The following is a 52,989-nucleotide window of genomic DNA, read 5'->3' on the forward strand; positions in this document are numbered from 1 at the left end:
TACCCAAACCGCTACGGGCTTTGGAACAGACTGAGCAAGAACGAGTTTGCCCAGGTACCTTAGGAGAACATCTCTGCCTGCAAAGAACAGTCCTAAGTCGTTCCATCGCTGAACTTCCTGCGACACATGTAGGAATTATTTAGAATCACTGAATCATAGAGTGGTTTGGGTTGGAAGCGACCTTGAAGACCATCTAGTTACAACGCCCTGCCATGGGCAGGGACACCTCCCACCAGACCAGGTTGCTCACAGCCCCATCCAGCCTGGTCTTGAACACCTCCAGGGATGGGGCATCCACAGCTTCTCTGGGCAACCTGTTCCAGTGCCTCACCGCCCTCACAGTAAAGAATTTCTTCCTAATATCTCATCTAGAACTACCCTCTTTCAGTTTGAAACCGTTACCCTTCATCCTATGGCTCCACTCGCTGATAAAAAGTCCCTCCCCATCTCTCCTGTGGGCCCCTTTAGGTACTGGAAGGGGCCAGAAGGTCTCCCCAGCACCGTAGCAAGAATTGCTTTGGCTGAAGCCTGTAGACGAACCACCCGGGCACTGAACAGAAATAGTCTGAAAAAAGAATGGTGCATTTTCTCTGCCGCGTGTATTTAGATGTGCCGTTTTCTGAACGTCAGGATGTGAATAAGTAAACACTTTCACGTAGATGGATTAAAACAGAAGACCAAGAGCCAATTTCTCTGAGTTCTGAAAACAGGAGTAAGTTCTTCCTTCAGAGCACGGGCAGCGTTGCCGCTTCTCGCCCTCGGTTCTGGGGAGCCGGGGCCGTTTACAGCCCAGATGGGCATTTATTTACCCAGTATTATTGCGAGAGCACTTGACACCGTTCCTTTATTTTCTTAGCACCTGGAAGACATTTATAAAACCCCATTCAAACCTTGATCTTTAAATATTTGACTCCGATTTGATTAATGCCTTGAAAAATTGGTTTTAAAAAAAATTGCTTCTATAACTTATCAGAAGGCAATGGCAGGTTTCTAATGACTTCACCTGATAATGAGCACTTTTGGAAACCGTACCGTAGGACTCTGCTGAAGAAGGGTCTCAGCATGGGTTTTCTGGTAAAATGCTTGTGATAAATCATTCAGTTTTACCCACAAGCTGCCGTATGCCGGGAAAAGGTTTGAAACCCTATTTCTAAAACATTTTTGAAGGCAACTGACAGTTGGAGTAATACAGTTAACAAACCAGAGACACCGTTACACCTTCGGCTGGGAAGTTCACAGGAGCTGACATTTGGGCAACTGCCATTAATTTACTTCCCGATTATTTCCCAGTATTTTTGACAGTTTCTGTCTACAGAGGCCTCAGACCGTTTTTCCAAATGCGCGTCCTCACGTGCAATACGAGTAAAAGGGAATTTGGGAGAAAATGTCAGAATCCAACTTCATTGTTTACTAGAGAAATTTTTTTTTTTTTTTTTTTTTTTAAGTCAAACTGTGAAATCAATTCCAGCTTCTGCGTAAGGAACAACTCAGAACGTGTAACACTATTTTCCTCTCAATTAGCACTCAGCAAAATTGCACATTTCAGGGAACTGAAAGACATAATGTCTCTTATTAGCATTAAGCTATAGGTTCATATTCACAAACATTTGGCTCTGAAGAGATTATTACTGCGACCTGCAGAATCTGCAGATGACAAGAGACAAAGGGCGAGCGTAAGGAAAAGCAGCAGAAATGGAACATCTCATTAGAGAAGTAATCTTAAATATTATCTAACCCAACCGACCTTTTACCTATTTAGTTGTTACCAGCCAGTTAATTGCTCTTATGTGTCACAGACTCAACTCTTGCGGAAAACGAAGGGGGGGGGGGAAATATCACAAAAGGACTCTGAAGAGTTTCAGGGAAGGCTTTCCAAATTATGAAATTATGGCTTGGGCTGATGAAGAAGCGCTGCCGGTGGGACGGACGGAAAGAAACCTGCTACGCGGAGCTGGGAAAGTCACCAGGGACTTTGTCAGAGCCGTCCAAAAGGATCACGGAACAAGAAGGAACAGGGAAACCTTGGTCAGGAATCTATGGAAGAGGAAGATGAGGAAGAGGAATCTGTGGAAGAGGTTAGTGGGAAGTTTGCTTCTATTCCAGACACTCCAGACGCCAAGTGCCCTGCAGAACACACACATTTAAACGACGCACACTTTTGTTCACTTCCTGAGGCACAGATTTTATTCAAGCTGAACACCTCTCAAAAAATGGCAAACTATCAGCGCTCCATCGCAGCCATCCCCCACTGAGGGGAAAATAAAAATAGGACAAAAAGGATTTGGTGCCTGGGAGAACAGGAACAGCTGGGAGATGACACAGACTAAGCAATTACTTTTACGGATGCATCATTTCAGATCTCTCCAGCTGAAGGAAGGAGTTCTCCATAGCAAAGCACCGGTAATTTTCAGTCTCGGCACACGGCTCGGTGAGCACAGGCTCCGCAGCAGCCTCCCCACTGGTCACTCGGTGGGTAAACACGCTGCTGGGCACGCCCTGAGGACCACCTTCTCGTGCGGTTTGCTGTGCGTGTCCCAACCACGCTCTTCCTTTTAGTTCTTAGCAATTTTTGTATTTCCAAAACATCTTAGTCTGCAGGGCCAGTTTAACTGTAGGCACTACCAACAGCAGCGACACAGCATCACTAGGTGTGGCCGTCCCAGCATCACTGGGTGTCCGTCTCGCTCTGAACAGGGTTTGCTGACAGCTGGCCACAGACTCACCCCACTTTGGGAACATGTGCCTAAGGGCAAAGGCTACTGCAGGGGATTGCATTTGCTTGTCTGCAGGATTTTTCAGAGTCATAGAATTGCCTAGGTTGGAAAGGACCTTTCAGATCATCAAGTCCAACCGTTAACCTGACATAGACAAAACCACCACTAAACCATGTCCCTAAAGGCCACATCTACACGTCTAAATACCTCCAGGGATGGCAATTCCACCACTTCCCTGGGCAGCCCATTCCAATGTTTGATACCCTTTCAGTGAGGAAGTTTTTCCCAATATCCAGTCTAAACCTCCCCTGGCACAACTTGAGGCCGTTTCCTCTTGTCCTGTCACTTGTTACTTGGGAGAAGAGACTGGCCCCCACCTTTCTACACCCTCCTTTCAGGTAGTTGTGGAGAGTGATAAAGTCTCCCCTCAGCCTCCTCTTCTCCAGGCTGAACACCCCCAGCTCCCTCAGCTGCTCCTCATAAGACTTGTTCTCCAGAGCCCTCACCAGCCTGGTTGCTCTTCTCTGGACCCGCTCCAGCACCTCAGTGTCTTTTTTGTGGTGAGGGGGCCAAAACTGAAGACAGTACTCGAGGTGGGGCCCCCACTAGTGCTGAGTGCAGGGGACAATCACTTTCCTAGTCCTGCTGGCCACACTATTTCTGATACAGGCCAGGATGCTGTTGGCCTTCTTGGCCACCTGGGCACACTGCTGGCTCATATTCAGCGAGCAGTCGACCAACACCCCCAGGTCCTTTTCTGCCAGGCAGCTCTCCAGCCCCTCCTCCCCAAGCCTGTAGCGCTGCAGGGGGTTGTCGTGTTCTCCGCAACACGACCTTGGTCAGCAGTAGCGTCCTGCACAGGAGCAATGCACAGGGTAACGCGGGAAGGCAGGCACAGTCTTTTGCTGGCACACGTAAGCACAGTCCCACTGACTTCACCGGGACTGTCCCTGTGCCCAAAGACAGCACGGGAAGTAAGTTCGAGGGGTCTTTGACTGTCGGCACAGAAATATTTCCTGCTACACTTCGGTGCACTCAAGCATCACATTCTTCCTTCCTTGCCCTGTATTTAAGCAGCAGTCAAGAGTGCTCACACTCCCTCCCCCAGTCTTCTGAAGGTTCGCGCTTACTGAGTGCCTTAAAATATTTGGATGAGAAAAGGCTGCAGAAGAATACAGGATTATTGAATCATTTTTATCAGAATTTATCCCTGATTTGCTGGAATAAAACTACGTAAGCTGTGCTCACAGCTTCCTTTAAGTGAGTGGGAGAGGGGGATGTCACAGGACAGCAGCTCACTTCAGCAAACAGATCAGAGACCTAAGTTATATTAATGTTACTTTTTCTTCCTTTAAAAAAAACTTTAAAAATTTAAAAATCAAGGGCTGTATCCAAAATCACCTTTTTATTGCCACTTACACAGATTTAAATATTTAACATTCAGATAAACAACTACCTGTGTTTACGTAGTTTGCTATTACTTCACCATAAACTGGTAGAACCTCCCTTTCCAACTCCTGTAAGATTCCTTCCAGCGGATCCTGAAGCGTTCACTTTCCATCTTGGCATCCCACAGCAAAAAGCGATTCCTTTGGAGCGAACTATATAGTGTTTAATGAAAAAATTATTACACAATGTAGGCTTTCACAATAAGTCACTTTTTTTTTCTTTTTGGCAAAATAATTTGAAGATTCCAAGTAAGACTTCTCTCTTTTATTCAAAAAATAAATATATCCTTTCTGAATCAAAGCACTTCATATGACATTAAGTACAAAGAAGAACTGTACTTCTTTGGAAGTTCTGAAATAGACATACAAGAGCTCATGGGAGCAACATTATCCATAAGAGGGATAAAAGCTGAAAGCTGATTTTTTTTTAACAAATTTATAGCCGAACACGATTTCCTTTTACAATATAGAGCTTCAAACAGATTTAAGAAAAAACACAATTTTAAAATTCTGAAAGGCACATGAACCGGGACCATAAAACGTACTGGCACATTCACTAATACGTTTTATGTTACATTCCTAAAGAGAATCTGCGGGACCCCAACCAAAAGAAAGACTGAAAATACCAGCAAGTTCCTTTGTAAAGTACTGAAAGAGTGGCAGAGAGTTCCTTTTGGCTCTTGATAAAATTATTAATACCCCAAAGCTAGGAAGTCTGAAAAGCTGCATCATTCAGTTGTATTTGGACGCGTCGCGACATAAACAAACACGACAATCAGCAGTACTACCACAGCCAGCGTGGGAAGCACGACGGTGGTGATTTGTTGCCGGGCCTCTTGCATCGCCTGTTTTCTCTCCTTTTTATCTTTGGAGGTCTCTTTTTTGGGTTTTCCTCTCAGCTGCCTCATCCTCCTCTTAGGATCTTGCGTTCACCACAACAGGGGAGCGAAGGGAGCTGAGCAGTGAAAAACAGTCCAAGGTCTTTTTAAACAAAAGGTTGAAGAATTCCTTCTCCTTCAAGTGCTCGGCTGTGCAAGAAACTGCAAGAGAAGGAAAAAAACAATTCTTGTGAGCAAGACCTACACGTATTCTAGTTATTAAAACCATTTGCAGTTCCCACTTTGTAAATCTTTTATCCAACTGGCACCAATATCTATGCAGCTTCTTTCACGGACATGGAATCGCACGGTGCTCGTTCAGCTTTCCCCGTAACAACGACAGCCGTTCATCAGGGCGCGTGTATTTGTCCGAGAGCACCGAACTTGCACTCTGTTAAGCCAGAAAGCAAGCCCAGCACTGTACGTTTTATCCTCTAAAGCAACCAAGACAACACGGCTAAAGACTTAATGAAAATGATATGAATTAGTCTTGTGTCAACACAGAGTACGTACCAGCTGCCCCTTCTTCTGGCAGCAGCAGCAGCTCCCAACTCAAGGTCTGCGGCTCCCCACAAACCCACAGGAGGAGGACGGGCGAGCACGCGCCCGGCCATAAGGAAAAGCATCACGCGTTTATCATCCTCACCAGGTATCTGCTGCAATAAAGGGTAGTCTAACAGGAAGAAATGTGGGGAAAGAGCTGCTTAACTTACACTCCTGGCTCCGCTGCCATCGAACAAAGTCTAAATCATAACATGACTCAGTGCTGTCACTCATTACAGCTGTCATTTTTACAAGAAAAAGATCCCAAGCGATACGCGGCCTGCTTACAAATCACGGGTGTAGACAAGCAGTCATTAATGAGGTAGTTGTTCTGAAGCATCTACTAGACCCATTTTTGAAAGCAGAAATATCTGTAAAGTGAGACTGACAAAAACACCGCACGGTATGAAAGCCTCTCTGAAATAAGGAGAATTAGTAGGTACTTAATATTTCCATACTTTAAAGTTTTTTTGCCCCTAAGCTGCTTACAGCTCTGTAATTCACCGACCGCGCGGGGAGGAGGGAGGCTGCCAACTGTTTGGCGATTTATTTTCTTCTTTGCCACGTGCCCCATTTGTGCAGCGGCACAATAGCGGGATACAGGCCTGATGTACCTACACACAAACGGGGAGGGTAACAATTACTGGTGTCAAATATTGACTTGAATTGAAAGTAAACTATGAACCGATGTTTTTCCATCACTCCTTTACATACTCAGAAGAAAACACATGAAGAAATTGGTGGGTTAATGTAACTGCCTCTTTACCTTTCCTCCTTCTTTATATCAAAATATGAAGATTATTTTAGCGCACTGCGGTAGGTGAGGAGCGTGTGTCAACAAGCAAAGCTGCAAAGCTCACTCGGGTCACCACAGACACGATTTCCTCTCGATGTGTCATCTCTGGTCCATGTTACACGTTGTCTTATGACTACTTTGTCAAAAAAAAAAAAAAAAAAAAAAAGTGGTTTTCGCTGCCGAAAGTGAGATGCTTTCTCTTGGTGTTAGCACTCAACCTTGTTTGTCAGCCTGACCACAGAAGCGAAACTGAACTGAAATGCTCACGTACAAAAGAATCCCCATCTACAGGATACACGTGACTGCCAAGGAGTTTTCATCCTTTCCCAGAGCAGCTCCAACCCGCCTGCTGCGAATCTCACCCAGCCAATTCGGTTGGTGAGATACTGCAGCATTTAGGGTAAAAAGTCAAATAACTCCACTAACTCAAATTTACGGAAGTGACCAGACTATCAGAGCACCCACGTAACACTGGCAAACCAAGAGGAAATCAACGGGTCAGTATTTCTCTCTTTACAGGGTCCTTCCTGGATACAATTTAAAAAAAACCAACAAAACCCATCAAGCGTGAAAGATCTCGGTGTTCAGCTGGATTCACTGATTCTGCGTCCCGTGCACACACCCCTTTCAAGCAGTTGTTTCTTCTGATCATAAACTTTGCCAATTCAACCTGGACTCTGAGGCAAACACTTCGTTTCAGTTTTGGTAAAGCATAAAGGGGAAATTTTGGTGATTGGGATGATTTTCAAAAGAGCAGACAATAAAGTTCAAGTCTTAGAACCAATTCCTTCTGCAAGCTGCAGCGTTGGAATCAAAATACGGAACAGCTGTAGAGAGACCAGAAGTGCTCAGTGAACTCCATAATAGGGAGGGAAATAGCAACTGGATGGAGCCCTGTTCCAGTCTTTTAATCGAATGGGACTACTTCATTCCTAGACTTTCATAACTGTTTCTTCTCAGCAAATCCTCAGCTCTCTAACTGATTATTTGGTAGAATCTTTGGCATTCCACCTACTGCAAGCTATGGGTTTCTGGTTTGGTTTATCACTTCTCTAACTCTTGAATTCCATAGAATTGTCTAGGTTGGAAGGGACCTCTCAGATCATCGAGTCCAACCATCAACCTAACACTGACAAAATCATCACTAAACCATGTCCCTCAGCATCACATCTACACGCCTTTTGAATACCTCTAGGGATGGTGACACCACCACTTCTCTGGGCAGCCTGTTCCAGTGCTTGACAACCCCTTTGGTGAAGAGATTTCCTCTGGGACAAAAGAAATGTCTGTTTTATCCCTTCCATTTCCATTTCATTGTTCTGCTCCGGTCACAAGCTTTATTACCAAAATCTAGAAAAACTACTATGCAAAAGAAAGTTTTTAATTTGCCCTTTGGGGTAACTAAAGAATCAGAGCATTTCAGGGTAAGAATTTTCCTATTGTTTTCTGTCTCTACTGTTAACGTACGTCAGTGGGCTTTGTATCCCGATTACTCACAAGACCCGAGAAGTGACGGACAGTAAAAGCCTTTGGGACTTTCTGTGTACCATAGTAACAAACAGGAGTTGCCATGAAACCAATCTCTCGAACAATAAATGTATGCCTTGCTCTACGCAGCATCACTTGCCACCCAGACATTAAAAACAACAGGATGTTTTTTTTGAAGTCTCTTTTGAATGAATATTTCATTCTGAAGCAAAATTATACCAAGTTAATTACATACACTAACTAACATCTGACGGCTTAGAACAGAAAGCCTCCCCGCAAATGTCAGCGCCACTTGAATTGCAAACTGATGCTCTCCAGTTTGGGAATCTGGCAGCAATCTCCAAATACATTTCCAGTAGATTGGGTTACTTGGCTTTGCTACTGGCAGAGATGGACTTGCACAGAAACCGGCCCAACAGCTTTCAGAGAGATGAGCCTTAGGGTTCATCTTAACCGAACCATAAAATGGAAGCAGTGAATCTCTGCAAGCTGCTGCCAGGGCCCTGCTGTCACAAGGAGCCCGGACACAACTGCCAGTACCAGGCAGCGGCTGCAAGAGACAAGGCTCCCCCACAGGAAAGGTCCGGGACGTTGTACGTGCTGCTGTGTTCGTGTTGGGACGAAACAGCACTTAAAAAACAGTGCTCAGCTGCATGAGAGGAAATTCTGCAGCCCGCGCTGTGCAAGTGGAGTAAGAGAGCCACAGCCATCCCCTTCCGCTGCCAGGCCTCCTACCGGCCACCCATGGGCTTCACTGGAAGGCGGGTGACTACTGACAATTATGGAAAGAAGACGCAGATACACAAAGTACAGCAAGTCAGGGCCACGGCCGGGATTACAATGGTAGGGTCTCGTTCCTTGTGGCGTGCATGGCCTACAAGAACAAATTTTATCTCACGTTAACTGAGCTACGTCCTCCTTCAGGCAGTAATCACCCTGCTTGCGCACTGGGGAGGCAAAACTCAAGCAAAGAGAGGAAGGAAATCATAAAGCATTGGGATGGGTGTAATTAGCAGTCTAGTTAGCACTGCCCATTTAAAACGTCTCAGAGCGAGTAGCTATGGGAAGGGCAATGAGAAAGTGATGTCCCACAGGTACTTCAATCTTGTGGGACCTGGAAGAGTAGCGATCAGCTAACCTTACATGCAGGAGACCTAGAAACTCACTTTTTCTCCTCAAACGGAAGCCGAGAGTCTCCTTTCCATTCCCAGTCTCCCCCGAACAGGAGAGGGCTCACCGCCGCAGACTGCACGCATCCTCCTACGGCTGCTTCCCATTTCTAGTAACTGCTCGACCTGGCCCAAGTATCTGCCAAGGCTAGAAACCATCACCAAACTAGTTCAGCTACTGCTTGTACTGGAAAGTCAGAGACTCCCTCAACTGGGACATTTAGAGGAATAGCATAGAAAGGATTAACAGACCCTAGCAAAAGTGGAATATCCATAGTCCCCAACAGCGTGACAGGGATCTGGCACTAGCCAGAGGCTTCACTTTCCTTTTATGAATTTCACAATTTAAAATTTGGCATTAAAATTACATAAAATTAAGGTCACTACAGCAGAGTTTCCCCCAAAAGTAGGAATCTGACATCTAGAAAGAAACCATCTCGATCGCAAAGTCAAGAAAATGAGTGTTGGCTTGGCACAGTTGTTTTAAACTTCAGAGAGACCACCTCTTCCCTCTGACGGTGCAGTGCTCCAACCCGACACTGAAAAGCTGCGGTTTCAAGTAGAACTAAACATTAAAAATTTCGAGCTACTGAAGACAAACCTAAAGACATCACTCTTCAACATCATAAAAATACACAAATTTAGTACCCTGGCTTGACGTCTAGAGCAATTGCGTTCCTTCCTGCCCATCATCCAAATTGCTTTTTTTTATATATGAAAGTGCTCTTCATTCTACCTTCTGGGTTAAGTTACTCTGAACTGTTTTGAAGTGCCAGCCTCAAAGAGGACAAATCAGTGACTTGCTGAAGTCCCTCATACCAACGCTGAAGCATTTGCCGGCATCTTAAAGCAAGTCAGCTATGGTTAAGCAGGGGTAATTTTGTACCAGAAGGCTGTCGTGGGGACTGGTATCCTTAAAAACAACCTTCCAACGGGAATGCATGGCTATCTGCCATCTCATTTTTGTAAAATTAACCCTGACCATTAGCAATCAGCAATTAAGAGCTCCTCACGCTCCACACGGCTATCCCTGCGAGCCAGGAATGGCAGCTCTGACTCCACTACACCAGAGCTTGCCGACTACTGCAATTCTGCGTCTCCTTCTACATGCAACACATGCACAAAAGACTTTGTTTATCTGCATTTAGTGTAATCACATGTCTAGACGTCTAAAGAACTTATTATCACCAACCTTACAGCACGAATGTATTAGCCATGTTAAGCTGAATAATTTTTCTCCAAATCCCAAATTACAAGTGTTTGCAAGCCAATTTGGATTAACCTGGTCTAGCCTGCTACTGATACTGTAACATTTCTGGAACAGCAAAACATCTTGAAATTCAAACAATCTGACAAGAATTAATTTTTATCATTTAAATTTTCCCCTAGGGCCATGGGTGTTACTCACACATTTAAAAAAAAAACACCGCAGACAACAGACCAGCAGAAAATCAGGACACACTGTACTCAAATTGCCTGCCAGCAGTGGGGAAAAAGGACACAAAACACCTAAGCAGATAATACTCTTTAGATTATTTTGGTGTTAAAAAGCCCCAAAACCAGCAGTTCCCAATCACCGGGACACACCAGCATCAGTCAAGAAGAACTAAAACCAAAAATCTTATCAGCCTGTTACTTGTTTCTGCTACTGGGCTGATTACTTCAGGGTACCGCAGCCAGAGCTGCGTAGGGAGGCTGGAAGAAGAGTCACAGAACCACAGAATGACAGGAGTTGGAAGGGACCTCTGGAGATCATCCCGTCCAACCCCCTGCCAGAGCAGGGTCACCCAGAGCAGGTTGCACAGGAACGCGTCCAGGTGGATTTGGAGTGTCTCCAGAGACGGAGACTCCACCACCTCTCTGGGCAGCCTGTGCCAGGGCTCTGCCACCCTCAAAGTAAAGAAGTTCCTCCTTGTGTTTAGGTGGAACTTCCTACTTCCAAGTTTGTGCCCATTACCCCTTGTCCTGTCGCTGGGCACCACTGAAAAGAGCCTGGCCCCATCCTCCTGACACCCACCCTTTCAGTATTTGTAAGCATTGGTAAGATCCCCCCTCATCCGTCTTTTCCGGACTAAAAAGACCCAAATCCCTCAGCCTTTCTTCATAAGAGAGCTGTTCCAGTCCTCTAATCATCTTGGTAGCCCTTTGCTGCACCCTCTCCAGCAGCTCCCTGTCCTTCTTGAACCAGGGAGCCCAGAACTGGACACAGTACTCCAGGTGTGGCCTCCCCAGGGCAGAGTAGAGGGGGAGGATGACCTCCCTCGACCTGCTGGCCACACTCGTCTTGATGCCATTGGCCTTCTTGGCCACAAGGGCCCATGGCTGGCTCATGGTCATCCTGTTGCCCACCAGAACTCCCAGGTCTCTTTCCACTGAGCTGCTCTCCAGCAGGTCAGCCCCCAACCTGTACTGGTGCAGGGGGTTATTCCTCCCCAGGTGCAGCACCCTACACTTGCCCTTATTGAATTTCATATGGTTCCTCTCTGCCCAGCTCTCCAGCCTGTCCAGGTCTTGCTGTATGGTGGCAGAGCCTTCTGCTGTGTCAGCCACCCCTCCCAGTTTTGTATCATCAGCAAACTTGCTAATGAGTCGAGTCCAAGAGATGGAAAGAGGAGGAGGTGAGGACCCAAGGGGCAAGAGGGACTCTGATTAGCAGGGAACCGGTGCTCAGCACTGAGTGCTCATTAAAACAGGAGCGCTCCTGGCCTCGTGATGAAGACCACCCTTCCCACCACTGAATGAGGATTGCTCCCTGCAGCGTTGCCAAAGCCCTGGGCCACGGAGCGCCCCGCTTCCATGGTCCCAGCAGAACAGACACAGCGGCTCTGGGCAGCAGGGTCTCCTACACACGAGGCTTGAAACCCCCGTTACCTCGCACAACTTCGGCTTCACTGTGGCGGACCTGGTGGCCACTGTAAGGAGGTGGCAGCTCCTGACACAGCAGAAGGAAACTTGACATCCTGCCCCAGCCTGGGACCAACAAGTTGGCTGAAGTTATACTGTTCTCGCTCCTAACCTTAATTAAAGTGGAGTCTAAGCAAGATAACACGTTATTTCCTACCTTTGAAACCACACAAATGTTTTGGGTCTTTTTGAATAAATGACTGAACTGCACGTAATACTGTCACAGAAGCCCTAGGTACTATTTAATAAAGGACAAGACTTGTTCCAGACTACCTCCTGGAACACAGATTTATTTTTTTTATCATTACTCTGTAACTGATTTTACCTTGAGGTGAAATATCACATTTTGGATGGAGAATTTTCTTTCCTGCAGCCGTAAGGTCTGGCCATTGCTACAGTGGCATCAGCAAGGTCACCAATTTCTAAGGTGATTTGGCCGGCTTAGAGATGCAGCTGAATGGGAATTTAAAACTTATTTCAGTAGGAACTTGGGAAAGAGTTACAAAGAGGAATACTTGCGCACAGAGCTCTAGATGTGGTCTCCAGAGACCTCCAATCTGCACGCAGCCTTTCCCTCCACACAGTTCCTTGTGTTTCAGTTTTGGCAGGTGTAAAGAGAGAAAAATATCAGTCCTCACATCTTCTATGAGGAACATCGTCTACCCTTTGGATGGGTGCTACCTGGGTAGGATTTACACGAGCACTTAGACCAGTTTGCTCCCAACTCCCATGCCAAGGCTGAAGCTAAATCTGCTCCTGCATTTGTCAGACGCATTAGGAACCTAATGCCTTGCAAACCTGGCTCTGAGGAGGTGGCTTTTTTTTATAAAAAAAAAACAAAACAAAACAATGCTGATTGTAAGTTTTTATGCAACTGCGGTAGTGATTGTCCAGCACTATTTCCATCACATTCAAGCACAATTATTACGCTCCATTTTTAACACTAAATGTAAACTGATAGTTTAAAAAAATCTTCATTATTTGACAGGCTCTAAAGGAGCAGAATGTTCTGTGTAATCACTTGTGTGGGTGACAAAGATGGATAGAGCAGAGATTTGCCAATTTGACTAGGAGAGCTGAACCCTGAAGAGCAAGCCTGCCCAGAGGATTAACCAAACACTTTAATCCCAATCACATCCTCCCTCCTTCCCCCAAACCTCCACAACCAACCCACTTTCAGCAACACAAGAGCGGCCCCATGATGAAGTGAATATTCCTGTTGCAAGACGGTTCTTTCTGGTACCGAAACACAGCTCTGTGCGACCACTAACAAGGGGAAATAATTATGATCTGCTTAAAAAAAGTACAAGGCGTCCCCGTACGAAAGAAGAGCAACCTGAGTGAGCAAGGGCTCTGCAGGGAACAGCCACACAAATAACTCTGGCTTCTGCACTGTCAAATGCTCTGGGTCACCCAGCTCATTTCTTTTAAACAGAAGTCGCCCAGCAGAACCGACGCATAGCTGAAGATAACGCTCGCAATGCTAAATTTGAGGTCTTCGTGTTTCGGTGACACTATCCGTCATGATTTCAGAGCGTGCTAAAAACGAAGAAAAGCATTTAGAGAATTTATTTTTTTGTTGTTCTGTGAAAAATGGATTTTCATGTTACAGCATGAGGCCAATTTTTTATATCATAAAAATTTACCTCAGTCTATTTGACTGTAGCAAGGAAATATGATTAGCAAATCAAAGCAACCCTGTTTTCAAGGGTAAAAGCTTTAATTACACGCATAACAATATGGAACTATTAAGAAGCTGTTTGAAGTCAGTTTAACATTATTTTTTAGTGAGGGGTGGTGGCTTTTTTTCCAAATTACAGACCTAAATCTGAATTGACCCATCATTACTGCAACATCACATTTACTGTAAATGTAGCTTTGAGAGTCTCAAAACTACTCACAGCATTTGGAAAATGAAAGCCAGCCTTGAATGCTGCCAGAAAGTCAGAGAGAGCAAGGCCGCCAAAGCAGAAAGCTATTTCAATACGATTTTCACAATTCTGAGGACTTGGATATAGCAAGTAATCTGTATTAGAAACAAAAAGGCACAGATCTCTGCATCTGGGAAGGCATTGTCAAACAGAGACGAGGTGACGGTATTTTTGGCGCATACGGCGTCGCAGTGCAATCCTCTCTGCCCTGAATGCAGCAAAGAAACAGAACAGAATTCAATTAAAAAAATAAATAAATAAAAAGGCAAGTCCTTTCACTCCATGAACAGGTGGATAAATAACCCGTATTTTTCCTTATAGATAAAGAACCAGCATCAAGACAACTTTTGCAACAGGCAGTCCAATGAAGAAATACCATTAATGTTTACTGAAAACACAAGAAAAACAAACACATAATTTCTGTCACTGCATGAATTCAATTCCTAGGGGAGGCTGTAAGAGAAGAGCTTGCCATTCTCCATCTATACAGCCACAGATGATGTTGCGCATACATGCAGTAAACCACAACACCTACCATATGAGTTGATATTATGTGTTTGCTCAGCTGTTTTCTTAAAAAGTAATTTTCCCAGCTGTTCCTGACAAGACTCCTTTGGATACGAAACATTCATCTTTCCAGTGTGTCTACGGAAATTCAGTCAGTTTCTAAATAGCCACGCTAAATAAATAAATAAAAATAAATGAGTCACTGGTATCAGAGCTCCTCAAAATTTATGTGCTGCTCTCCCAGACCAAACCCAAGCATTTGGCATCTGCAAGAACGTGCAGCAATAGGAATTCAGTGTGAAAATAACACTTCTGTTTTCCAGTACAGCTGCGTCAGGGTCACAAGCCCACCGAGACCTGGACTGTCGCTGCTAACTCACACCACGAGCCGAACTGTCACCAGAGGGTAGCAGCGCTCATCCTCTGAGCTGATGATGACCTAGATGGGAAACACGCTTTTCCTACGATCCAGCACACGGTCTGGTTGTTACTTTTCCCAGTCAAACTACCACCACGGTCACTCCGTTTAACAGCATCACTATAAACGTGTTTGAAACGGATCCCTGAGACGCACGTCAGGCAGAACGCCAGCAAGTCCGAAGCCTGATGTTACAGTCTTGTAATGCAAACAGCAGAGCTGAGGGACTGTCACTGTTTTTCATTATAATTCTACTGTCATTAAAAGTTTGGCACTGAAAATTCAGTCCAGGCTAAAACGTGGCAGGCAAAAAATCCCTGCCCACAGTGTGAATGGATTGTTATATCCAAACCCAGAAAAAACGCAAAGGCAAGGGATGAGCCTGGGGCAGCAGGGGTGCATGCCTACATGCCTGCGTTTGCACCGGAGAGGGGAATGACGGAGAGAGCAACCGACAGAAGAGAAAAGCTGAACGAACAGCTCCCAAGATACCAGGGCAGCATCTAGGAACAACATCTCTACTTCCAAGACAATCTGTGTATGCCACACTCAAACTATTTGTGAAACAGTTTGTTTCTTCAGCAGGCGCAACGAGAAATCTCCCTCGTCCATACAGAACTATCTGCCATAGGAGAAAGCAAGACGGGTGTGTACCTGGTCTCCTGAAACCCTCCTAAGACAGTCCTGCAGGGGAAAACGGCCAGCACTGCACCAACGGTGGCACTTACATTTTATTTTATGAAGTAACTGGGAGGTATTCACAGATTTAAAGCGAGCTGGATGCAACGCCAGAGCAGGCTGAACAAGGGGTTCAGATCTCAAACTCACTCCCTTCAGGACTGGTCTGAAGTTCTGGTTTTTCAAGCTTTTCTTGGCACGGATGGTTTTCCAGTAGGAGGCTGAGGAAAGACTGCTGGCACCGTGCCTGTCTCTCCCTGCTTGTACACGTGCCAGGGGAGGACTGTGTGACACTGGAGAGTAACTAAATCACACAGAAATCAACCCAAATACAATCGATGAAGTGGGTGCCTGTGTTACTCCCTTCCTTCCTTGTTTTCCAAGCAGGGCAGGTGTTTTAGAGCTTGTGCAGTGCTGCCATTTGGCAGATTTCATTCCCACCTCTGTTGCCTTCTACACGCTCTCGTTTGATCTGGGTAATCGAGTTATCAATGAATGAAATAAAAACCTCCACCTTACATTGGAAAAGCACCACAGGTTTAGGCTAGAGCTCTCCCTCCATCAGACAGAAATCTGTGCTTTTCCCAAATTCTTTTCAAATTACAGAAATGTTCTCAACATCAGCGTGACAACAATGCAATCACGGCACCTTTTTGGGGGGGAAAGGGAAGATAAGAACTGAGACTTGCAACACAGGATGGGTGGGGAGAGATTTTCTTCCTATCACTGGTCTCATTAAAATCTCATTCTGTTTACTTCCCAGCTTAAACCTGAAGTCTTATTACATTTCACTAAACAATCCCACATTATAATAAAGCAGCAGGCTTTCCTGCCATGATTGATAGTCTCTGTTTGCAATTATTTAAGGAAAAGGCACATAATTACATGCAGCTAGATTAGGCTGATCAAATCCCTGTTAGTGTCTGTCAATATACACATAGTAAGACAGTGTGACATTAATGTAAACTAATTTAAATGCAGAAAGTTTAATTAAGACTTAATAAAATTACAGGGACAGAAAGAAAAAAGTTTTGCACAGTCTAACCACAGGGAGTTTCCCAGCAAAGCCACCCTCTAAACACAAGCCTGGTTTTGCCTAATCAGTTCTGCAACACTGGTTCTTGCACCACTTATTTATGTACTCCTATTTACAGTCCTACCGCCAGGACTTTCCACCAGCTCAGAAACTCAGAAGCAAAAGCAAATGCTATGGAGCCACATGTGTAACGAAGTCCATTACGAGCAAGCCCAGGCCGTCAGAGAAGGATGTCTCAGAAGTTCCTCCACAACGTTCAGCAAACAGCTATTGATCAGTACCACAGTTCAACCGCCGTTAAGTACAAGTGACCTTCTTTTAAAGCACTTACCAAGACCAAAACATTACATCCCCCTACATAACAGTATTCATATTTTCCTTTCTCGTTTATTCCTGTACAGCCTCCCTTTCCACTCGGGTTGTTTTTAAAGCAATCCGCTGTATTCACAGTGGTCTCAAGAGAGTCACCGATGATACACAGGCGTGCATCAACTCCAATAAGCTTAACACAAGATGCCAGCTTCAGTCCCTGCTGAACAGCTGCAAACTTTTCCAAGGGTAGTCATGCTTGTGCACCAAGTCGTCTTTTTCGTGCAACTCATAAGCACGTGAACGCAACTGAATTTCTAACCATGGGTAAAATACATTAAATGGTTGGTATGGCCCACCAGCCACTTCAGCTTGTGTAAGCCCACACAGGCAGTGCCACGGAGAGCTGGGCACAGATGCCAGGAGTCATGTTGTCCGCAGGCGTTCCCTGTCCCCCCTTCGCTCCGCAATGACGACTGTACCTGTTCCGCATTTGTACGTGTGTTATCACCATTTCTAACCTAGATGCCTTCACTGTTTGTACGCCAGGCGTTTTCCAAGAGAGTAACTGAGATGAGAAGGGTACAGAAGCGACACTGTGCCACTACAGATGTTCTCTCCACCAGCAAGTGTGCCTGTGTTTCGCTACATTAAAAAGTAGGATCTCAGATCTCACGCAGGGCAATTCACTGCTCCCCAAAGCACCGATTTTCCCACGCTGCAATTTCCTAGTATGTTCCCTGCCAAATTAAATCAATTTGAGTATCTCATTAAAGAAAAAAACATTGCAGATTTTGATTCATTTTTAATAGTCTCTCTGCCAGTTGAGCCTGCTGCTCTGATCTGGTTTACCCGACGATTTGTTAGCTGCTCTGCTCAGCCACTTCTCTGCGGAGGCCCTACAGTGTTTCAAGAATTTTAGAAAATGCTGAACGATATACAGGATCCTCACCAGAGCCTTATCCAAAAAGGCAGCAAAAATTCTGAATGAGTCCGTTTCCCAAACACGAACATTTCCCACAGAATTCATTTTTGCCAGCTGGGGGAAGGGGAAAAGGGAAACAAGGAAAAATTTGAGAAACATAAGTGCTAGAAAGGATTATAGTGCAATCTCCTGGTAAATACATTAAAATTCAATACTCTATTAAAGCTGCCCAAAAAAATTAAGCCCTCCCCTGTTCAATCACATCCCTCCAAAGCTCTTGGCCAATCTCTCCATGCTAGGGACAAATCGCTGTTAGATAACCTTTTCTGAACGAGTCTATCACTTATTCGAGTTTACGTTCCGTTTCCTTTGGCAGCACAGCTATTTAAGTCACCCTTCTAAGCCAGAGCCTCTGGTAATTTTTCTTTTCTGTTCCACTGCAATTCTTCAAAGCATCATAAAGGCAAATTTAATAAGCACCTCAATTTGTATTGCTTTCTATTTATAATACTGCAAGCACCTGCTGCTGCTGAGATCTAAGCAGGTATCTTTCTTACTTTGTGTAGATTAATTCAGATTAATCTTAATAGATTCATATTGTAGACCAATTTCAAGAAACATTGCTCCAAGCTGTTGGGTGATTTGTTTGGGGTTTTTTTGGTCTTGGGTGGTGTTTTCTTTTGTCTTTAGGGATTGTGTTGTTGGTTTTGTGGTGCTGCTGACCAGCTCTTAAAAATACAACTCGTTTGGCTTCATTGTTCACATCAGCCGCATTCAGCAGTATGTCTTCTGCAGTATTCAGTAGGTGTCCCTTGTCAACGCAACAGCAGGCACTCAACAATCAAATCACTTCAAGTTGTACCCTGAACCCGTAACAATGGAAGTCAAGTCAGCACTGGGGTCCACAGATGGTTTGGGAACTGTGGGTGGGGAGGGAATGGGTGTTTAAAGGCACCTGCTCATGCTTCAGTAGACACTGGGTTTGGATCACATATTATTCGACCTTCTCTCAAACCAGGGATGTATTTTTAATCTTATCTAAGTGATTGTGAACACTGAGTGACAGCTAAGGCTGCACAGTACAGAAGTTAAGTCCTATGTCTGACCTTTCAGGGGGGCTGAGGAATCATGTCCTTAGGCATCTCTTCGGAGTCTGTCTTCCACAGCTTACAGACAGAATATTAATGGCCGCACCCTGGGCTCTGGACATCCTGGTATCTTCAACATCAACACCAACCACTCTTGCTGTTATTTCTTTTAACAAGACCAGATAGGAAGTTTAATGCAGTGGGGGGAAAGAAAAAAAATAAAAATAAAAATTGTGATCCAGCACAAGTAGGTGAGTGAGATAATGAAGCCCAGGCAGAAAGAGCAAGAAATCTCCCTTAGTGTGCAAGAAAAGAAGCAAAACAAAAGGAAAGATAAACCAGTGCATGGGAGAAAAGCTGCATGGAAGTGAAATAAAGACTAAAAGAAGCGGATGGAAGAGTCAGTCCATCAGAGAAGACCGACATCAATTATTGTCCTAATCACTGCACTGTGTTTATTTACTCCTAGTGGCTGACAAGCGAGGTTTGTACTTCTCATCCATCTCCTACCTATGCATTTAGGTGCGATATAGCACACTCCTCCACAACCTGCCAGGCGATCTCACAGAAGACTTCACAGGACATTCTGAGGACAATTTCATTTCAAGAGTGGCTCCTGATGCCTTAAATCCCTACTCCAGATAGATGCTGTGCTATTTGCCTCTCTGCAACATTTAACATGGGCCTTAAAGCGGTGGGATTTTAAGCGCTCCCATTAAAAACACACATATTTCTCCACAAAAGAAAGTCTCACTGGTGTTTTTATTCAGTCCAATCTTGCCAACATTCCTGTTAACTTCATGAGAAAAGCATGCTCATAAATGCATTAAACAAAATTTTTAAAACTGTTTTTAACTGCATTTGTTGAAAAATAAAGCAAATTAAAAGGCTCAGAAATGCAGGAAAACATCATTGTAAGGTATTCAATATTATACCCTCCTCTTACTTATCTATCAACACTCAAAGCTCAATACAGCCATTATTTTGGGAACCCACAAATTTTTAACTTTCTAGTAACATGAGGGAGATTCCTCAGAACATAAACAAGGCACAGGGACCTTAAAAACAGGAGATGCCATGTACCTTTTCAGTCTCTGGCTGCAGCTTCCACATTACTGTCACAAAACATCTGTAACCTTCATGCGTTCTCATCCTCTTCCACAATTATTTCTTATCACATGGAGAGGTTTTGAACTTTTGCAACAGCTATATTGAGTAAATCAGCTATAACCAGACATGCTATAGATACTCCAAGCCGGTAGCTAATCGTGATTTTCAGTCTTTCAAGCAAATAGGACAACTTAAAATGGCAAACATTGCTCTATCTACCCATCCATAAATTAGGAGTGACAATAGCAGATTATTACTCATTCACTCAGAGCGTTTGTTTGGCCCTGAGAGAACTGGCTTCATTCCAAGAGCTGGCAAACATTGGTTAATATACATGTAAATGTTTTATTTCTCTCGGAGTAGGCAATTTCACAAAATGAAATCCCGAAATAAAGACGACCCTTGTTTTTCTGCTGATGCCTGACTCGGATGCAGTGCTGCTGAAAGCCTTTGCAAGCTTTTTCACACCGAGTCAACAGGGAAAAAGCCACCTTTTCTTTTGAGAGGGAGATAATTTCACTGTGGAAACATGAAAGCTTTTATATAAATATTAACCATCAAAGTTGTCCTGGAGTTAAGTGGACGGAGACTGGCTTATGTAAGGTTGCAGTACTGACTTGTTAATATGAGATGTGCTGAAATGGTTTTGCAAACACTGCTCCAAACAGGCTCTTCCTCAGTACACGAGCTGCAGTGCCAGAAGTAGATTCAGCGACCCCAATGTTTAATCTGAGGATACTGTAAAATAACACTTCATTCTTAAGAGTGAAGAAGGGGCATTTTGTCCTTTGAATTTCTAGTGCAAGCATAAAGGAAAAGGAAAATGTTATTTTCCTCACAAACTGCCATTAATTTGAACTGAGAGGAAGAGGGGAGACTAAGAAAAGGGACGGAGATTCAACACAGAGGGGCAAATAAACCAAATACCTGGACAGAAAACCAGGCAGTGGTTTAACAGAGCCCTTACTAGTGAGTTCAGAACCTGAAAATTCTAAATAAAACCAAGTGTAATGCACCCATACTCTTGAGCATGGGCTCTCCAAAAACCAAGAGAATCAACAAGCGCATTCTGTGCACTTGCAAGCGAGGACAGAACGCACCACCTCCAGCAGGACTCTAAGAACCATCTCTATCCTACAAAGGGCTAGAGGTATCAGAAGATATCTAGATTTACTCCTCCTATGATACAGGCCATCAAACATCGCTTATCTCTCTATCCAACTGAGAAGTGAGATTTTTTTTTTCATGAGTTAACCAAGCCTTGAAACTAGAACTATAACCACAAAGCAGAATTTTGGGGAAGGGAGAAGCACAGCCTTTTATCTACTGTACTGTACTATTAAGTATCATCTCACTTTCCTTAAGGGCATGCTAAAGTTTCAATCAACTGGGGATGCTAGCAACAGGTCAAAATTGCTCATAAACCTCTAGACAGAAATGACACAGCATAATACATTTCAGAATAGCCAGTTTAGAATGAAATACAAAATAAAGTAGAAAGCACTAAATAAGACCAAAGTAACTTATTGGAACACAAAGGCAAAAAGTGTACAGCACTTACATCAGGACAGCTGCAGTCAAAATTCACCTCCTTCAAGTGAAAGGACAGATGGAAGATGAACAAATACTGATGGGAAGCAACAACTACTAACAGAAGACACCTTCAAGTGTTCAAGGCCAGGTTGGATGGGACTTTGTGCAACCTAGTCTAGTAGATGTCCCTGCCCATGGCAAGGGGCTTGGAACTAGATGATCTTTAAGGTCCCTTCCAACCCAAACCAGTCTATGATTCTAGGATTCTACGATTCTAAAGATACAGGACTATGTACATGCGGCAAGAGCTGACGAGAAGTTCAGTTCCCATCTGGCACCTTGTCTCCATTGCTACTACAGTGCTCCACAGGTTCCAGCCAGGCCTCTCCATGGACAAGAGCATCTATGGATACGGAAGAGACAGCAGATCTGTATTTTATGGAGATAAATACATCAAAGACTCCTGGCATTAGAATTGCTCTTCCTCACATTCTCCATTTTAACAGGAAAAAAAAATTTAGACTTTGCAGGCTATTACTTTAACTAAAGCTACTGTTGAAGTCTTTTTCATATTTACTTCCCAGAATTATATGGATTATTTTTTAACCTGCAGAAAATTAGAGATGATTACCTTTAGAGCAAGCACACTGTCTAGTACTTGACAATACTTTCCTTTGAACCTTGAGCCTAATGCTGCACTTTTCAGTGCTGCTTTCACACAAAGCATACTCTCCTTCCTCTTGTATACTACTGCTTACATGACAATTTTAGATCTCTCAAGGAAATCTGCTGAATGGAAGGGCGACACAGTGGAACAAGACAGTGCCAGGTTCAGCACTGAAGAGGATTTTAAAATTTATTACAGGGTATCACTTTGATGCTCAATGTTATACGTGGCTGAAATGCATACACACGCCTGGCAGAACTGCAAGAGAAGGTGCCTCTATAAAAGGCGACAGCACTATTACCAGATAAGCTACCAGTTAGACACCACTGATTACCACACTGGACAGAGATTTTAACTCATCTAGAGAGCAGACAGCTAATCGGATTTCTTAATGGGCTTCTCTCAGTTTCACTGGGGCTGATGCATACTGCATAGAGGATTTAGAAAGAGATTTTTCCCCAAATAGCACATACCACTCCGCTACAGCATTGTGTTATCATCTTGGCTTATGCTTATATAAAGTACCAGATGGAAAGCCAGAAGTTACAGGAACAGTCACAAAGAGGTTAATCATTAAATTCAAGCTATGCCAGGGCAGCAACAAAGCTGACCTCTTGAATAAATTGAGCTTGGATAAAGGTAGCATTGATTTTCCTGAAGAGGTTTCATTATTTAACTCTAGATTTGTGATTTCTTTTGAGAGTATGAAGTTAAGAGTTAATCCAAATTTACTATTTCTTTTCTACCCAAACAGAAACCAGCCCATTTAAAATGCAGAGAATATGACAGACCTCCCTCCCTTTCATTGTTCTCTCCCCTCCAAGAGAAACTGAACTTCACAGAACTTCACGCCTCGGGGGTGGGGGGGAACCAACAAAACCAAAACCCTTAAAAAAACCCAGCTCATCTTTATTCTACAAGCTTTTCTTCCAGCCCTGAAAATCCAATGCATGTTTTCTCCCAACTACTTCTATCTCTTTATTTTTCTTAACGCTTTCCTAGAAAGGAGTTTCTTTAGCACATAAGTGAAAAACTTTAATTTGATGAAGGGACAGGGCCTGTTTGGAGCCTAGTCAGTGAAAAGAAATGAGATAAACATTTTGGATACATTACATGACCCTATGTCTTTCTGCCATGTTTTCTGCTTTCCGACCTCAACCTTCCCATTTTAATTTTTAAAGAGATATTTACACCAGAATCAACCAGCTGACTATTACCAGCTATACCATTAAACAGAAGAGTTACTTCTTTACCTCCTCCTTCAAGTATGAGAAGGATCATCCATAAAAGCAAAGTGATCCAAGTTTCCAGTTTCCCACAGGTACTCTAAAATATTTGTTGAACCATAGCAATTATGCCCATAATAACCAGAGTGTCTTATGGACTTGGGGTTTTCCTAACTTTCTGAAATTACTGTTTTGACTCACTCACATCTCTGTGAATGTAAAACTTACACAGATAAGGTCTACGAAAAAGCAAGGAAGATTAGAGAGATTAAGCTAATCAGAAAAAAAAGAAAAGCAGAAAAAAGCCCCAACCCAACAACTACATATCTTTAACAAGAAAAGGGATATAACTTCTTACTCTCCTATTTTGAAAGCCTTGCCTCTTTCCCCAAAGAAGTTAAGTTTCCCCAAAGAAGCCATCACTGATTGCATTCATCTGGAATTTTTATGTAAACAAGTGGTGGAATATGAAATGGAAAGCCAAAAAAGGATATTAAATCACAGCATATATGCATCCCCGAACCCTGTATGTATCTCTTCGGAGAGCAAGAACAGAAAAAAGAAAATTGGACATGAAAAAGAAATAAAAGTAGACAAGAACATGGAACCTGAAAGGCTTTTTGCTTAAGGTCCCTAATGCCTTAAGAATTTATTAAAAGATGATGTTAGAGCACCTGAATTTCAGAGAATTACTTCAGAGATGGCTCCTGTTGCAGCAGTTTCTGCTGGAATATTTTACTCTGGCTGTCAGCCAAATCTTTGCTATGCTGATGCCAAATAAATGATACCCAATTTCAACGACAGATGCTGTTGTGTTGACACATAATTGATACGTTTATATTCAGGGCTCCCTGGAATTCTGTAACAGCAACACTTTATTCACAAGAAATACAACTGACAGCAGAATTCAAAGGGACTTGCACATAGCTGATGCTGCTACACTGCTGGTATTGAGTCTGGAGGGAAGAGATCACTGCCTATCCAGGGTGGTTGGGAACAGTGGAGACCACAAATCTTCCAGGGCAATGAAAGATACGGAGAGGTGGCCCAACAGTAGAAGTTAACTGGCTCAGCCAGAAACCAGCTTGCTCAGAGAAAAAGGAAACCTGAAAGTTTTCAACACAAGTCGCATATCCCTTTCCTACAGAGCTTGTAACTGCGTAGGAGATGGAAGTCATAGAAACGCCACAGCAATGAAGTAACAGATATGTCCATAAACTCCTTCTCTCTTTGACTTCCTTGGTTTCCTAGGCAGGAAACAGATTAGAAAGCTTTAAAAATACATTTAGCAAAGGTGTGTTCCAAAGAAAACATTACATACCCCCTCCTTGCATGTTCGCTCTCCTGTAGGTAACTTGAAATAAACTTTCATAAATAATACTTATTTTGGAAAGCAACTACATCCCTCACCAAGCTTAAAAAACCTTCAGCATCTACTGCAATTCTTAAAGGGAGAAAAAAAAAAAAGCAGGTGACAGTACTGTATACCTACAACCTAAATTTTCTTTATTTTTAGTAACACAGCATCATATTATTTTCACGCAACGAATAAAACCATTCACAGAATGAAAATATTCAGAGAAAAATTCATACCCGCTCATTTCACAAAAAAAGAAAAAAAAACCAGCAACAACTAAAATTTGGCACAGAAGACATCAGCAAATAAATGCCACATAGCAAAGTTTTTAGTCATTTATTCAGATAGTATATGCTGTTCAGCAAACACGCAATGTGGAATACCCTGCCACGATGCCTCTTTTTAATTAAAATAAAGTTAAGCTTAAAAATACTTTTGAATTGCATTATATGGGGATTATCAAATACATTTGAAGCTTACAGATGAAGAGGCATCACTACCTGGAAGTCTTTTCAACCCCTGGAAAACATATTTTGTTGACTGTTTCTTAAACTGTATTTTAGAGCACTGATCACAGCCCAGAAAGCTTCTGCAGTGTAATATACTTCTGTTGCTTGTGGGGCCTTATCTGGCTCTCAAATACTGTCTCTGCTTTTCTGCTGGTACCACGGGAAAGATTTCTTCTTCCAGTCACCGCTTTCCTTACATTATACAAAAGAGCGACTGAAAATACTGATGTTATTCTTCAGACTCTGCACACTGCAGCTCTTTCCTTTAATTCTTCCTCTCCTGTGCTTCTAAGGGTTGCTAAGGCCAAAACTGTCAGAAGACCTCTCTTCACACTGAATTTCTCCTTCAGGAGTGCCCAGCACAGAGTATAAAGATAAAGCTATACAGAGAAAGAAATATGCATTTATCATCAAAGCTCGTACCTCTCAAAACCCCAAAACTGTGATTTAGTTCAGCAACATGGGATATGTAAAATATCCAGGATTATATCCTTGCAAAAGTGTGAAGTGGTTGAAAAGGTCAAGCAACTGCTTTAAGTGGAAAAGCTTTAGGGGCCAGTGGGTTCTTTTCACTGTTGCAAGAGGCACTGGAAAACCAGTATTTGCCAAGAAAACACAACCAGATATTAAAAATGTAAGGACCAAGTGCACAGGTACCTTCTTCAAAAGACCCCCAAGACCCCAAACGAACCAACAAAAAAAAAAAACCAACAAAAAACAAACAAACAAAAAAGGCAAAAAAACCCCACAACTAAAAACACGAAATAACCAACCCCCCAAAAAAACGCCCACAGAAGTTTTTCAAAGTCATGAAGGGCAGCTGAGACTAACCTCCCAGTGGCAGTTGGGCATCTCAGGAGCATACACAGAGAATGAGGAAAGGAGCATGAAAGAACAGCTAAGACAGCTGTCAACAGCTTTGATTTACCAGAACAGTCATGGGGCAATGACGGGGTGGTACACCACAGGCAGAGCCAATCTTCCTCACTCCTGTTCAGAGAAGACCAGATGCAAACCAGCTCCAGTTCAAAAATTGCAGCAATTTGTTAAGACTGGTGCTGTGTCTAAGGTAAAAAAGCCCAGTCACTCAGCACCACATTTTAAATTGAGCACAGCACTGAAATAACAAAGCTAGACGGCTTACAGAGAAGCTCCAACTCCTGTCTAATTATCTGAGCGCAGGCAGAGGGGTGTACGTCAGTCTGACAGGCATTGTATAGCTACACCCTATCTGTGTTAGGAGGGGCATAATTAGTCCGGGAGGAAATCAATGTTAAGACACGCAGACCAACTTGAATATTTCTCCTTGTTACTGAACTTGCTCCAAAGATTTATTCCTACAGGTTTCTTTGGGTGTTTGGAACTCCTCTTGCTTCCCCTTAAGCACACACTAAATTTAATAACTTTCTCTAAAAAAAAAAAAAAATCATTGTGTTCAATAGTAATAACTCATCCTGTTATTAACAAAGGCAAGGATTTGAAAAGTCAATTTGATTCTCACTCCTATTTCTACTATTGGCTTCTGCATTTTGTTCTGTTTGGACACACAACAGAAAGGTCTCACTTTCTCCCACTCAGGAAGACAGTGCTATAGCTGGAAGACATGGAAAAAACAATAAAACGACTGTATACAAATATTTCCGTTTCTCTTCCACAATTTATAATGTCATTTAAAGAAAAGCAAAAACTCATTTGTTGGAAATTACTGTGTGATGAGTTAACATGCTAAATAAATTAGCAACAGAAAAAAGTAAGTCAGCTTCAACTTTTAGAAAAGTAAGACTTAGAAACAGTTCAGGCAATCAGATTTCAGAGCAAATCTTACTTTTACAGACACTGCTTCCTATCCTGTTAAATATTTCTCTTACCACTGTGGGAAAGACTTAAACAATGGAAGGAAACTGGCTAAAGCATGCTCTGCAGACTGAAATAATCTCAATTCAGCAGCAAGAACCAGAATCAGGACCTCTGAGTAACTGTATCAAACCCAAACACTTAAGGTAAGAAGTTGACTTCACAAGTAACTCCCCAGTCTCCAAGCCTTCAAACACTCCTTTAAACTGCATCAATTGAGTTTTTCTGATACCATGCAGCATCACCACCTAACCCCCTCAAGCTATTTAAGACACATGTTTATCCTTTAGTTTCTGTCCTAAACTATGCAAGAGTTTATCTGTATGCAGTAGGCTGCACTGCGATGGTGGGTGAGGTTGGTTGATAGCGAGATGCGGTACAGTAAGTGTACTGGTTTCTAAGCAGACCTAATTTTGCAAAAGCAAACAACTACAGGTGAATTTTATGGCATGGCTGCAGGCTCAGAGCCATATTTTATACTGGCACCAGTAAGGTCTAATAAAAGGCCCCAGGATCTTGAATCTTACTCGTATCATGACAGCCATGTATCTAAGCTATGTTTGAGGGTGCACTTTTATAGCTAAAAGCTGCATCCTGCAGCTTCCGCTGAACAATTCCTTATTTTGGTTATCGTCCAGTTGGGTATCAAAGTAAAGCACAAGATCTTTCATGATGCAACAATGCTATATAAAGTGTAAGGTGCTACTGACATCTGACTACCAGTAAGCAGCCATGCTAGGAACATATATTTTAGAGGGAAAGCACTTCAGTAAGGTTTAATAACAGATTGATACAGCACACCTCCTCTCCAGACCTCATACTAAGCACTGTACCATGGTCAGAGAATTCCTTTCCAAATACATAAACAAAGCCAAGATATCAAGCAAAACCAAAGTGACACTGGGTGAAAAAGTAGTGAGACCAATTTATAATAAGAAAGCTGTCTGAGAAGGAGACAGATATACACCCTGAGGGCTGGGACATCGAAATTGTGATTATCCATACCTCTAACATGATACAAAGCCCCAAATCAACAATGGCCTGAACTCAAGGTTTTTATATTTAGCAATTAATAAGGCTCAAGGAGCCTTTTTAAAGACCTTTATCAATGAGCCTATCTGAAGAGAGATAGTACTTCAAGCATTGAAGCCCCCCCAGCAACCTGCTTCAATTTTTTTCCAAGTTTACCATCACGCAGCCAGGGCTCTTGAGCTCTTTAACCACAGTATATCTTTACTCTTAATAATTATTTTTTTTTAGAGCTGTCTATGGCCAAAACCAAACCAAAACAAAAAAATCACAGCTACACAAGTGCTTTTGTAAACAAAAGTACCAAGGCAATACCCAGTCCCAATCAAAATGGATTGGGTTTGTTACTGCCAGAGTCTAAGGGGTGCCCAAATAAGTAAATATAAGGCCACAGCATTCTGCACTCCCTCCAACCCACCAGCTCATTTCAGCCTGGCGAAGTCATTTGTGCCTGCAGCAAGGCAGGCCACATTTCTACTCTTCACGTGACAAAGACACAAACACATTGGTTTAGGCAGAAGCAGCTTTTGCACTGATGCTGCTCTGTATTTTCCACTCTTTTTGTGAAATACAGAGACAATTTCTGAGCAAAGCCTTTGGGGAAAGAGCTTTACTCAAAATCACTAGTCCTCTGTCTAGCACAATAAGAGCAGAGAATGCAAATTAGTCTGAATAAAAGCAGCTGGCAATCAATAAGAAAGGGCTGGTCTCCAAGAGTAAAAACCGGTTCCTCTAAGGATAAAAGTTAAAAGTGGAAAAATATAAGATGAATAAAGGAAGAACAAATGTAAACAACATGAGGGGGGTGCACAGAAGGAGAAAATTCAAACGATGCAATTAAAAAAAAACTAGACAAATTGACAAAGAACAGCTGGGGGTAAAAAAAAGAGAAAAATACAGGTAACTATAGTGCAAAGAAAAGGATCATTATAAAAATGGAAAACCTGTAATCCAAACAAGATAAAATAAAAATCATGAAAGGGAGAAGATAAGAGGCTAACTGGCACTAAGGCCTAAGGCACCAGTGACGAGTTCAGGTTCTAGCTTGGTTCACAGGCATTGGTAAGTCCAATAACGAGTTTCAGCATTCCTGCTACCGCACATCTGTCCATTTCACAATAACTTGTACATGCATCTCCTCTGACCTTCTGCCATAATGCAGAAAGTCAGAACCCACTCACTCTGCATGCAGTCAGACTCCTTGTCCAAGTCCCTCACCTCAGGAAGTCTACAGTCCTCCAAAGGACTGAGAAAAGCCCAGCATTATTGTTACAACCTGTTTAAAGAAAAGAAAAAAAAGAATTCCTCAAGATTGACACTTCCACTGAGTCTCCCCATTATTGTGCCTAATTTTTACAAGTCAATTAGAGATAGAATACATTATGGTCACAGAAGAAACCTTCCCTTGTAGCTGCTACAGATAGGACCTGATATAAAAGTGAAATTTTGGCACTGTTAGCAACCTCTGCTCAAGAGAAACCTAGAAATCAACTGTCTCGCATACTGCAAGTCAGTGTCACAAATCACTTACCCTCTGTCTTGCATCTACAAACCCAGCTCTGGTTTCTGGTTTTATCAACATCCTTCACCAAACGCCTAATTAACATGGAATTAAGGTCCCTATCTTGCACATGCCTTTAGTATTGCATATTAGCAAACAGGAATGCAAACAGTTACTTTGCTCAGAAGCTTTTCATCCCCAAAGAATCTCACCAGCAAACTACACAACGTAACTCCTCTGATCCCAAGAATATAGCCCCCATCTTTAATAAAGTAGCTGCTTAAATAGCATACATTAATTATAAGGAGTAGAAAGTGGCGTTTTCTACACTCATACGAAACTGCAGGGCAAAGTCCTATCACTGCACACTATTTATTTAGATTAAGTTTTGACCAGCATACTGATGGACTACATAGAGAAGTCTCTGCCAAGTTGCTAATACACTTAAAATTATGCTTATACTTTCAGAACTTGAATACAGAATAATTTGATTGGGGCACACCCTATGCTTCGAGAAATTCTGAGACTTGAAATGACAAAAGTGGTCAGAAACTTCAAGTCACACTGACATCTAAAAGCACAGAGCTCATATTTTAAAAAGAGAAAGAAGTGACTTCCTTTGCAACTAAAAAAGCCATACAAGAAATCAAATGAAGCAGGATGGAGAAGACAAAAGAAACCACCAACACGAAACTAAACTAGTAGTAGGGCAAAAGACGACAAAGAGAATATTATCACACATTCTGATCCCTTCAAGACACATGTGTGCTTAAAGGGCTCACAAATACCTGATCTCTGGCTGTTTGCAACATTCGACATACAAAGCCTGCTTCCTCTATTGCCTACTGCAGTCATTTTAGTGTTTGTCTTAACAAGTAAAAATCTCTTTAAAAAAAGAAAAAAACAGAGGGAGAGGGCCTGCACTGTGGCAGAGTTTTACATGGACAACCTCATGGCCTGCCACTACTGCTAAGACAATTACAGCATTTTAACAGCACATTTCCCTAAGGTAACAAGCAGTTAAGACCTTTATATACTGAAAGAGATGCTCTTCCACATTGCATGGCCTATTAGCCACAAACAGGATTAAGAGCTCAGCAAATCCTCACAGAGCCCACATCTGTCAACATAACTCTCTCCCATAATGGGCAGAAAGGAAGGTAACTTCTCAGCTTCACGGAGCACTTACTGGAAAGCTGATACTGCAATAATTAAAAAAAAAAAAAAGCAGCAACACAGAACAGCACAATCATGGAGATCCCTCAGGATCTCTTACCTTGTGATAAAAATGCCACCTGTTGTTACAGAACTTGTGGTCTTACAGAGCAGCCCTCCTGTTGGTCCATGTACAGTAATCAACATTAGCCACAGAAGACAACAGCCAAGATCTCTTTGTGGGAGATTTCTCCAAGCATGACAGAATTTCCATAATCAATCAAAAAACAGAGACATTCAGTTTGGCGTGCAACAGAAACTGCTATTGGACTCTCCTACAAAGACAGGCTGAGAGAGTTGGGGTTGTTCAGCCTGGAGAAGAAAAGGCTCTGGGGAGACCTCACAGCGGCCTTCCAGTACTTAAAGGGGGCCTATAGGAAAGATGGGGAGGAACTTTTTATGAGGGAGTGTAATGATAGGATGAGGGGTAATGGTTTTAAACTGAAAGAGGGTAGATTTAGATGAGATACTAGGAAGAAATTCCTTACTGTGAGGATGGTGAGGCACTGGAACAGGTTGCTCCGAGAAGTTGTGAATACCCCATCCCTGGAAGCGTTCAAGGCCAGGCTGGATGGGGCTTTGAGCCTGACACTCTTCATGGAGAAATTCTTTCAGCTCCTCTACACCACTGCTTCTTGGTAGCCCACACACCATGGCGACAAGCCTTGTTGGGCTTCAAAGTAACAGGCAAAGGAGAAAAACGATGGAGGAGGAAAATTCATAACAAAAATAAACAAGGAAACTGCATTACATTACACACTAAGTGCCATGGCCAAAAGATTTAATGTATAGTCTATCTGTCGTCCTACAAGCCAGCTCATATCACCTCATCAGCATGTATATCTTATATATATGCAAAAGCATTTCATTGTCTATTTAATGCATGGAAAAACACAAATAGATTTAAAAAAGATAATAAATAAATCGAGATTACTTTGCTAGCATACGGATATAGCAGTGACCAGCAGGGAACAGTCCACTCTCTCACTGTTACTGTACACACCTCCAAACAAACAGCAACGAACCAGTGGTCAGCTACGGAGTGTGACTGAGGGCTGTCACCTCACACAGGGCAATTTCCACGCAAGCCTGACACTATGGGGTAGCTTCAAAGCTCAGGCGGTGTTCCACAGACAGGAGGTGTGGGCATGCGGCCACCGCTAAATGTCTTATGTCTCACACAAAGCAGTCCCATCGATCTGTGAACACCAATCACATCCCCAAAGGGTGTTAAGTGTGCTAAGGACTCCCTAGAAGGAGGGTTTCCCATGTCCACCTTGGCAGCATCTGAAGATGTTCGGCTCTGTAAATGGCTTGTCTTTATCTCTGTATGTCTGCCAGTGCTGTCCACACTCTTCTGTATCACCCTGCATTTGTGGTCAACAGCTCCACCAAAACTCTCTCAAGGAGCAGAATAAGAGACCTGTGCAAGTCCACACTGGAAAAAGCACTAAAGAAATAGGTAGTTCCTAGAGTTTCCCTCATGATAAGGGGTATTTGACAGCTGAACCCAAAATTCCCGTTGGCAGATGTCCCTTCTCAGTTTCCCACAAAGCACAAGGGGAAAGTAGCAGCTAAAACTGCTGTGACAAGGAGCACTTCACTTATCTGACAAAGATCAGTGAAATTTCTACCTACAAAGGTTGAGGACAGTCTAAAATCAGCTTTCTTCTTAACTTCAGTCTAGGAGGTCTGTATGTTATAAATAGTCCACTAAAAGGCAGTTAAGAGAGAGAGAGAGAGCAAAAAGTTATTAAAAATGTACTAATGAGAAACTCATTTCACTTTTTTTTAACAGGGCATCAGGGAATTCCTACAAGACTTCTGGTTCATTTAAAGGAGGAAATTTTTAACAAAGCTAAAAATAACTGACAATCACATTTTCAAAATTGAGAGAACATGGAAACCTCGGGAGGTCCCAGCCCAGGGTGGTACCACGCAGACCGATAAAAAAGCTCATACAAATTTTCGTCAGGATTGAGACCCTGGAATGGAAATCTCTGTGGCACGAGAACATTTATTTTCTCTACTGCTTTAAAAGAAGGTTTGAACCACCACTAGTTTAGAAACGTAACAGAAAATAAATTAATTACTTTTTTGGGGGGTAACCAACAATAAGGAGAACCAAAAACTACAAACCAAACTCACGTCAGCACACCGCAGGGACAAAAAACGCACAAATGAAGGTACGGTGCTTAAAAAAAAAAAAACACCAAGGGCACATTTTTACATTCAGAACGGATTATCCTGATTTTTTTCCCCAGGTCATCTTTTAATGCTTTCCTGAGATTTTTTTTTCAACAGGCTGCTTAGACACACGTCTCAGTCGTTTCTCGGTACTGGTGACTGGGGAACCGAAATTAAGAACCGAAGGGGGGTTTGGGGGGTAGGAAAAGCAAACCCATAAACCCAGAAAGTCTTCAGCGAGTCTTTTAAAGAGTTATTCTCCTCATGAATCTCTCCGCGGTGCTTCCCGGGGGCCGCGATCCCACCCCGGCGGCGCGGCCCGGCTCAGCCGCCGGCACACCTGGGCTCCCCGCCGCCGCCCCCGGGCCCCCCTCACCGCGGGGTCCCGACCCGAGGCGGTTTCCTTTCGGGTCTCGGAGACAGCCGACACGGGGCCGCCCCGTCGAGAGAGGCCGGGAGGGCGACCCGAGCCACCCCCCCGGCTCGCCACACGGGCTGAGGCGGCGGCTCTGCGCCCGCTGCCCGGCCCCGCTCGCCGCCCGGCTCTCCGCCGCCCGGCCCCGCTCGCCGCCCGGTTCTCCGCCGCGCCACCCAGCCCGCTTTTAAAACTTTCCGGTCTTAACCACGGCCGCCGGACCCCCCCCCCGGGCCCGCTCCCGCTGCCCTGGTAAGGAGCGCTCGGAGCCAAAGTCCGCAGGAAGTTGGCCCGCGCGGCTCCCCCGGGGTTACAGCGGGCTCGACCCCCCGCGCTCCCCGCCGTCCCCAGCCGCCCGTACCCACGGCCCCGCCGGCCTCCGCCGGGACGGCGGGCGAGAGTGGGCCGCCGCGCGCCCCGACTTGGAGTTGCCCTCACCCGGGAAAGGACGGGGGGCGGCGGCGGGAGAGGGGTAGAGTCCGAGCCGGCCGCCGGCAACTTCCCCGCTCCGCCACACGTGGGGCTGAGGCGCGGGCTGGCTTCCCTCGCCGCTCGGCGCGGAGGACGTGGCAGCTCCGTCTGTCCCTCCCTCCCTCTCTCTCTCCCCGGCCGCGCCGCGCCGCGCCGGAGGCTCCTCCCGGCCCCGCTCTGGCGGAATGCGGGGCGCCCTCTGCCGCACGCCGAGAGACCCGCTGCCCCCGAGCCTCACCACCGTCCCCCCAGCCGCGGCTGCGCTGCTGCCGCCGCCGCCGAGAGGACGTGGCCCACCTTGCTGCTGTGGCAGCGAGGGCGCTGAGGGGAGTTCCGCCGTGAGGGCGGGAAGCTGAGGGAAGCTCCGTGGCTAGGGTGGGGAGCTGAGGAGAGCTCCGCCGTGGGGGCGGGAAGTTGAGGGACGAGGAGCTGGGCGCTGAGGGGAGCTCCGCCGTGAGGGCGGGAAGCTGAGAGGAGCTCCGCGGCCATGGCGGTGGCTGAGGGACGAGGCGCGGCGAGTCGTCGCCACCCTTCAGCCCCCGCGGCGGCGGGCAGGGGGTCGGGCAATGGCCGCCTGAAGGGAAGCCCCGTCTGGCTGCGAAGGTGGGTGAGTTACACCCGACAACCCCCCTCGGGTGTCGTGGCGCCGGCCCTGTGGGGCAGCTGCGCCGGGGGGGGTTAGAGGGGTGTTACGGTTTGAAAAAAACACAACAGTTTCCTGTCGTTCAGACAAATATTCTCTCACCCGATGGCCCCTCCCCAGGCGGGAAGGGGAATCGGAGAAAAAGAAACCCGAGGGTTGAAATATGGACAGATTTAATAGAATAAATAATTATCATTAATAATATCGTGGAACCAGTGTTGATCCCGATAAAATACACGAGGGTTATACCCAGCCCATGCTCCCAGCAGGGAGCCCTGCGCTCCCGGCAGGGGACAGCAAATTGACACTGCGAGCGCTGGGGCTTCGGGAGGAAGGGAGGGGCTCAGGGGTCCGGCACCGGAGCAAGGAGATCTCTGGATTGCACCCATCAAGGAAGAGAAGAAACTCCTCAGCAAACTTTCTAATTACATTGAATGTGACATTCGTGGTATGAAATAATCCTGTTGGCCATCTTGGGTCGAGGGACAGGGTCTTGCTCCGCCTCATCCCTGAACCTGACTGGCTTGGAAACACTGAGACCCTGAAATCCACATACCATAGCTGTCTATAAAGTAAATATTTTCACAGATTCGGACACTATGGTCTTCTAAAAGTGCAGTTTTCCCAGGTGTTAGAAGAGAAGTTCATCCTGTGTCACTCAGATCAGGACAAAAAGGGAGTGTGGAAACCACCGTCAGTCCAAGTGGAAATCTGGTTACGGTGTCACATGGAGAACGTTACTCACACGTCATGCGATGTTGTATTTATCAGCGAATTAAAAAGGAGAATGCCAAGGTCAGTGGAATTACAGCAGCAGTTGCTTTCTTGCGTATCAGCAGGATGGAGAGTGGTCCCCGTATCCTCCAGGAACAGGGGCTGACAGACCCACTTTGCTGAGGAACCCCATTGCACCCAGCCCAAACCGCTGTTACCTCTGTACCGGCAGGAGCCCAAAACACCCATAGCCACTTCCCACTCTCCGAGGTTTAGGCTGGCTCCACCACAGAGACACTCTTCTTTTTTACTGAGGAGAAGAGACCTCTCACCATGTTCCTATACAGACAGTAGCTGTAACTGGTAGAGAATAAAACACCTCAGACGTCTATTTGCATTTTCTTCTTTTCAGGATTACACATTTTGAAAATAAAAGACATTACCTGGGCTTCACAGTTGCAGAGCTCCTGACATGGAGGTTTTCGCTGAAAAGGTCAGTTGGGAGGAATCTCACCCTTCTTCCAGGTTAATAACAGCTACAAAACTTCCCAAGCTTAATGGTGTCGTCCTTTTCCTCACGCCTTTCTTAAAGTGTTTCCTGTGAGAGCATTGATGTCAGGCACCTTAGTGTAACCTTAATATACCTTCTAATTGAGCGATATTAGACTGTCGTGTTGTTACCTCCTGTTGCTCTTCTTGCTGCTGAAAACATCCATTTCTTCCAGTGCTGGGCAGATTTTTAATCTCAAAGTGCACTGCCAATTTGAGATTAGAATCTGACTTTGAAGTTGTAAAGAAGTGCTGTTGCTGATGTTCAAATAACGCTGAAGCGCTTAGGGCTAAAGCAGAGAAGAAATAAAATTGTTTCTCTAAAACATCTCTCGCACTGTGGTTATCTCAAAGGGCTTTATGAAGTAATGTCAAGTAAAGGAGCACCTTTAAGCATACCAGCCATTCTGTGCACAAGTACCTTTGAACATAGAAATTTTTGGCATTAGAGTTATCTATACTCATTTAGTAGAGCTATTATGTATGTTTAATGATCACCTGCAACGCCATGAGAAATATCGAATAATGGTCACCGCTTAAAACCATTAAGGGAAGATAAAGTATGTGTCTATATTAAATGCCTGCTTGGGCTGACTCTAGGTAAGAAAATGCATCCCAGTAGATTTAAGGTTAAAGTGAATGTGTGAATCTTTGCTACATATTCCAGTAAACCTGTTACACTTATAAAGTACGTAATTTGTTGGTTATTAAGTTATGTATTTATGCTAAAGCACTCTTAACAGCAAACTGTACCTGAACTTAAGTTTGAGCAATAGATCTATCTAATGCTGGCTGGCACGCAGTTAATTGCTACTGTAATCACTCTAGCTTCAGCAAGGCTCTAGCAACAGGCCATTGCCATTTAGGAAACACAGATTCATTTCTTAGCTTTAAGCAGAAGGCAGTACCTGGACCATATAGGATTTTCTAGTCTGCCTCTGTCCGAAATAGATATGATTAAGTGCATTTTTGTTTAGCTATTGATTTATTCACTTGGCTTCCTCAAATGTCAGATATATGTATGGTTTTTTGTCCAAGAAAAATAGGGCTGTTTGGAGTATTGATTGCAGCAGTGGAGTCTGCAGTACAACTCAGTAAAAGGTTCGGTTCACATTTTAAGACATTGCACTGTTCTTCAATAAAACTGCGTGTCCTTTGGATGTAGATATAAAAATCTGCTGCCAGGATTATATTATAATATTTATTATTTTATTTTTAATCTAGGAAAAAAATATTTTCTGGTTGAGCTATCAGTGTGCAGTAATCTCCCCTTAAACCTGCTCAGAATTTATAGATTTTTTTATGTAGTACTGTAAATGCTATTACCGAATTCAGTATTTTTTCCTTTTGTTGTATCCTACTTCTGTGACAGTAGCAGCTTAGTCTTTTAATAAATACATATGTTTTTACATATGTGCATGTACAGAGAGAAAGAGAAAAAGTCACACATAAACAGTAACTGAAGTGCAGTAACTATGGTAGTAGTTACAAGTTCAGATACAAAATGTAATTGTATGGGTGCATCTATGTATACGCTTCAAGGGCCTTTCCCTGGAGAATTTTTTCCTTCTCTGAGGACTTACAGTGGCAAAACCTTACAGACCTTTCCCAACTGGCATAATATTTCCTGATAACAAGAAACAAATGTTCCTTGCTGAGGCTATTTCCATTTGTGATTTTCCCAGACTCCAGCAGTTCTGAACTTCCTTTTCTCCAAAGGGTGCCGGAGCCACAGGACTCTTACAGCAAATCCTTCCCACCTCTGTGCAGTTCCACCTCTGGGTTTTGCTGGTATGTTCACCTTTCAAGAGCTCCTTTTCCTTCCTTTGATTTCTTTTTGGTTACACACTTCAGATTTACTCTGGGCTCGTTTTCCTTATTCTCTGTTCATACTATACTCCTGGGGGACCTTCCCTGAATCACGTCATCAGAGTGTGGTGAAGGTTAATTTCAGAGAGCGCAGTTAGTTAGAAGAGACTTAACTGCAAAGTAAAATTGCTGAAAAGAAAATTGGTTTTGTTCTACCTCAAACCAGGACACAAAGTCTTCTTTCTCTCACGTCAAATAGATTTAACATGGAAATCTCCCTTATAGCTACCTGAAACACTCAAGCTAGGTGGTATTCAGCTGTCAAATTTTGGATGGGAGGGATGTGCCATGGAAGTGCCTATTTATGTTCACAGATTATAAAAAGAACTTAAGAAGTAGATCAGATTTAAACATTTAAAGCTGGGTGAGATGAATTCCACCTTATGAGATGTCTTTGTTGCCAGTGAAGTCAAAGACAAGCTCTGAGTACTTTCAGTACTGAAAGATAAGGCCCAGAATTTTTTTGTCCTGGTAACAATGGTACCTGAGATGACAGATAATGAACGCTTTCTTTTCTAGCTCAGCAGCTACCTCAGAACACAAGTGACCATTAGTTATTACTGTCTGGAAGTAGTTTGGTAGTCTCTGAAAAATGAGAAGCCCACCTGGCTCTTAATACGTATTCTCAGAGATGACTTCATGATCGATGTCACTCACTGAACTGTCCCAGAGACTCAGAGACTATAGCACTCTTTCTCTTCTGGAGAGGAGACCTTTGGAGCTCAATCTCAGTGTGGTAGAACAAGTGTATCAAAGAGATGCTTTAAGGAGCAAATCATCTATGAACTGGAAGTACCTATGTGGGGGACAAGACTTCAGGACCAGACTCTTCAGCATCCCAGATGAAAGTTAGAACTCAACGTATTCATGCTAAGGATGAGATTAAAAACATGCAAGCAAATAAAGAGAGTAATATATATCCAGTATGACTTGAAAGGTGTCAATACTGGTAATGTCTAAATTGGGACAGGATGCTTTGCTAAAAAAAAATGCTGTAGTTCACACAAGAATTGAGCCCAGAAGTTGTGATGATGTCTATATATGCAGAAAGTCAGAGTAAATTATCACAATGCTTTCTTCTGACTTTACAAACTATGGGATAAGTTCTTCAAACACAAAGCCAGTCCATAATGACAAAGTAAAACAGGTGTTTTGCACTGTCACCATCCTGCAGAACTCCTCTTCTGAACTCTGGATCACAGTTTCACAATCACAGTGGTTTGCTCAGTGTAGAGTCTAAAATAACGTGTAGAAGAAAATGTGAATTGTGATAGAAAACAGAAGACTGGATTCATCTGCTGCCATTAACTTGGCATAGCTCCACTGAAGTCAGTGAAATTATACTGATTTACAAAAGGAGAAATTATGATCTATGAACATTTGAAGGTAAGACTAAAACGCACTAAGACACTATCCCTTTTCCCTAGAACTTTGGTTTACAGCAGGACTCTTGGACTTCAAAAATTCCTTTTTCAGCAGAAGAGGATGTATAATATTCTGAAAGAGATTACAGAATTGTGATGTCACCAGAACTTTGTCTGATCTTATCTGAAAATCATAAAAATATTATTCAGAAACTCATGACAGATAATTTACATTTAGTATGTTGGATAAGCTACAATAACTATTATATTTTGCAGGCTAATTCTGTAGTGCATGTTTAGTCTTTTCACGTTTCACTCACTGTCACAAGTGATCAAATGACAGATAAAAAATTTACTTGATAATAATTGAGTATGTCATCTGCTTTCAAAGGCTCACGATTCCAAAGCTGAGAAAGACTGAAAGAGGAGAAATGTATAGTGTTACATTATACTTTATCTTTCAGGTAGCTAAATATTGTGACTAAAAGTCAGATTAGACAGTTACATCTGTACCATGTTTTTTTACAGAAATGGAAAGATAAGTCACGGACGTTGACAAAGCTTTCTTCAGTACAGACTATTCATATAAATGCTTTAGTAGATCTGCTTATAATGTTTCACGCTGTCTCCTCTTTTGGCACTGAACTATATAAAATTTACAAAAGCAACACCTGCAGCTCTCTAAATCACAACTGTTTTGAAAGTTGATGTCTACGTATGACATTTTCGCATTCAATCATCATAAATATATTAACAGTGATGTGACTTATGGTGAATCCCTGAAGACGTGCGCTTGAGAAAAGATTTTCTTTGCTTCAAGATGTCTTTCTTTCTGAAGAACCTGTCATACTAGCCAGACTTTCAAAATCTGCACTATAAACACCCTTATGTAGTGCTGAGCAACTTCCTGCAAGTTACTAAATGCTTTCAACTCCTATTGATCTTTTAGGAATTGAAGGAAGCTGACTATTTACAGGAAGAATGGAGACTTTTAAAGAATCAAGTGAAAATGAATTCTGTTAGCTTATACATTTGTAGTTACTTTTAGGTATAGTTTGACATTTTCTATTTTTTCTTCTTGACATAAAAATATACTTAACTGGCAAACACCTACTGTCACTTCCTTTGGGATTCTCACACCAGCCATCAACTTCTGTTGCTGTTATCTTCAGTGTTAGAGGACAAAATGTTTTGGAGAAACTTAAGTGTAAAAAGCGTCTAGTTTTAAAAGTTAATATGCAGTTCCATGACTTTCAGTAGATAAATGCCCTCCCTTATGTATATAAACATACTAATGCTGTGAGCTCTTTTATATTTTTCCTAAATCACAGCAGCCAGATATCCAAACGACTGTTTTGGTTGAGGACTTTTTCTCTAAGCAATCAGCCTAATTCCAGACCAGAGCTGTTGACTGCTCAATGATCTGTTGAAAGATCCAGTAGCATTTGGCACATGGATGCTGTTTACAGCATGTCCTTTATTTTTTTCTGGCACATAACAGAGCCTTCTGCTTCCTCCTGCTTCCCTGATGGTCACCTTACAGTGACTGGGGAAGTAAAATAGTATAATTAAAGGGAGTGTAGGTATCCCCAGATACATTGGGGATCAGAAAATCACATGGCAGTATTATCCGGCTATGTGCTTAGCATGTTTAGCAGAGAGACGGGTCCTGTGCTTTTTTGACATAGATGTCACTATAACTCTTTGTGATGGGCCTTCACATTTGATGACATTGCAAAATCCAAAAGCTTTTAAGTCAGAGTTATTCAACCTTGAAATAAAATGCAATCTGTGAGAAAGATTAAACAGTAGGATGCCTTAATAAGGAGGTGGTAGACCATTATAACTTAATTTCTTTTAAAAGTAGGAGTTAATATATTTTTTTACAAAATATGCATTAATCATCTGGAAGAAATTAACAGCCTGTGTGCTGAGGTTATGGGTTGGAGACATTGTAGTTCCTTTTGGTCTCAGGAGCTATGAATCTGTGAAGCATTTCCTTCTTGGGTCATGGCATAGTGAGCAGAATTATGGCCATAGTCCTTGCTTTGCTCATAGTACTTGCAGTTCTGTATTAGGCCAATGTCTGTAACTAAATCTCATCTCTCAGGACTTCAGATGATTTCTTGAAGTGATTAGGAAGGTTTCTCTTCCTTGCCCCCTCACGTGCCTGGGCAGAACTGGACAGAGGTACTTTTATTTATCTTTTCCTCCACCAAAGCCATCAAAAGTGAGATGCTGGATTGCATGGACTGGTGGCTAGAGACAGTGAAGATGCCAGACTGGCTGGCTGGGATGTCTTGTTCACAAGTCAGCTTTGGGCCTAGGAAGAGAGATCAGTCAGGCTTGGACCATAAAGCAGACATATGTGTTTATGTCAGATGGGAGGGGTTGAGGGATTATGCTTACAGTTGGGTGGAGGAGTGGAGTAGATTCTGTCTGTAGATTGGCTGGTTGCAGTAATATCACTAATGATATCCCTGCAAGACATTTTCATATATAACATGGTAAAAAGAGAATGTTTGGTTCCTGTTTACCTGCTACTGAAAAGAAGTTTGTAACTTGACCGTAAAGACCTTCCCAACTGGCACATTTCTCAAAAGCTTGGTCAGAGTCTGAGGGTTATATTGTTATGCAAATTGAACCAGGCAGTACAGACCTGTCCCTCATAAAACTATGCAAGTTTAATTCCAGCCTGAAAACCTTTTTATTTATTAATATAAGACTTTGAGATTTTAGGAGAAGCATAAGGAACTCTGTCTTGTATCAGCAGTTCTTTCTGGGCTCAATTCCAACGTCTTTCTCCACGTTGTATCCGTGGATATAATATCTAATATAATATCTGTGGATGTTCTTATCACTTCAGTCTTGTGGATCCCAGAGGCCAAGTTCATAACCTTTCTTTTTTTTTTTTTCCCCAAAGGTTTTGTATTCATGATGCAAAGATATATATTGCACTTTTCTTGCAGTGTTGTGAGAAGCGAAGTGGGGAGATAGTCTTATCCCCTTCTCCTTCAATTTAATAACTTGCATGAGCAGGTGCTACTCAGCCTCAGAGGGGACTACAGGAGCAATTTCACAAAGGTGAGGTTGGCATGAAATTCTGTTTTGAAACTGGACCCACATGGAAGCTCACTGTCAGGGGTGGTGGTATTTGAAGTAGTACCTGCCTGATGGCTTCAGATTGGGAGTTCTGGTTTTAGATCTTTTTCCAGTGGAGGTAAGTGTGATTATGCACCGTAGCAGTTCAAATAACCTCTAGTTACATTTGGATTCACTGCTATGTATGTTTCATGCATCCTCTCATATAAAATATTAGGGATTAGTTCTCTTCACCTCCATCTATGTAGTTGGGTTTTTTTCCTATAAAATTCAATAACAAGAAAAAATCCAATGCATTTGTACTCACAGAAAACCAGTCATGCAAAGCATTCGTTTATGAAAGAGAGATGGTTACACTGAGTCAATACTAATACAATTACCTACATGAACAAGCTGAGCTACTCTATGCATTACCTAATTCTGCCTCTTTAGATTCTTGCTGGTTTTTCTGTAAGGTTCTTTTTCTGTATTCTCTTATTCTTGTATTTTCAAGAGCCACCACTAGCTAGAAATGTAGAAGTACACGCTGTTGTCATGGAAAACCTGACTTACCTATACAGATATCTTACCATCTTTGTAAACAAAAAACAGATGCAAGATCTGCAAACTGTATTTACAGCTCTGAGACACAGTCGTCTACTTGGTAGAGGTGGCTGGGAAATATTTTTTTCAGTCTGTGAAAATCTTGAAATAAGCTCTTCTTATTCCCAACGGGACAGAAGTTTTCCTTATTCCAAGTGGGACAAAAGCTTCTCCTTTTTTTTGAGGGGCAGGGAGATGAGTGGGATGAGAATTGTCTCTGTTAAATTGTTAAATAAAAATAAATTAATTTTAGATGAGTTCCCGTGGTTTACCTTAATCTGTTCTAAATATTTTGTTTCAGTTTAAATTTGTTTTATATGAGCTTTGGCACTAAATGGCAAACAGTTTTGAAGTTAAACATTTCTCATTTGGGGAGTACTGAAGGAGGAAGATTTTCACTATTTCCTAATAGAAATTTTGAAAGTGGTAGTTTCACGTAAAATCCACACTTCTGTAGAAATGGAGCTTTCCAAAGAAAAGTATTTAGATTAAAAAGTGTGACTGGTCTAGTTTATCTCTGACATTCTTAAAGGTGAAGACTGCTAGTTTGGAGTGAGTAATTTCTGTGACCCTCTGAAATCAATGGGAATCTTCTACTAATTTCTGAAGATTGAATCCATCATTTTTGCTACGTGTTATGTGTCAAGATCATTACAAAAACATCCCAACAACTGGAATTAGGTTGCACTTCGTCTTAGAGACCTACAGAAGCTTGCCATATCCTGACTTAGTTGCCCAGCAATGTAGCGGGAGCTGATGTAAATGTTTGAACAGCCCTCTGTGCATCCAAGGAGCATGTAGCCTCGTTCTTCTCCTTTAGTTGTCGTTAGAGGAAGTTACTCAACTGCACTACACCTGTGCAATTCTATTTGATCCTACAAAAATGGAGATTGCCCTGGAGTGTTGCGCTTGATCACAGTTTGAAGTCATTTTAGAAGGCACCAGAATCCAATCGTGATCCCCTTCAGAGAAGTGAGTGGAAAAGATGCTCCTTTACGACAGCAGTTCATCTCTGAGTAGGGTTCTGACCAAATTTACATCCGTGTCATTGTGCATTGCCTGCCTAGCATTCATCTTAAATTTTCAATCAAATACTTAGTAAATTAAAACTCATCTACTCCCTGGAGAACAGACAAGAAACCCCATCCCCTCTCCAGTTACCTACCTTAATCACTAAGTTACAAGCCATACTTTCTCAGGACCCTGTGAATATTAATTATTCAACGCAAAGTGGAACAGCTTCAGTGAAGGTGGCCAAGAGAGATACTCAGAGTGCTCTGTAACTTGGACATTATGGCACTTTAATGGGAAAAGAAGCTCAAACCTTTAAGGCAAAAGAAGCAACTGGGCCACTTGTGTTCTGAGCTGCATTCAAAGTCACATCCTTATCAGCGAGCTGTTAGGTAAAATACTTATCAGGAGCATCCAGCAGGCCCAGCAGAGCTTAGTCCTGAACCTAATCTAAGCAGCCTCCGAGTAGTAAGCTAGTCACAAGACCACTGCTGATACTAATATGCCTTCCTCTGGTGTTAATTGTTATTTAGAAATAATCACTGCAGTATTATTTTTTTTCACACAGAAGGAATGAGGCCTGAGCGTCCCTAACACTTGCTGTGTCAGGAGGGGAATGGGAAGCAGTAGCTCTTTAGGGAAGCATGCTGCTGGAAATCTACATTGGCTCCATCACTTTGCAGCTCACAACTGTGAAATGGCCTGTTTTGTCGAGCTTGTCAGCAATGTGCATCATTCAGCTGACAACACTGAAAGCTGGGGTTGGCTCATGCACAGTAATTTCCAGCTGACGAGTTGGTTCAATTGATACATTCACTTTGGGAAATAAAGTAAGAATATTCTCAGCTTGAGCGAGGCTGCACTGCATGAATATCTCCCTCATCGAAAAGAGAGATGATGACCGCGTACAAGACAAGGCATGATTAGCAGGAGGGAAAAGAAAGAGAGGCAATGTATCTTTTGAAGGCAATTGTTTCATTCATTTTTCCTTGATCTTTTTGAAGGAGATTTTGTTTCCTTGTTGGTCATACATCCCATCTGAAGCCAATGAGAGTATATGCTTCCACCCTTTTCCCACATACACTGCACACACCCCGCACAGCTATGGGTGTAACTTAACAGTTATGCACGGACTGTATTTATTCTCCGAAGAAGAGGGATCATTACTTCGTAACTATAGAATTAAAGACTCAGGAATTAATAACTCTCTTTGATAGTCAAAGAAGTGCAGGTGGACACAGGAGGGAACTGATCCATGTAAGGTTACAGGGTACCAAGGGCAAATGTAATCTCTAAGAGAGATGCAGAAGAACAGGAGTTATGGATCAGACACCTAGCAGTAAGCTTCACTTCATTGCTTGGAGCCTGGTGCCTTCTGGAGCAAAGCAGGCTGTTTTTTGAAGTTGCATGATATAGCATTAATAAGAGCAATTAATGGTTTGGCACTGCTCTTCTAGGCAGTACTTCATCATTTTTTGGCGCAGGGAAAGAAGGAGCTCTTGCCTTGTTTGTGGTTTGTTTTTTTTTTTTTTAAATGTGGCATGCACAGGAGGAATACCTCATGTTTTATGTAGCCAGTTGCTGCGAGTTTTTTCTGCCACTGGCATTCAGTCTCCTTTGTTATTGCTGTGTTTGCCACAGGTCTAAGCGCATAATGATGATGCAGTACATGTTAGCAAAAAGATCAGAGTGGCCTCTCGCTATATAACTTGCTGCTATAGCTGCTGCAAGAACCATTTTCTATTCCTGTTTCTGCTTGGAGGAGAATCTTTCCTGAAAACCTTTAAAACAAATTAAATATTCCCAGTAAGCAACATTTGGTCTCAAACTTTCCTATTTTAAGATGATTTTTCTCCTTCCACTTTGTACAGAGTACATGTTATTGGTAGCGTCACAATCCTGCAGTGTTAATCAAACCATCCAAACAGTGGGCTTATTTTGTTCCTAGTATAGATACCGATCCTTAATTACCCCAGTATTGTTTTAACTACCTCAGCCTATCCTTATCTGTTTTGCTGCGCTTCATTTCATATTACACGTTTCCAGTTGGAGACTTGACAGGAGGCAGAAGCAATCAAACCATATTGTCTGGCATAACAGTGGGGAAACTGCCATGTCTCTCATGCAAAAGATTAATAATACTGTGCACTGTCTTTGTAAAACAAAAACATGTCTCGCTTAAACGGCTTAAAAGTTACATCCTGTGTGATGCTGTCAGCGTGGGGGCCCAACGTCAGGCATCTAAAGGAGTTTTAATCTTTGAAGCAGCTTTTTTTTTCCCTTGTAAATCATACTGTAAGCTCCCGCTGCTGATCTCAGGGCAAGATGCTTACATTAGACTGTTGCTGCAGGTAGGAAGGGACAAACTGTTGCTGGGCAGAAGGTGATCATGGAAAGCTACAAATACCTTCGGTGGAGAGGGAATAACCTGCTATTGCCAGGCGAGGGAGCTGTTTAGGTACGAGCTTGGATTTTAGATCCAGACATTATCTCTGGAATGTAAGGAGCCTGATTCATTGTTGCTGCCCTAAAGTACCTGTGAGAGCCGGGCACTTAATTGCTAGCTCTGACAGCAGCTGGGAAAAACCTACACAGGTGCTCTCTCCCCCTTGGCTGTGTTTGATCTGAGGAGGAAGGGATACATCCAGAACTATTAACTGGAAAAAAACAGGAGGAGTAGCAAGATCTAAGAAGAGGTAGTAAAAGTTGATTTGACAGTCTTACTCATTTAAGAGTAAGAAAAACTTCAGAAATACATGAAGTCGCTCTAGGGACTGATTTTCAATCCAGGAGTGTAACGACTCCATATTGCATTTTCTGTGATCCATCTTACCCTAAATGTCTGAATTACAGGTAATGCGGCACAGAAACTGGATTTTATTAATCTTACCAGAGTACAGACAAATGGCTAAACATAAAAAAATTTGCAGGTGGTGAGGAGGAGGCGGTTAGAAAGTCCTGGCAATATGTTTGCAGGGAATGTATAATCTTCATTAGAAAATTCAAAGCCTGTCTGCTTGGCGTGGATCCTAGCTGTGTAGCGGTTTGTTCAGTGATGATGGGAAAGCTCACTCTACATTAATTCCTAATGGATTATTGCAAAATGTTCTGTAATGATGACGTGCTTGAGCTGTTAATTGATTATGAAATGCCTTAAGAGCTTTATGAAAAGCATAAGATACAATTGTTATTGGATCATGCCGCTCATTAACTTTAAAGAAAATAAATGTGCTGTAATTCCAACTGGCCTCTAAATCTCCTTTGTTTGGAAATAGGTTCATGTCACCCTCCTTTTCTGCTGCTTATTCGAATGGAAATACGTTCCGGGAGATTAAGGGCCTGAACCAATCTGACTGAAGTCAAGTGGAGTAGTTCCCATTGACTGCAGAAGGAGTTGGAGCAGTCCTTGTTCGGTTTGTTTAAGTCCCAGAAAAAAAGGTCTGTGGCAGAGACACAAAGGTTTGAGGCACAGCAGCCACAAAATTCTCTGAAGAGAGGGAACGTGAAAATTCTTGTTTCTGAACTGGGAGCATTGCTTTATCGTAGAAGTGTTTCAGACTCCTAGCCATCTTTCGTTGTCAAATTTTGCATGACTGATGAGGTACAGGAGATTGGGACCACATTTGCAGTGGGATAAAGCTGTGCATGTTCATTTAGCCGCTACTGCAGTAGTTGTGCAAACAACCATCTTACAGCCCTTTACATTGTGTTTTGTAAGGAACCCGTAAGGTATATCCTTGTAAACTCACCTTGGCAGCATGCATTTTCCTCTGTTCCTGCTCCGTGCTGTTGAAAGCCGCAAGGACAACTAAGGGAGTGCAATTCTGAAGGAATCAAAAGCCTATGCTCTTGGTTAAGCACTGGCCTGATCCTGTCATATCCCAGATTGACTTGCTGTTTTATGTTATGACAAGCCTCTGCTAGGAAGCAAGCCGAGCAGGAGGCCGAGTGCTTTAAAAGTGGGTGAATACAACCCTGGGGTAAGTTATTCACACTGCAGATCCGGTGCTGCACCGACCCTGCAAAAAGAATAGCCCTCTGGCTCTGTGACCAGTGTCGGGGAGAAGGCAGAGAAGGGACAGAGTGGGATGGGGACACATCCCCCCCACATAAGACTACAGATCCATATGTATATCATAGATTTTCCCTACAGAGAACGTATCTCATTATTTGTATCTCAGCTTTTAGCATCTAAACCCCATTGTGTTTCACTAGTGCAATTAATTAAAAATAAAAGTGAGTATGCCTTACCTTAAATAAGCAAACATCAGCCAATGAAATAGAATTCACCTTCATGACTATTTGGTAATACAGTTCAAGAACCAGGAAATCCATAGGCTTTCTAATTTATTGTACAGGAAGGTTGTTATTATGGTTTACAAAGGAAAAGTTTTCCACGCAAAATCTGTTAGACTTGCCAGCATCTCTCATGCATTCAAGTGCTGGTTTGTGAGACAGATAAAAATCGTGCCTGATGATAAGCTTTATTAGGAAAAAGGCATCTCTGACAGAGAAAGAAAATCAGTAATCGTGGATAATAGAAATAATGAAATGGTGATAAGTATTCTCCAAATTCCCTTTGGAAAGTGAGGTTTTGAATATTAATTATTAGTGAATATTTTGGCATCTTAATGGTGATGGTTACTTGCACACTACTATAAATAACCAATCCATACTTTTTAAAATGCTGCCTTTGATTTTTGAGATTAGTAAGGTTTTCTGAACCTCTGATTCTCATCTCTGCAAATTTTTGGAAATGGACTGCAATCTCTAGAGTTCTGCTAAAATCTGAATGGATTTAATATTCTGGCTCAAACTTGGTCTTACAAAGACTTTTACATAATTGGTTTTCTTATACATTTACCTTTGGAAGGACTTTAATGTGAAGAACAATTTTGGTAGAAATAAATGTTTTATTTCCTATTTAGATTTTTAGATTTTAAATATTTAAAATTTGCAGAAGAATATCAACCCACAATGGAATATTAGTTTTAATTTCAGCAGACCAGATGTGTAGTGTCAGTGATATCGCTTGAACTGGTTCATGAAATTTGGCCTCCATATTGGTTACTGACCCAGAAAGTAGTTTTTCAGTCTGCAGATCTGATGTTATTTCATTTGGAATACTCAACATTTAGTTACAGTTACCTTCTAAGCTGATTTCAAGAAGGAATGTGAATTCCTATGGTACCGCTCAGCCATGGTAAGGTCAGTGCCCGTTCAACCCATAAGGGCCACTCAGAGCACGGAGACTAATGAGTGGGACTTAACCTTGTTTTGAGTGGGGCTTACGCATGAAGCTCGGTACTGATCCTCTGCATCAGGCTGAATTCCAGCTCTAGTTCCCAGACTTGCGGTGAGGATACTATAACCAACAGCTAAGCATTTTTATAATGGATACATTAGAAATATAGTTTAACTAGGAGACATGATAGTTGTTATTTGTCTTTTCAAGTCATACTGCTTCAGAAATAATGCTGTTGTGCCACCACTTACTTGGGAGTGAACACATATCTTGCAAAAAGATTTTCTGTTTTTGCAGAAATAGTGTAGACCCCTAATTTCTGCTGAGCGCTCTGTCTAGAGAAATCAGCAGACTCCTACTTTACTCCAGTCCTCAAATGCTGACAGGTACCACCAGGACTCTGGAACTGTAAGTGGAAAGTGAATTCTGGGTATTCATATGTAAATTGAAATAACAGATGTCCCATTGTGCTTTTGCTTTCAAAAAAAAAATGAGAGGAAAAAAAAAAGAAGAAAACCCCCAAATATAATGAAGTATTTGCATATTAAAAGGCTTTTAACTTACATTCTTTGCTCATTGTCAGTCTTTGGAAGCCCATTATTCTTTGCTGCTATTAAATTTGCCCAGAAAAACATGCACATTTCTGGGCAAGTAGAAGTTCATCAGAAATAATTTATTCTTATTCATTTATTTCCATAGGATGCAGACCTTTCTAGACACAGGGCAATTATTTCTAGACACAAGTAGGAGAACAATTTAAGATTCTGTGGTGGTGTGGGTTGTTTTTTTTTTAAATTATTCTAGCTAAAGGTTTATAGATGCTGTTTCAGTAGAACATCTTTATTATGACAGCAAAGGAAACATGGATGTCTTCAGTTTCTAATCCTGAGTGTGCAGCTTTGTGACTAGATAACCATGAGCAAATGGCTTATTCTTTTGAGGACTAATGTTAGTCTTATTTCTACTGGTGTAAATCTGGAATAACTACACAGAAGTCAATGGCGTTACAATGCTAATCTGATGTTGTTTCCTCATCTGTAAAAGAGGTTAATGACATTCTTCTCTCTCGGGGGATATATTTAGTTAATGTTGACTCTTCACTGTGTAAAATGCTAATACATTGTCATTGTTAGAGCAAATTTTGTACTGTACGGGTGAAAGAAACAGTTAACACGCAAAGTACTCACACTTAACCCACTCTGCTAAAGACACATCATAATATATCGGGTTTCATTAGAGCACCTCAAGCAATTTTCCCATGACTGCTTTCATTAGGGAAGGAAGACTGGTCTATTCTATCAGGAAAGCAACCAGATGCATGTAAATAAATTAACACCAAAAGATCACTAAGTGTAAAATGGGCATATGTCCTCCAGTGTGCTGCTTGGTTTTATACAGGTCAAAAGAAAGCATTGTAAATTTAAAATAAGCACCTTTGATTCTGCAAAGTAATTTGTTATTATATATACACTGAGAGACAATAAAATATACACAGACAAAATGGTGGACAGATAAATAATTGTTGCCAGAAGTGATCTGCAGCTTTCAGGGAATCCTTTTAACATTTTTCTGTCTCGTTATTTCTGATATAAATGAGAAATATCTTTGTAAGAAGCAGCAAGGATACCAGCCATGAAAGCCTTAGTATATGTCTATCCAATGCAATCAGGAATGTAACTGTTTAATTCTTAATAACTCAGAACTAGCAATATATGAAGCGATCATGGCCTGGGACACTGTCACAAAGCAAGTAGGGACAAGTAAAACTGCAATAACAGTAATTTCCACTCCTGTTCTGAGGTTCATGCTGTTAGTTCTGAATGTATTTTTCAAAAATGGGTGTATTATTCCCGTTTTGCAGCTGTGGAAAGTGATCCCACTAGGACAAGTGCCTTGCCTAAACAAATCAGCTGGTGAATGAGGTGGGAGGAAGCCATGCGGCCGAGTGTGGAGAAGAGAAGGGTGGGAGTGGGGATGCAATTTCCAGCAGCAGCCATCCCACGGACCTGCTCCCATCCCTCCTCTTGCAACTCGAAAGAGAACCTTGGCCTTCCAGTTCCCATCATCTGTCCACTGACGTTAGATGAAAGGTAGAAGACAGAAGGGTACCACATAAAACAGCATCAGCCTGTTAGAGAACCCTTGCTTGTGAACGACTGTCTCAAGGGTTTGGATCTCCTTTTTTTTTCTCCAAACACCACTCTTCTCAACCATGTGTTAACACAGATATTTTGCATTGCATCTTCAACTAACAACTTACCAGTCTGCTTTGTTATCCCCTCTGCTAGTGCTGCAGTGACGAGGACGCCAAATAAAGTGCTTCCTCTGTGTTGTTTTCCATGCTCTAATCTTTCCAGGGGTTCAATTATGATCTCTTGAATTAGGTCTGCAGTACGCAGCTTTCCAGCATGGACCAGCTCAGGTCTGTGTACTTTCCAAGGTCTAGTGAATTCAGACAGTAATGGCTGAAGCTTCCTTCTCTCCTAGCCAGCATGATTGTGTCCAGTAAGATATTTTTTTCCAGAGAAAAACATTGTTAAACCAGTTCTGTATTAACCAAGAATGTCTTTACACTGAACTCTTGAGCTGGCAAAGTAGCTAGAGTAGCTTGGGCACCGGTTGCCAAGTATTTACACAGGGTTTCGAGCTGGCTTGTTCAGTGCATGCTATGACAACTGCATTGCTACTGGTTCCTCAGTTATCATGCTACTTAGCTTGGTTTTATCAACACGATATAAGAATATGCTAGACTTCCCTTTGTTGCCAAAACATTTGCAAGGAAAAACAAAGATATTGCAACTATCATGGGAAATTACACACTGGGAAAACATTTTATTTCCAAAATTAGGCTTTTGTATATTCACATGCTAAAAGGAAAAGAAGCAACAATATGTCCTAGAGAGTTTTAATTTAGGAAAGAAATTAATCAAGTAACTTTTACTATAGCCTCTATAAATTAGCAATAGCACTGGTTTGGTGAACTTGTCCTGAAAATGATCTCATTAAATCTAATTGGACACACTGTATAGTGAAGAATCATATGATAAAACTATGAATTTTATATCCAATTAGAAAAATACTCTGTGGTGTTCAGCACTGATTCCAGTGGTGGATGTCTGCCAAGATACATTTAACTAAAGTGTACATGTGGCTTAGATTAATACATTTTGAGACAGAATAGCCCTGACAACAGGGAAGTTATCTATTAGCGACAATAACTCAAAGATCACAGCAAAACTGCTTGTTAAAAGAAATCGTAAACTCAGGAAAATATCAATGTTTATTAAAATTTATTATCTCTGATTTAAATAGACGGCTTAGTAAAAGAGATGAATATTTTCTTAACATCTTGTAACTTGACCATAGTGAATCAAAATAGATGAACACATGCTTTGCAAGTAGAAAATAGGGCGCATATCCTCCCCTGCAGTCAAAAGCAAAGGGAAGATGCACTCTTAAATGACGTGAGGATGAGATCCAAGGTGCCTATTTATGCCCTTCTTACAGGCATGACAAAGTCTGGTCTCAGCAGAGTGAATCAAAGAATTGAAATTACACATGTAAGGTCCATCTTCTCAAAGAAGAGAATCAAACGCTTCCCAGCGTAGCCCAGAATGCTGCACAAGGGCTTGGTGGCCAGCCAGTATACAATCCTGAGGATAACACATGTCTGAAAACTTCTCTTTTCCTGGACTTTGGAGCTTCTACCTGCTCAGGATACACAGCACAGAGCCTTCCCCTCACTGTAGTGGCCTAATTGAGCATGGCTCATTCTTTCTAGAGGAATGCGATAGCTGAAGGACAAGCCAAACCTGGGGTCTCAACTTCCTCATTAGCTTTGAATGTTCGTCTCATGATTACCTAAGTAAAATGCATTGATAGTTCAGAACACAGCAGAGAAGAATTCAGTCTTTGCCTGACTTCCAGGTCTCCTCACCTTTCCCTCCGTGCCTCCAGAGCCTGGTACCACCCTGTCTGCTTTCTTTACAGTCTCATTCCTGGAT

General features: G+C 42.6%; 1 protein-coding gene across 3 annotated transcripts; it reads right to left on the reverse strand.

The window, feature by feature from the left end:
* Positions 1 to 4,321: 4,321 nt before the first annotated feature.
* On the reverse strand, positions 4,322 to 34,086 carry SMCO4 (single-pass membrane protein with coiled-coil domains 4). 3 transcript variants are annotated; one of them, XM_063329158.1, is made up of 2 exons: positions 33,797 to 34,086; positions 4,322 to 5,202 (listed from the first exon to the last, which is right to left on the reverse strand). In XM_063329158.1, the coding sequence occupies exon 2, from the start codon at positions 5,068 to 5,070 to the stop codon at positions 4,891 to 4,893; it is 180 nt and encodes a 59-aa protein (XP_063185228.1). In that variant the 5' UTR covers positions 5,071 to 5,202; positions 33,797 to 34,086; the 3' UTR covers positions 4,322 to 4,890. The 3 variants fall into 3 exon arrangements, with proteins under 3 accessions (XP_063185228.1, XP_063185238.1, XP_063185217.1); XM_063329168.1 differs by having other exon boundaries at positions 33,801 to 33,817; XM_063329147.1 differs by having other exon boundaries at positions 4,323 to 5,202; positions 33,874 to 34,084.
* Between the last annotated feature and the right edge of the window lie 18,903 nt (positions 34,087 to 52,989).

The sequence above is a fragment of the Chroicocephalus ridibundus genome, chromosome 1 (assembly GCF_963924245.1).
Source record: "Chroicocephalus ridibundus chromosome 1, bChrRid1.1, whole genome shotgun sequence".
In the NCBI taxonomy this organism is placed as follows: domain Eukaryota; kingdom Metazoa; phylum Chordata; class Aves; order Charadriiformes; family Laridae; genus Chroicocephalus; species Chroicocephalus ridibundus.

What these genes read in the sequence shown, in the direction of transcription:
- SMCO4 (XM_063329158.1), bottom strand. Translation starts at nt 5,070, where the DNA reads ATGAGGCAGCTGAGAGGAAAACCCAAAAAAGAGACCTCCAAAGATAAA.